Source organism: Anabrus simplex, chromosome 10 (genome assembly GCF_040414725.1).
Source record: "Anabrus simplex isolate iqAnaSimp1 chromosome 10, ASM4041472v1, whole genome shotgun sequence".
NCBI lineage: Eukaryota > Metazoa > Arthropoda > Insecta > Orthoptera > Tettigoniidae > Anabrus > Anabrus simplex.
The window spans coordinates 82,292,313-82,364,401 of NC_090274.1; the positions used below are offsets into that span (position 1 = coordinate 82,292,313).

The 72,089-nt window shown below is 40.5% G+C and overlaps 1 long non-coding RNA gene across 1 annotated transcript; it reads left to right on the forward strand.

Moving 5' to 3' along the window:
- The first annotated feature begins 7,934 nt into the window (after nt 1-7,934).
- LOC136882164 (uncharacterized) lies at nt 7,935-45,297 on the forward strand. The gene is made up of 3 exons (XR_011018773.1): nt 7,935-8,066; nt 16,515-16,610; nt 45,251-45,297. It is a non-coding gene; the product is annotated as an uncharacterized lncRNA (long non-coding RNA).
- The last annotated feature ends 26,792 nt before the right edge of the window (nt 45,298-72,089 follow it).

Consider the following 72,089-nt stretch of genomic DNA (forward strand, 5'->3'; position numbering starts at 1 on the left):
GTTTCGTAGGAAATTTCACTCAATACAGTCTGCAGCAAGCTGAATAAAGTAATCGCCGTACGGTTTGAACTAACTTCAAAAAACCAAGAAAGTGGATAATATACCGAAGTATCACCGAACACTGCGATTTCTTTGTGATATCAGTTGTATCGTCGACCTGAACTGTGAAACGAAAGAGGTTTCTAAAATTTCTTCTTTCACAGCATCCCTAATGAAGGTATAGATGCAGTCTATCAACTCACATTGTATAGTTTTCGATTCTGCGCTAAAAACTTTCTTTATAGAAGCATAATGCTCCTGCATTTCAAATGAGCTGTTGGAAACTAGAAGTTTCAACAGTTCTTTGAAATTCCCTCTATTTAAGGAGTCACCGCTCTCATCATGGCCTCTAAATGTCATTTCCTGCTTAGAAAGAAATAAAATTGCATCGATTTGCAATCGCATGAAAAGTCTGTTAAGCCTCACATTCTCATTAAATTTTGTGATGTATAGACGAGCATTTTTCTTAAAGCACCAGCAATTTGATTCTGATTCTTCTCAAGTTCTTTAAATCCCACGGCATTTTTATATGCTCCGGGGAACCTTCGTGCTTTTGGAAAGACCTTGTAGCACAGGACATATTTTCAAATCCTGTGTGATTCCAGACTCCCTGTTTCACTCCAACAATAAGACAAGGCCAACAAAAGTGTTTCTGCAAATAATGACTACCGCATAACCACGGATAACTACTATACCAAGGTACTTGGAAAGTTCGTGTGTGCATCTTTCCGGAGGCAGTACCCGTTATTTTCTGATATGTCAAATCTGGCTGGAGACGATTGACTGATAAAATTTCTCTGTTATCCTCCTCCTTCCATTTCGAAAACGGAGTTTCTCTTAAAATACAAACTAAATCCACAGAGGATTCCATGTTAAGCACGCTTTGGAGGGAACACTATTCTTTCACACTATAAGAAAAGATTTAAATACTATAATACTACATATTTATATCCTTAATGAATTTCAAATGCACTTCCTCTCCAAACATCCATACGACAATAATTATTCTACGCTTCACATAGTAACTATGAAAACGCCAAAAGATCAACGTGTGAGCTGTGCTACTAAATGCTCTTCAAATGCGCTTATGTTATTTACAGTTCACTCACAATTAATCCGCCACACGGCCACGATTCACATTATAACAACGGACATTTATTTTCACTATGAAAGAATACTCCGTGCACCACACGTTCAAATTTATAACAAGCTTTTTGTTACAGCTGGTGTAACAGTAGCCACAACTCTCGCGACAAAATATACTAGTAAATGTGTCTTTGTTTGATTGAGTTTTAGCGTGAGATTGAGGTAAAAATATTGGCAGCAATGCTGTAGGAGCCCGCATGTGTTCAACCTAAGCAGAGAGGGTGGGTTACACGTTCGGTTGGGTTCGGATAATATCGTCCCAGCTCGGGCCAAGCAGCCGAATATCCCAGAGATTCGCTGGGCTGCACCACGCAAAATACAACCGTATGCCTACTCATGACAGTCTTGAGCGTTGTCATGGCAACCGTTGTGTTACACGTCACAAGTCAGCCCGCACTGCTTTGAGCAATGAGAGGGATGCACTCGTAAGTGAAGCGAACAGCGGTGCTTGCTTAACTATGAGCGTAACGCATGTTGAGTAATCACAACATATAGAGCGCACTCTTCGGTTTTCTCAACGAATATGTTTTAAACAGAAAATGTAGGGATGCAGAAAATGATAGACAATTGTTTTGAGAAATGTTAGTGCAGCCGGGCTGTACCTGATGCACCTGAAAAGCCGCTACCGCCAGCATGTCTGTAGTGAGGTAAATACCAGCCTTAGCATCTACTACCAGAATGTCTGCAGTGAGGTAAATACCAGCCTTAGCATCTACTACCAGAATGTCTGTAGTGAGGTAAGTACCAGCCTTAGCATCTACTACCAGAATGTCTGTAGTGAGGTAAATACCAGCCTTAGCATCTACTACCAGAATGTCTGTAGTGAAGTAAGTACCAGCCTTAGCTTCTACTACCAGAATGTCTGTAGTGAGCTAAATACCAGCCTTAGCATCTACTACCAGAATGTCTGTAGTGAGGTAAGTACCAGCCTTAGCATCTACTACCAGAATGTCTGTCGTGAGGTAAATACCAGCCTTAGCATCTACGACCAGAATGTCTGTAGTGAGGTAAGTACCAGCCTTAGCATCTACTACCAGAATGTCTGCAGTGAGGTAAATACCAGCCTTAGCATCTACTACCAGAATGGCTGCAGTGAGGTATAGCATCTACTACCAGAATGTCTGTAGTGAGGTAAATACCAGCCTTAGCATCTACTACCAGAATGTCTGTAGTGAGGTAAATACCAGCCTTAGCATCTACAACCAGAATGTCTGTCGTGAGGTAAATACCAGCCTTAGCATCTACTACCAGAATGTCTGCAGTGAGGTAAATACCAGCCTTAGCATCTACTACCAGAATGTCTGTCGTGAGGTAAATACCAGCCTTATCATATACTACCAGAATGTCTGTCGTGAGGTAAATACCAGCCTTATCATATACTACCAGAATGTCTGTCGTGAGGTAAATACCAGCCTTATCATATACTACCAGAATGTCTGTCGTCTTAACAAATCACTCGTGGACTTTAACGTCGCTCTGAGTGACATGCATTACGACTGCTCGACTCTTCAATCGACAATAGTGAAATACTGCACCACAATTATGTTACTTTCCGCCAAGATAAGCAAAATATCATTACTAGTGGGAGCAAGAGAGGTTGGGTTTTAATAGAGGTGAACTGTGCTTATGGGCCAGTGCAACGATCCGACCTAGCGGGAAACTGGGAGTTTGTTGTTGTGAAAGCCAACCCCTTCCCCTGGGCGAGCGCTTTACATAGTCTGCTGTTACCTGCCCACGGACGAGGTTAAAGTACGGCTGACAGACTTCCGAGAAACTGTAGCTCGAATCAATCGCGTAGCAAAACAAAATGACAAGTTTGCAGTTTTTCAACACAAGTAAATAACTTATTGGACCTGGCTTTCGTGTCTGAAAAAGTTATTAATAATCCCCTGTGTGAAGCTACAAAACAATTAGTACAATCAGATCATTCCGCGCTTGAGCTCAGACTTCATATTTCCCGTCTTCCTCGTTTACCGCAGACTTCAAAAGCATTATTCGTATGGACAAAAGCAGACTTTTCTCATCTACGAAATATCTTATCCCGCTGTCCGTGGAACTTGCTCGAATCCTGTCCATCTCTTGATGCTGCAGTTGACTTGTTTTATAACATACTGCACAGCGCTCTTCAGGACGCCGTACATTCCCGCATAATGAAGACTAGGCATCTTCCCTCTTGGTATAATTCCGAACTTACAGACAAAATGCGGGCAAAGGAAAGAGCAAAGGAACAAGCTGCAAGGTCTTCACTTCTCCCAGATTACATCGAATTCGCGACGCTAAGAAGGGAATACAAAGAAACGCAGGGGAGAAAGTATAGGGATTATGTCGGGTCTGTTGAGGGGTGTATTATCAGACATCCTCAAAGATTTTGAAATTTATCAATTGCCAATCAAAATCGAGGCGGCTACTCTCTATGATGATTAATGGAGACAAGGAAATTAGCTCACTGAAATAAATTCTTCTACCTTCTTGTAGAAGATGCTAAGGCTGGTATTTACCTCACTACAGACATTCTGGTAGTAGATGCTAAGGCTGGTATTTACCTCACTACAGACATTCTGGTAGTAGATGTTAAGGCTGGTATTTACCTCACTACAGACATTCTGGTAGTATATGCTAAGGCTGGTATTTACCTCACTACAGACATTCTGGTAGTAGATGCTAAGACTGGTATATACCTCACTACAGACCTTCTGGTTGTAGATGCTAAGGCTGGTATTTACCTCACTACAGACATTCTGGTAGTAGATGCTAAGGCTGGTATTTACCTCACGACAGACATTCTGGTTGTAGATGCTAAGGCTGGTATTTACCTCACTACAGACATTCTGGTAGTAGATGCTAAGGCTGGTATTTACCTCACTACAGACATTCTGGTAGTAGATGCTAAAGCTGGTATTTACTTCACTACAGACATTCTGGTAGATCGAATCACGAATGAAGAGGTACTGAATCGAATTGGTGAGAGGAGATCGATTTGGCAAAATTTGACGAGAAGAAGAGATAGAATGATAGGACACATCTTAAGATACCAAAGACTTGTGCAGTTGGTTTTTGAAGGAAGTGTAGGTGGTAAGAACGATAGGGGTAGACCAAGGTATGAATATGACAAGCAGATTTGAGCAGATGTAGGATGCAGTACTTACGTAGAAATGAAAAGGTTAGCACAGGATAGGATGGCATGGAGCGCTGCATCAAACCAGTTTATGGACTGATGACTCAAATAAGATGAATACCAAGGAGGGTTCAGAAAAGGTCGCTCAACAGCTGAACAGATCCAAAATCTGAAAACGATCATCAGATATTGTACACTAAGATCCAAGCAGTATGTGTCTGTCTTTGTGGACTTTAAGAAAGCGTACGACTCCATTGACCGGGAAGTCCTGCTAAACATCTTAAATTAATTTGGAGTTGATTTGAAACTGCTGGCATTAATTAGAGCCACCCTGACCGATACAAAATCCAAGGTGAAGTTCCACGGTTGTCTCTCGCATTCCTTTGACATCAAAACAGGAGTCCGACAAGGTGATGGGCTATCCCCGATACTCTTCAACTGTGTTCTTGAAAAGATCATCAGAACCTGGCGGGTGAGATTACAGGAAACCAACTACAGTCCATTGAGTATAGGAACCAAATCCAAGGGGATCTCAACAGACTGCTTAGCATTTGCCGATGATATTGCTGTTCTCTCAACCGACATAGAAACCGCTAGAGCTCAAGTTGAAATTTTAAAGGAAATTGCCGAACAAACTGGTTTGCAGATATCGTTTGAGAAAACAGAAGTAATGACTAACATCTAAGAGGCTCCACCAAAACTCCATACTAAATACGGGGACATCACCCGAGTAGACAAATTCAAATACCTGGGTGAGATCATCATGAAAAATAGACTGGACAAAGAAGCACTTCAGGAGCGATTACGCAAACTGGAAATAGCCTACCAAACATTCCGCACAATCTACAACAAAAAATTCCTTTCCCAAAACACCAAGATACGTCACTATGAAACAGTTCTGAAGCCAGTAGTTCTATATGCAGCCGAAACCCTGTCTCTAAATGCCAACAAAGGACTACTTGAAGAACTGGAGAAAAGAGAACGCAAAATTGTGAGAGGAATCTTGGGATCAAAGTACAGAAATGGAATCAATCAAAAGAGATCCAACAAGGAAGTCTACAGCAAAATAGAGAAAATTACCGACACAATCAGGAAAAGACGGGCACGATTTTACGGTCATCTGAAAAGAATGACAGAAGAAAGTTAACTAAAAAATCTTTCACTTTTTTGATTCAAACCCCAAAACCACAATTCCCTGGTTTAGAAATACCAAAGATGACCTGAAAATGCTACATATCTCAGCTGAAGACGCCTTTAACAGAGAGCTCTTCCGCAAGAAAATATTGGCGAACGGGCTAAACCGAGACGAGCAACCGAAGAGAAGACACGGTGCCCCTTGGACAGAGGAGCGTAAGCAGGCCCACTCACAAAGAATGAGGGAAATTTGGGCTCTAAAGAAGGCCAAGTTCAGTGTCAAATGCAACAAGACTTAACGTGGTCCTTGATGGCCCCAGCGAATTATATATAGGCCTATATAAAATAATAATAATAATAATAATAATAATAATAATAATAATAATAATAATAATAATAATAATAATAATTGTACGGTTTAATTTCTATTATACGACGAATTGGATCTTTAAATTCAGCCAGTTGATCCCTCCTTCGATGGCTGTCCACATACGTTACGAGTTATGGACCGGCTGTCGTATTATTTTTCTCCCCTGCAGCAACTAATGACGAATTTGTGTATTGTGGTCTGTTTATACACGGAGAGGTTAATTATCTATTATAGATCCTCTGTGGGCTAAATATAGCCGGACATTATACCCAGTACTTGGAAGTTGTTAGCGGTAATACATCCTTTTGTAAATTCAGCCTATTGTCCTGAATGATAGAAATCAAATTTGTACTACATTAAAATTATCGGTTTTGTTTCGAAGTGTGAGGTAAGTTGTTATATGAGACGCGTATTGGTCAGTTGTACAGCATATTCCGTTCATTGTGTTATATTTTCTTTATTGAGGAATCGTAATTTCTATCATTTTACACTGTGTTCCCAACGTCTAACGTATTGTCGGTAATGTTGAAGTTTCAATAATTTACTTTTGCCGAACATACAGATCTCAGTTGAGAACCGTAATAAGTTAATACTAATCTTTCTGTTTCAGCATTCCAGCCTACATATTTTTATATTTAATACTTTTAATTTTTCTTAAATTTTACGCTTACTTAAGCATTAAAAGTGTATACTTCTGTAACTAGCTTTCTACTTGAAAACTCCTGGCCTTTGCCTTACAAGTGCCGGCAAGTCATGTGTTGTAACAATGTACCGTGCAATTAAATTTAGAGAAATGAGGAATTTTTCTGAAGAGCTACGCGGATGATAGTTTCAGAAAGAAATTACAAGATGTAGTGTATAATTTTAATTTTTGTGTTAATGTGTTATTTACCTCTGTGTGCGATTTGAGTTTTACTTTACACTGTCGGCTGCGAAAGATGGTAGTAGGGTTCGAAATCTTGAGATTTGTTCTGTTTAGGATATCTGGAATAGTATCTGAATATGTAGAATTCTTGGTATATACCGGTAAGTGTTGTTATGGAGATTCTTCTGTATCACATCATTACTCCACAACACAGCTGTATCCAGTAATTAGTCCTTATGTTTTATTTATCAGTAGAATGCCTCTCCTTCTAAACATATTTCCTGATAATTATTGGTGTGTAAAATATCTTCTTCAGGGGTGAGTGGCGGTGAGATTGCATGGGTTCGAATTCCATTTCATCTCCTCCCCATATTACAAAGTCATCTGTAAAGAGTGAGGCCTTTGCCTCATTGGTTCCCACTTGTGGATTTCATCCATGACTGTAATGAAGTGTAGAGGGGACAATACACATCCTTGTTGAAGTCGTGTTTCTACTTTCAACCATTTTGTTTGTCCTATAGTTGTCTTCATATTGATTTCTCATTTTTCATTTTTGGCTTTTATAATTAGTTCTCCTCTCCCTGCTTTCTTTTTTAATAGTGCATCGAAGACAACTTGTGGTACACAGCCATATGCCTCCTCAATATCTGTAAATGTCATCACTAAATCCTGCCTAAACTCGCATCTTTTCTACATCACGTTCTTTGGATTAAACGGAACGAAAACCTTAATAATTATGTTTGCACTGAGGTGAAGGTGAAACATGGAAAATAAATGGTGCCGAGAAAAACAGTGTGGAAGCCTATGAAATGCCGTGTTATCGCAAGTTGTTGAAGATCACATGAATAGAACACGTCTCAAATAAAGAGTTAGTGAATCAGCTTGATGAGAGGAGAATGGTTTGAGTGAAATTTGATCCTAAGAAAGAAAGGTTTGATAGAACAAATCTCAAGGCACTGGAGCACAGTTCAGAGGATAAAAATGGTAGGAAGTTTCCAAGATATGGACCAAGGAGATCAGAGTGATATGCAAACGAATTAGTCACTGAATTCTTCAAGATATTTTGTGAATTTCAATCACAATCATCGTATGTTGGATTTTTAGAAAGAAAAGTCAACATGCTGTGGTTTCAGTTCCATATGAAACTGTATATTATATAGCTATAAATAAGAAAAGTTTTAAAGTAAAACCAGGGTACTATGATCTCGATATCGACAGTAGCAATGACAGCAATTAGGAAATATATTTTTCTGGCCTGTGTTTCAGTGTAAGGTCATTGAAAGTAATCAACGATCCCCAGTACCTTCTAACTACTTCAGTGGCAGTGTAAAATGGAGCTGGAAGTAAACATCAAAGAGGAACCAGCCTGGCTTGAAGGAACAAGAAATGCATCACTTGTAAGTCCCATTCCAGATAAATTTATAGAGATCAGAATTTAACCCTTAGTAGCTGAATAAATTTGGTACCACATAACACTGTGTAGTAAAAGGGAAAAGAGCATAGTTGACTATAGCAAAGACTAAACTGCCTCAAGCATCTGTAAATCGCAGTATGTTTTGTGACAATGTTTCATGCTTACTTTGTAACCTTGAAACCTATTGTTGAATCCCATTATATGGCCATCTGGCTGCAATAAATTCTTATTAATAAATTTGGTCAACTCTTAGGAATTACAAACAACAGTAGTCGTGGCATAAGCCCCCAGATTAGAGCCGTTGGGTGGACATTTGGCCTCTAGCATTTACTAGTGGACGGCAGTGCATTCTTTGTTTGATAGTGGCAAAAAGCTGAATTATTGTTGTGGGCTTGATAGTGAAGGAGCCTAGGTTAGGTCCAGGTAGTGACAAATTTGTGATAGGCATTGTCTCAAGATCGAGTCTTCAGGGCATTTCATGTGTTAAGTACCCATTGACTGACTCTGTGTTGTTTAATTGTTTACCTCTGTTGGTTATTGAAATTGATTTCTGAGGTGTGTGTGGTTATGAATTTATTCTGCATGGTATCTTTATGAAATCTTTGTGGGATTGACATCATTTCCTGTCATATGTCAGCCAATTGCAGTGCTAGTAGTTGCTGAAGTGATGGAAAATGGTGAGTGCTAGATTGAATTAGGTTATGCACAGTAGGTCCCTGGCTCGCATGGTGAACATAATTTTCCTCCAAAAAAACTCCAGGTAAGATTTGCATCATTGAAACTTCTGTACAATGTCACTAATGTTGGGTGAGCATGTAGTAAATTCTGCCGTGGCAGTTTGCTGTGAGTATAGCTCGTCTAAAGGAAACACGCTGATAAAGGCGGAGATGCCGTCGAATTGTTTTGAGAAGAAGCAAGATATTTTCATCATCATTCCTTGCTTTGTCTGTTGCTACTCTAATCACAGTCCATTGCTATCCTCTGAGTGTGGATTTCAGTTCATTGGCTCTTCATCTGATAGCTCAGATGGTAAACTGATGACATGCTAATTTCGTGTTGGCGAGTGTGATTTGGGTTCTGTCTAGAGGTATGTGAAGAAGCTGTATTATCACAGCACATGCCTGTAGTTGTACTAGCATGAAAGTGAATTCCTGTGCATCATTCTGGCACCTCCGAGTCTTCGAAAACCTTGAAAGTTGGAAGAGAGATGTTCAGTAAATAACTGTGACTTGACGGTAATAATTAAAATTAAATTTCTGCAGTTAATGCACGCTATTCTCAGAATAAATGTGTGTTTGTTGAGTTTTAATTTACAGGCATTACAGAAGGTAAAGGTGTGAAAATATCAAGGATGTGAGCATTTTGCTTTGTTATGTTCTGTGTCAAACTTGAACCTGGCATATGAGCACACTCCTGATGAAGAACTCTAGGTTTGATATTTTTTTAAATGATACTGCTTCTAAGTTGTACAGATCTCAAAATGATGTTAAAGAAAATGTGTTATTATCGGAAACTCTTGGTGAGTGTGTTAATGTTTGGGTTGGATTAGTCTGTATTTTTTCTGTCTGTATCAAATGTACTTTGGTTTAGGGGTCACACCTCTACTATTTTTCCTCTCTGATTAAAATAGAGGATGGTTGGCCCAGTTTACTTTTTAAAAATAATATCCTGCAATACTACTGCTCCACCATTATCACCACATGGTAAAAATCATTACTCCTGTCTTAATTAGTGTAGAAGTTGAATCACATATCTTTCGTCAGTGTTTTTGAGACTGGATACATCAATCTGCTAAACAGAATGTCAACACAGGTATGATTACTCTGGGTTACCCTCACATCTACAAACTGCTGGAATATATTTGTGTTAAGGAAAAAGAAGATTTGCCTATGGCATATGAGAGTTAAAATCTGAATGTGATTTCTTTCAAAATAAGTATTTTTCTTAGACATTGAATTCATTTAGAAAGGCAGAATAGTAATTAGCTCATTTTATTTCTCAAATACATGTCTGTGTCTATGTTACATAGAGAACCATGTCGAAGGGATCTAGAATATATGATATCTGGGAAAATTCAATTTACTGTGACCCTTCATAGTGGGCTCCAACTCTTTGAGGATTTCTGGCACATTAAAATAACTTTTCTTTCCTCTTTGTAGTTATTTTCCTCCCTACTTTGTGCATGTTTTTCATCCTTTATTTACATCACCTACTGTTCTCTTTCTTCTATATTAAATAGGTTAAGTCAGTGTATTCTAGAATTTTATAGTTGAATACACTTTTATTAATAAATTAACTTATATTAGAATGTAAGCTTTTGATGACACTCCCTCCCCCACCTCCTTTCATACCGACGAGGTTTTATGAATCCATGTGAGATTAAAAGGTCTCGTGAGAGTTCATGGAAGATCTGAAATTGCAGATGTACACTACAACACTGCTGATGGTGTTCTCTTTCCCACAGTTCTTCACAGAACACTGCATACCATACTTGAAGTAGTAAAATGTTTCATTTGTAGTTGCTTTGAGTTTGGGCTATGTCACATCTTTCCCTGCTATATGACTGTGATGAACGTTCTTCTTGCATGTTCGTTTTTTATTTTCACACTTGCAAGCATTGAAATATGCTGTTTGAAACAGAATTGTATCAATGCAGCATGTAGCCCCTGTGATCTCAGGAAAACCACAATATTTAGAAAACACTGTAGGGAAAGTTTCCATATTGTCAAGTGAAGGGAACTTAATTTAAATTGAATAATTTTCTCTTTTCCCGTAATTCAAATGAGTTCAAAAAGAATTTTAAGAACTTTTGAAGGAAGGAAGAGATTGTACTTTCAAATGAAATTCATTTTGGAATCACAGACATTCGCCACAATTAATTTGATATTAAAACTTCAAAACGAAAGTGAGTCCATTTGTTAACATATTTTTCATCAAGCAATTAATAGGGAAAATGCAAGTCTTACTCAATGAAATGAATAAATTTTGTCTTAGAAATCAGCTATTATTTCGATCACCGTATACCTCTCTCTGTACCTGCTCCATACGGACCGTTTACCCATTGTGGAATCTCATGCCCTTCTTCCTTATTCCATATCTTTTCCTGGTACAGAGAGGGAAGGATATAGTCGGCTCCCAGTGAGTGGCCTCGATTTGTATTGATGTATAGATGGCGCACAAACTTGATTTGGAGCTGCGACATGCAAAGTAATGCAGGTATTAAGTGGAGTTACATGAATAACTATGAACACGAAGTAACATCAACATGGACAGATTTTGTTCCAACACTCGAGCACAAAATTGATTACACCTTTAGTACTTCGTGCTATTGGAGCTTCATCAAACTTTAAATATTTTAAAGTGGTTAATCACTTCGCTTTGTTTGCAGCCATTGGAGCACTTAGGCTGAGTATTATTGACCAAAATTCCAAGATAGAATTAACACTCAGATGGTGGTGTCCAGCACACAGTTAAATATTAAAATTGATCAATCCAATGCTGAGATGGAAGAATTAGCTATCCAAGAAATTAACACCAGTGAAAAGATGGAGCCTAGGTTTGTGGAAGGTCAATCCGCTCTAGAGAGGAGGTTTGCTGAAGCAGACAATACCATTAACAATATGCTCAATGAATCAAATACCAACTTAGAGCAAAGATTCAAGGAAGCAGGTACATGAATTGAGACGAGATATTCTGACTCCAGTGGTAAAGTAGAAGCCAAACTCAGTGAATTAAAACCCTATTTCTTCAGAATCTTGAAATTCTCAAGGAAGAAATTAGAGCACAGGATGTAGCGCATATAAGATGGTCTGGCATAACCGCAGGCTTCATAGCCTGAGCCACGCCATATAAAACCAGTCAATAAATCAATAGAGTCTGTAGATTGTGACATTAGAACAGTTCTTCTATCAGTTCAATCGTTCGCTTCCGAATGAAAGGAACTCATATCAGAATTTCAAGAATCACACAGCCACATATTGCAAGGTCAGATTAAAATGGCCCAAATTCAGGAAAAATTCAGTGAATCATTTAAGTATGATATTAGTAAAATCAATAACGAAATACGAGAAGGAGAATTTGATAAGCGTTTCACTGGACAGTTAGAAAACACAAATAACAGAAATGTTAATGATCTCTACAAGCTGAAATCAAAACCTGAGACACTGTATTTCAGTCTATCTGAAGAGATGACACAAATTAAGCAAAAGGAAAACCTATCATTTTCATCAAGCCGTGCTACTTAAAAGGATATGTCATATACAACAACTCTTATTAAGATCCAAGACGACAAACCAACTAAATTTTCCGGACGAGTTGAGTACACAGCCCATTAAATTTTACGAAACTTTGAAGATTATTTACAGTCTCTAAGTTACTGGAAGGCAGAGTTCTCTCGTGGTTCATCGCATTTAAGAGTAGTTTTGATACCTACGAGGATTTTAAGAAAGCTGTTCTAAACTGTTTTTTTGGATACGGGAACCCAACATCTTGTAAAAGTGCAATTATACCCCAGAAAGTATAATTCTTCAGTCAATACGTCCCGATACTGTGATTATCTTCTCATACAACTTAAGAAAATGCAATTTCTGGATGCTCCACTGCCGGATAAAGAGCTTATCCAGATCATGACTTTGCAATTCCCGTCCCATGTAGAGGAGATACTTGTAACTGCTAACATTCGGACCATAGAACACTTATATGCCACAAGAAGGAGACCTGATACTGCTAACAACCCGTTAACTCCTAAAGGGGGCAGGACTAAAGATATTTCTACCAATTCTGCCGAGATTAGGACGCCTGATTGAGAGAACGTAAAACCGAGAGAAGAGAGGCGGAATAACACAACCTCTCTCAGTAGGTATCGTGGATTTCCAAGACGCCAGAATCGTGGTGAAGTTCCCTATAGGAACAGACCTTCTTGGAGAAAACAGGAGGAAGCTCCAGAAGAAAAAAAGTATTATAGAAGAGAAGACCTAGAATGCAGGTGGAAAGAAACGAGAGAATACGCCAGAGAAAGAATCAAACCTAACGATGACCCTGGAGCAACTTCGTTGGAATACCAGCAGCATATCAGAGCACAAGAGAAGTCTAGTCATGATATTAAATGTAATCACTTTAATTGACTCTGGAGCGCAATCCTCACTTATATCTGACAAACTGATTGAATCTTTGAAGAATAATAACGACATTTTGCTAATGCCAGTTGCATAACTGAAGGTCCAAGGAATAATTCCAGATAAAATATCAAGTGTAGGATGCAAGCTTTCGTAGAATTTTACGTCAGTGGAAAGTCATTTGAGCATATTTTTCTTGTAATAGCACGTATCAACTATAATATTACTTTAGGGTCAGACTTTATGATAAAATATAGAGGAACCATAAATTACGACGCCAATCTTGTAAGTTTGAGCAATGCTGATTCTCTAGAGCTACAGCTGGTGGATCATGGGGACATAGAGACTGAAGAGATTGGAACCCCTGCCGGAGAGGTCAGTCGTGACTATGTATTACCCGCTGAATGCGAGGATACACTAGCCGAAGCAATGGTTGTTACGAAGGGTGAACCAGAATAGGACAAAGAAGAGTCCGTACTTGACGAAAACTCCATAGTCGGTCCCTAGAATTTTATATCCTTATCCAGTTTGGCTGAAGACCCAGAACTCGTAGCCGGATTAGGGAAAGCTGGACAAGAGGTATTCAGTATCTATCGAAGTGTATTTGATGACCAACTCGTTGAAATTAAGGGTTTCGTATATCACCTTATTGTAACTGATCGTTCCCCTTATAATAGAAAGCCGTATCCGATTCCGAACAAGTTTAGAGACGAAGCTAAAGTCCTTATCCAGCAAATGAAGGAAGATGACAACATTTCGCCTTGCGTTACGCCTTATATCAATCCACTGGCAATTGTTCGCAAGTCTAACGTTCGTATTAGGTTATATCTTGAGGCTCGCGTCTTCAACGAGATATGGGTTCTCGAATATGATCGTCCTCCTCTATTGAAAGACATCATCAGACGATAGCAAGGATGGATGTTACCCTAGGGGATATATACAAGGTCTCCAACCTCAAGATATATGTCCAGAAACAAAAACGAGCAAAAGGAAATCCTTCGAGTTTGCTTTAGCCACTGAGGGAGGAATATGTACTAGGAAGCATTAACGGCCTGGAACATTATTGTGTAATGTCAATTAACTGCAACGATACGGCCCGACGTGCGAAGAACTGCAACGGCACGGCTCAGGCAGGCAAACAGCGAGCTATTAACGTCAGAACTTCCACGTTGGAGATTGACGTCATGATCACGTGAGCAACGCATGATTGCTTTAGAACATACGAGAAGTACTTTCACTAACATTTTATCCCACGGAGATATCAAATAATGACATACACGATCTTGTAGTCCATGATTTAAACATCAACATGTGAAAATTTTATTAAAATTGGCCCACGGATTTAAAAGTTATTCCACAGTAAAAAATTGAATTTTATCAGAAGGGGAGGAAAGCTAACACAGCTGCACGATATAAAAGAACAGCAATCACGTACTCTGCTTCAATTATCTTCGGACTTGTAGTCCAGTGAACAGTGTCGGACTTAGAATTTTTTAAATTATTACTACAACTTGGTAATCTCATCATTTTTAAAGTGTTTAACAGTGCTGGTGATAGTAACTTACCTTACATTTTGGACTTTAACTCGAGTGAACTGGACTATGTAAAACTTATAATTTTCTTCTAGACAGAATAACTTAAAACATTTACATCTGATAAACGTGTGCAAGTTAAGGACATTTTCTTGTAAAATAATGTCTCGTTTACTAAAGCAGGCTATTTCATAATAGTGCTTTAATATACACGTCTAATGACAATTTTGAACTATCAACGTATTGAATCTTTCGTCGCGAGTGCGTGATGTAGTACCGCAATCAGGACTTGTAAACAATCGCGAGATACAACATTCCGTCATTTGAATAGACTGTGATCTCAGTGTGAAAACACTTGTACATATCCTCCCACTGCTATTTTAAACGACGATTTTCAGAACAATAATTTACTGCTGGTGTGCACTTAAGACGATACTGTGTTCGTAGTCTGAAGCAGGTCAGATAAGACGCTCGGTAATTTTTACTAGTCAGTTGAACTCTTTCGTGTTTTATATCCAGCCAAAAACGCGTTAAAACCTGAGTGTCAATTATATTCATGTCTACCTGTCAGTGTGGGATTGATGACATGGGACATGGGACGTGGTCTCAACTAGGGAGTTTAACGTGGTACCATGGGTGATGACATCACGACACCGGCTGTCAAACATGCTATTCGCTGAACCGCATATCTTCACAAACCATTCCTGAATTCCAGATTATTGTTGATATGAGTGTTTTTCGGACTCTTTTTGAATTCCACAAGACTATCTTTTCATTGGTGGAATATTAGAATCAGTGGTTTAGATAGCATTTCAACAAACAGTTTATTCACTCTTACTGGAAATCATAATATTCCAACAGTATTATCAGAATATTTATTAAACTTCTATTCGTAAAGAAATTATAAGATCGAACTTTGTAAGACGAATCTCTTTGCGATATCCTTTTAAGTGTTAAATGTTTAAAGAGAGTCTAGTGGAGACTTGCACAATTTTAAGTGTTAATCATTTAGAAAACACTGTAGGGAAATTTTCCATATTGTCAAGTGAAGGAAACTTAATTTAAATTCAATAATTTTCTCTTTTTCCATAATTCAAACGAGTTCAAGAAAGAATTTTAAGAACTTTTAAAGGAAGAGGTTGTACTTTGAAATGAAATTCATTTAGGAATGACAGACATTTGCCACAATTAATTTGATATTAAAACTTCAAGACGAAATTGAGTCCGTTTATTAAAGTATTTTTGATGAAGCAAATAACAGGGAAAATGCAAGTCCTACTCAATGAAATGAATAAATTTTATCTTCAAAATCAGCTATTATGTCGATCAGCGAATACATCTCTCTGTACCTGCTCCATAAGATCCGTTCACCCCTTTGTTGGATCTCAAGCCCTTATTCCTTATTCCGTATATTTTCCCGATACAGTACATACGATTTAGTGTTAATGACTATGGCAGCATCCTTCCAAATTCTGTGCGAGATGGCCCCAATTCCATCTCTTCTAGGATATCTTCTGATATGACTAGAAAATATATCTGATTTTATATTTGGTTTTCAGTCCCATTCTTTCTCTGACATAAGGAGCGAGGAAGGATAGTGAGCCCATTCTCAGTACAGACTTTGGTATTAACAATCTTCTGCCGCTAGAAATCTTTCCTAAACATTAGTGAAATTTTGAAAGTAACTGTAACACTGGCAGGTAATGAATTATCATGTTCATTTGTTGGTGACTGTATTTGTAGATACGTGTTATATGCATACCTAATATGCCTTATTTTCCACAGGAAAATATTGAACATGTATCAGATATGGTAGTTCTGAAAAATGAAGTTAAATCAGAGTTAACAGAGCCAGGGTCAACACAGGAAAATACTCTTGAGGTAATGTACATAATTTGATAATCCATCTACAGGTAATGAAAATAGTTTAAAAATGGCTCAACAGATATCAGTTGTTAACCCTTCATTTCAATGCATACGATTGATAGTCCTATGGAAAATATACTTTTTTATGAGATTGACTGTTTACTTTGCTAATTTTCACCTTTCCTTCAAGTTGTTCCACGATCTGGCATTATGAATTGTGTAGCAGTTAGGATTACCCGAAAGACCAGTACCGTGTTATCACTTGTGACCTGGTATCATTCTTACTAATACTTTTGACTTCGTAAATATTTTCGAACACAGAGTTGCTATAAGATACATTTTTTTTACTCTTACTGGATACTTTACTTGTTGCATCCAAATGAAACACCTTTGTAATCTTATTGATTATATTAATTATTGATTTCTAGATAATACAATTATTTGTAGGTATAAGTGGCATGGGATATGTTTGCTTACTATGAGCTATCACTTTTATACTACACATATTGTAGCCATCTCGTGGCAAGCAAAAAATATTCTTATTCTTCCTAATATGGTCTGTGGTGTTACTAGTGTATTGTGACTTATAGTATTACTTAAACTTGCAATGAATAAATAAACGATTTATGAATGAGAGCCTTTCTGTTTCATACTTCATAATGGATAGTGTTTGTGAATAGTCCTTGTATGTTGACCGTTACTCACGTGACCATTTGTTATATTAATGAATCCGTCACTACCATGATACCCATTTGATCACTGCAATCGTCCACTGCATAGCATTTGTGTCGTCTTCTTTCAGTATGACTATGTTGTTATGGGGTATTTCAATGTCCATTTTGCAATAGGCCAAGGACACAAATATGAATACAGTAAAACAACAAGAAACAACATCAAAGCACAAAATTACTTATTTGGAGCAGCAGCATATGAACATAAAGCATGGAAGGGGCCCAGGATAATAGACAGTTAAGAGGGCAAGATCTTAAATTACCACTTAACTAGTTGCCAAGTGGAAGTAGCCAGCACTAGCAAATGAAGAGACACAATTAGAATTGGAGTTAAATATTTACTTAATGAATAAAGATTTAAATTTCATGAATATCTACAATGAATTACCATTTTAAATGGATAAAATTACAAGAAATTTGATAACTAATAACTTTAAATAAGTTACTAAATAATATAAAAGTTAACCAATTCTATAAAACAATAAGGATACTGAAAGGTCGATTCCTTCCTAGATTATTACTATGAACCTGAGACCATTTAAAAAATTAATATTTAATTTTAAGATATACCTTTCTAAAAAAATAGAATACTGGCCAGTAACTAAGTATTAATCTGATTAAATTGAACTTTGTTTCAATTCATTCTTACATGAATGTTTAAGCAATTACGGAAACACAGACACAAGCAAACTCAAAATGTGACTCGAACAGCAAATAAAATCACATGTATAAATAAAGAAATTGAAATGACAATAATAAATGGTAGAAAAATTTCCCAAACCAATTACAATATTACAAAGGAAAAACATATTAATGGTCCACAATTAACAGAACAATGTAACACGAACTGAAGCATACAGCTACCCGAGCCAATCTATCATTAATCATTAACAGGCAAGGCCTGCCAAAATTAAAGCATCCACAAGATAAGGGATAAGAACTTAGTGACACAACAAATAAATAATGGAAGGTAAAAAAACAAAACACGGATGTGAATAAGACATGTGACCATGAACCAAAGGAGAATAAAGAACAGGAGAAACAAATTTCAGTTCCCTAGAATGGCCTAGTTACAGAAGATAAATAAAAATAATTATTAATACATTGAATGATAGTTGGATTAACAGAGTATTTAACAGGTGATCAAAATTGTTATAACATTTAAAGTGAGGGTCTTTGGAAACACCATGATGTGTATATGAGGGATAATCAAAATTAGACCCCAGAACAGCGAAAAGAATGATCCCATAATGATAAATAAACCAACACAGGGCAAAACACAAATTTACAGCACGATTAGAGATCACATAACAAAAACAAGGGAAAATAGAATGAAATACACCGGCCAAAATTTAATAAATATAATAATAGTAATAATAATAATAATAATAATAATAATAATAATAATAATAATAATCAAAACCAAGGAAAAATATGGAGGCGAAAATTTTACACAAACAATAATCTCAATGAAACAATTAGAATGACATTAACACTCATAGGCACAAATTACCTCTTGGCTTGGTTTTGATAAAAAATATAGACATGTTAATATGATATTTTTAACCTAATTACAATAGTTTGTTGAGAAGATTATTCATTAGGTGGACGTAAAAGTTGTTGCCGAAATTTCCTACGATCAGTAGGCCTAATATTAACGTCACATGATGATCGATGGCTTGTTACTTCAATTTATGGTAATAACTTCAACTAATCCATGGCAGCAGATATTCAGCATGAGTTTGGGAAGTCAAATTACTTACATTTTTACTGTAGACTGTCCAAAATAATGTTATCCAAAATTAACGTATTCTGGTCTCATTCAAAGGTACACACAGACAGCAATTTAGTGCTCACATGGCTTTAAATAAAATAAAAATTGAATGGTAATAACTGGAAATAAAAAAAAATTAAGGCGTAGCCTTAATCTTCAAGCACATTAACCTGGAGTATTTAAATCCATTCCCCAGATACTCCAATATGTCTTCCAGCAAACACGACATGGGCCGTCCATCATGGAGCTCGGCTGAAGCACAATTCAGTGGCTAGCCGGAAGCTCCGCGCGCCAGTATTGATTTTCTATGCAACTGGTTCTGATTATTAATAGTCAGCAATGAAGACAGGAACTGATATTGTTATTAAATAATGTAAATCATACGTACCTAAATATGCTTCAAGCTCTATCAAAGGAATGGGCCTATAGGTTTTCCTTTATCTACAAAAAACCTCTCCATTTGACAATATATTTCCACTCATGTATTTTCCAGCATTTTATGAAGGACGAGTAACTTCACTGCCAACATCTGGGAATCACCTGTCCTCTGAAGAGCATATCTCGTGGGTCCAGGGGCAGTTCTCATTATGTTACCCAATCTGGAATACACATAATTGAAATGTACGTTTCTCTGAAGTGTTATAAATATAACCTACTGAAATCTTGATGAGCTTATAGGCCTATAGATATAGGTTGTACATAATGTAAACGAAGCAATAACATAGTCCATATTACTGTCGAATGCCGATTTTGCGTGACCTAGATTTAGCATAAACCTGCATTTAACAGAAGAAATTTCCAGTACTGAAAATTATTCCTTAAGCGCAATATAATTTTATATTCGATTTCATGTCATTCAAAATGGGCAAAACTCGCTTTTAGCGTTCAGTAAATGCTAAAATTCTCAAATATTTATTTCTATTCATTTTAGTTATGGGAAATTAAGAACCTGTGCAAAAGACGCTATAAGCTTGCTAAGCATGGTTCAAGCAAGAAGAGGAATTTAGAGACGGGCACTTAGGGCTGAAGTGAGATGTTGGACTCCAATACCCATCAAACCGCGGCCGTTGTAAAAGAAGAGAACCCCCGTTTTAATAACAGTGTTATTATAACCTTCAAAAGTTCCTATATTATTCTATGCAATTTCTGCCGGTTACAATGAGGACCCTTTTACTCATTCATCCATTATTACGGGCAAATTCGGGCATGTTAGTTTTTATCCGTTATCAGTATTCGTACACTCTACTCCAGCGTTTATATTAAATGTGATCAATCATCTCCCGTATCGATTCCTCGCTACGTGCGAGCGAATCGATCTTCTCACAACTGCGACTGGTGTACTATACATCTCGGGATAACATGTTCTTGCAATAACTGCAATGACAGCAGTTGTTAACTCCTTAGAAATAAACGCGTAAGTAAATGATTTCTTAATTGTAATACCATGTACTGAAATAAAATAAGAATATGATACTTCTCCTTCTGAAGATACAGTGTTGTGTATAACTAATTTCATAGGTTAGGTTATGTTCTTATGCATCTTGTTAAATTTCAGAAAGGCTGTTTCCATGTAAATTAGTAGTAAAAATTGTATCATTATTCTACAGGGAGCTTGAAATATGTTTTCATAATATGTGTGCGGTAACCCTATGTTAGGTGACGCCGTTTGGAATAAGAGAATGGAAATATTTGCCACAATCCTCTGGATTGGTACTATTACAATTCTTAAGAATGTAATGGAATATGTGTGTTCAGACTATTTTAATTTGAAAATACGTGCCAATGAATAAGCTGCTACTAGAAAGACATCTGCGAATATGTCTAAACAAACCCATTGCTGTTTCATACCAATGTTAATGTGTTTTTTGCAAGTGTACCCTTAAAATGTGTTCATATCTTTAAGGCGCTTGATATTGGTTCTTAACCTAGGGAGTGACTTTATCATTGGAGTTGGTACAGAGAGGGGTATTGTTATCAATTTTAGAGATTCTTTTGATAAATTGAGTTTATTGATCATCAAAAGCAAGTTCATATCACCTTCGTACAGCAGCATGGAAGTGTCGTGGCTGCTTGGTACCTCCAAGTCCTGGCATGGCGTTGGACATCGCCTGGGCAGGGACCACGCCTGCTCGGATGAGGAGTTCGGGAATGTCTCGAGGTTCTGGAATGTCTCGAAGATTGGCACACGTTCCTGGGTTCGATTTGAGACGTAATTCACACTTGAGTTTTCTGCACGGCACTCCACACATTCATGGCACTGTCTGAACAGATATGACCTTTTAATTATGGTCACTGCACTCTAGATATTAAATCGAAACGTTCTGGAATAATCACTCGAAGGACAAGATGATTTCGACTTCGTACCGGTAGAAATGCAAGTTCATAATGCAAGCTTACTGTAAATTGGAATATTCTAGAGGATTATAGTCACCATAGTTCTTAATGCATAGTTTCTGAAGATTTAAAACACATTGGCAATGAACTGAATAAATAGCACTCGGAAACTGTCTTGTTCCGTCAATAGGCGAAGTGAATAGCCATTAAAGAAACTCTTATTTGAAAGAAAAAGTCTGATTTCATAAATTATGGATTCACTCAAAATACTGGAGAGTTCTAGGCTTTCTGGGAACGCGACATGCTTATTCTGAATTGTCACAGTCTTTAATGAGGATAAGAATCAAAACACAAGTCCCAGTGCAGCACTTGGAAAGTATTGCATATTTCACAATTAAACGTAATGTTGAACGTCCCCTAAGTTTCACAGTCTTTACAAGACGTAAATTCAATGAGGCACTTGGGAAAACAAGTCATATCGTTCACACGAAAGTTTATGTTGGTAGGGCACAAGTTCATCCTACACGCTCGGAAAATGTCAATGTTCCAGAAATTGATTCACAAAATACAAGTTCGAATAAGTTCGAAACGCAAGTTCAATGTGTTACACAACACTCGTGAAAATTCAAAGTCCTTTCAATCCTCGTCGAATACTAAGTCCCTATGTGGCACTTCAAAAAATAACAAAGTTCCAATGTGTAGAAATAACAAAGTTCCGATGTGTCAAAATATTAAAGTCCCAACACGACACTCGAAGAAAATAAAGTTCCGATGTGTCAAAATATTAAAGTCCCACCACGACACTCGAAGAAAATAAAGTTCCGACGACAATGTTCCAGTATGTCACCTTAAGAAAATCATAAAGTCTTACCGTGACACTTGGCGGAAATAACTAAGTTCCAATGAGACGCTTCAGAAAAATAACAAAGTTCCTATATGGCACTTTAAGAAAATATCAAAGTCCAATCACGACACACGAAAAATAACAAATTTCCAATGTGTCAATATGACAAAGTTCCAATACGATGCTCGCAGAAAATAACAAAGTCCCATTGAGGCCCTTCAAGAATATGATAAAGTCCCGATACAAACTTAGAGAAAATACCGAAGTTCCAATACTTGGATTTCGAAGACTGTCAACTAGAAGTTCGACACACACAATACTCCTCCTGTCAGCCGTGTCACAGAGACGGCGGAGTGACAGATACTGAATTCGTAGGTCGGGTGGTCCTCCTTTTACACACGTTCGCATGGAAGTGTCTAGAACCCGGGTATTATCTGCCCTTATAACTTCTATAATACTCGGTGGATTTTCTTGTAATCTTGACAGATGATGTCATTGTAATGGTTTTTAAGATGGCAGTGTCGAAATAGCGATAAAGTAGCGCAATATGTACTTTTGAGGGTAAGCTGGAACATTACCATATATGGTTGCGGATAGCTGGCCTACGACGGCCACGACACTCGCTGGGTACGTCGCTGCGTTCGGCGGGCTGCCTACCTTTCACCTCGCGCGAAGTTCAACAAACATACTTCGGACTTCTCTCGTAGCGGCGTTCCCGGTACAGTATATTTCCCTTCTTTTATGGAAAATCATGTATAACGCTATAAGGAAAACGTTAAACTGAACCGATTTGCATTTCCTGACAAAAATTTGTGAAATGAAGCACAGACTGTAACTACAACACAGTGTGTAGAATATATAATTATCTCCTCCTTTTATTGCTCTCATTGTGCAAGTAATGTATTGAACCCTTGAACGTACCATTCCATCGTTGGTCGGCCACAGCTGCTACAGTAGACCAATATATAACTCTTAAATCATGGGTCGTTGCGAGAAGAAATTCGGTCACGATCTTAACCAAACGATGGGATTCAGAAGAGAGCCTAACTACTTGAAATGAGGAGCAAATATGTGCTTACTGACTTTTATTAAATTCGAAATGGCACGACAACATTGTTATTTTAATATAAATCAATGAAATAAAAAATTATAAATCATTTATTATTGAAGTTTCAAACGCAGTCACATTGCATAGCGTTGATTTATTTCTCACAATTATCGATGAGTTGCTTCGGAGAAAGTAATAAATTAGTGGACAGCGAAACTGAAAAACTGAAAAAGGAAAGACCTGAAAACCGGGCACCTATTACTCCAAACGAGAACTGAGAATTAATCCACACGATCCGTGGAAAATCTGACTTTCAACAAGCAGAAGGCCTGATTTCCTCTCAATTAATGTTATCCACCAGTCGAATACCCTTGCGGATACGGAACACCCGCCGAATGGACCCTTAATCGAACCAAATTGACTATCAGTTGCTTTGGATAGGTTGCGAAATATTATGGGAAAGCATGGTGTTCACTACGAGTTAACAGCATCATTCACAATTGAAATAAAATTCCACCATGTATTTGTCATTCATGACACCCTTAAGTGATAAAATAATCCCGATGCTAAATGTGCATCACCCAAACAGCTGTTCGGAAGGAACCAACAACATGATCCGCGAGGATCTTACGTTACGTCATTCTGAAGGAACAAAACTGCGAAATGCAGGAAACACTTATTCATCACGCATTTGGAGGAAATGCCAAACACTGAAGTTAATTAAAAAGTGGTAAATCACTTGAAAAGTATTATTATTGAACCGATTTTCAGGTTAGAAATGATTATGTTACGCTTAATAAAATTACCAGTCCACATTGAAAAATACAACAAACTTAAGGAATTCTTTCCTTTTTAAACAATGACTATCATTACAGATCCATCTACTTATTGTTTGTCCCAACACACTACCTACAAAGTTACCACTTAATCGAACTCAACTACGTATAAAGATGAAAGAACGACAAAGATTGAAAATGAAATAATATTACTGGCAGACGAATCGAAACCACATTCGCAACTCAAGTCTCACACTAATACATTGAGTGTCAATATACACACTATCAAAACGAAACGGACGTCAGAACGACAAAAGAATTAAGTCCGTAAAATAAAATAAAATATCAAAGTTATTTTAACTCAACACGCACGGAGAATTACAGTAAAATATTTAATCACCATCAGGTCGATATCCAATGTTGGGCAACCCTCATTCGCCGATAACGGTCCCATATCTTAGGGAGCACCTTCCAGCTGTTGGAGCTGCGCACAAGTTGTCCTCATTATTACCGATCTAACCCTCTTCATATTTCGTATTTTACTGTAGATGCTACCTTCGCCCAGGTCACTTCGCTAAAACAAAAAAACATCTAATCTGAGACTTGAGTATGTACAGCTGACATCCCACACCTATCGTCGGGCTAACTTAAAATCTGTACATTCTAACACTAATCTCTATGTACACGATACCTTCCTAATTCTATCGTCGAGCGTGAACTAGGACGTCTCATCATCAGTATACTCCAAGGATAACATGTGACGTCCTAAATCTATTGTCGGGCGGAAAATGGGTCATATGCTTCCCCTGGCATATCAGGCGAACCAGCAATTTCAAACAAACTCTGACATTTCAGTAATAACCTGGTCAGACTAATAACACACAACGGAACAACGTCTCTTACTATTAAAGAAACGCAAGTCGGAAAATGCAGTAAGTCTCTATCCCGTTACAAAACGTGAACTCGAAAATTAATATACGTGACGAACAATCCCCCAAATCAAACACGATCTCAGCATGCGCAATGAATTTTTAGGGAAGAAAAAATATTATCCCAACACCCGTCTACCATTTAGTGGATGTTGTCCAAAAATAATAATCATCACTACCGCATTGGAAACCCTCAAATCGTCTACCGTCAATTTCAAATATTGATATCTATAACTATCCAGTGAAACGAAATTCAATAAATGTATACGGTCACACATCACCAACCGTGTATTCTAAATGCTCTTTTATCCTTGAGGTCACATTATCCTACTATTCATACTGACTTTACGTAACTAGTCAGTTGACTTTTACTACCAAGATTTTTAATCTTCACCAGAATCGTTTTTCACTTGGGATCTTACTAGAAATCTACGGTGCCTCACACAGTAGTCGTCTCAAATTTCGGATTGTTAGCGGAATACACTGCAGTCTGCCACAATACAGCCTGTCTCACAAATCCTTCCTCGGCAAACATAGCCTGTCTCAAAACTCATTCTCCTCGCCTTATCCCAGCGGTATTACTTAAAATCCAGGCTCCCTTTCACCTTCAGTATTCCTATCACTCTCATCCCCACATGTATAAATTCTTCACTCTCAATCCACTTTTCTTATATTTCCAAGAACCTTTTCACATTTCGATCCTCTTGTAAAAAGCAATAACCGTTATAAAATACACCTCTTTATTTTACTGTTACTACAACTTTCGGACCTCGAGAATACAAGAACACACCGCGATTTTCCGTATCATCGACATACACGATTCACAAAATTTTACTTCCCATGAATAAAACATAACTATCGAATTTCACTGGAATTTTCGAAATGCCTGCGATCCTTGTAAAACATACTTGTTAAATGCACTTTTAACATAGGAAAATTTTTATCCCGCGGTAGACATTATTAATATTATTATTATTATTATTAATATTATTATTATTATTATTATTAATATTGTACTGGGTTTTATACCCGGTAGCGCTTACCGAAAGAAGTGGTGGGCCGAGGGAATGGGACGTAAAGGCACGATAAGTTTGCCAGATAACAATTTATTATATAAATGGAAAGCTTTGCGTTACTTCGGTATACAATATTTAACAACACCAGGGACATGTCCCAATTTAAAGCACCATTCTAAAACAATATAAATACATGTGACCAGCACAATTTGCTAATTAGTATAATATTCGTTATAAACCGGGCCTAGCCCTGAAAACAGAATACATCGTTTACTTACAACTACCCAACTTAGGGTCTTCTGGTATCCCAGACATGCCAGCAGTACCAAAAGGTTCTGGGTCACGCTAGAAAAATCGTTAATTTAGAAAACTGCGCGAAAGCATATACCTCGAAGGTAAACACACATAACAGTAAGGAATTTAAACACCATAATACTTGCTCAATCTACCCCGACCTTCTGGTACCTTCTCGAACTCAGTGATTACACTCATTTACAGAAACTCTTTTAAACTTCTGAGACCGAAATGCTTTACGCAAATACAAATTTAAAGACAATGTTTAAAGGTGATCTGTCCCATACATAAGGACAACATGGCTAAAAGAAACACAGGTCGTAAGACCCTAAAGTACATCTGTCATACATACTATGTTTTTGATTGAAACATGCCCGGGGCGAGAAACGTATTAAAACCTTACATAAACTAGAGCTTTAACATGAAATTCTTTAAGATTGCGATCCGCTTCCTCAACTTTCATAACGCGCTACACAAGGGGGTAACTCTCTAAAGTCTCTCCACGTCAGGTGAGTCCTCGGTTCGAGGCCGCAGCGGGACCGGCTGCAAATGTGCAGCGAGCGAGTAAGTCAGTCAGAATCACGGCAAGGTCCAGCGAGCGCTCGCCTGCCCAGCAGGGAGAGGCGCGCGCACACCCAAAGGGGAGGGGAGTTTTCTCACCAGATCGTGAAGGCAAGAGGACGATAGCCAACATAAGATGGAAAATACCCCAGGACGGGAAGAAACTTCCCTTTATCCTGGGGCCATGAGGGAATGAGGACAACGTTTTATTTAAGGAAAAGGGCAATCCAAAGAAAACATAATACAATGTAACATGTACAAATAACACCTGAATTAAAACAGCTTGCAAGCACAATTACACACAAATGAAATAAGACGAGGAGTGGAAAGAAAACGTTCTCCACGGCACAGATCTCCCCCCTCAAAACTCCAAACAAGGTGTAAAGTTCCATAGAAAACCCTGGTTTAAGTAGAAGTGATTGTCGTTCAGGACTAAGTTCCAGACCCAAACAAGGTTGTCGTACATGAGACTCACACAACAATTCGGGCCGCGTCACACCTCCCAGGATAGCATTTCACTAGATGTTACGAAGAAGGTTACCAGCACTCTGGAGAGTAGAGTCCAATGCCCAGCAGCGCTGAGCGATGTAATTGTGCTTTATACCATAGCACAGTTGGAAATTTCATCAGGACGGAAGGAGCCTGAGAGGCAAGCAACCTCCATGTGAAGATCAATCCAGGGAGCATTGCAGCCCTGGGGCTCAATGCATACAGAAGTGTCCATACTAGCCGTAAGGAACGGCTGCCGGAGACGTGGAAGCCGACAAGAGGCTCAACTGAGGGGCCCTCTCAGAGGGCAAACGGCGAGGCAGAAACTCCGGGCAACTGGAAAATAAATGCAGAGCCAACAGTATGTTTCACCAACATCCCAATTCAAAGGGAGGGACGGGCATAGAGAGGGGAGAGCGACCGCACACGGAATAACCGAGCACAGACGCGGAGGTAAGGACCATACCCAAAACCCAATAGGGAGGGGGAGGGTGATATAGGAAAGGATGAGGAAGCGGAAGCATAACAAATTCAAACAATAATTTAATTTAACGCCCCATAAACGTAAACTCAGTTTACCCTAGGAATACCAAGAAACCCCACTGAATAATAAAGAAGCAAGGCAAATTCTTTCCACTTTAAACAGAAAGAAAACTTAGGCAGGCTTAACCTGCGAGAGGTGTACCCTAAAAATTATTCCGTCCTTGGGGTCCCTGAGAAGTAGAGTTACGGGGGTAAGAAAATCCACTACCGTACAGGGCCCCCGAAACCGAAGAGCTAATTTACCAGACGGGGTGAAATTCTTCACAAATACACTGTCGCCGACGGCGATGTTCGAGGGCCTACGCCCCTGATTATAACGCTCCTCTTTCTTCAAACGGTAGCTCTTAAGATTATTCAAGGCACGCTTCCAGGTGGCCCTAATGTTAGGAGGATCGATGTTCTCAGGCAATAGTTCACCAATGCTCCACAAGTTGCATAAGGGAGAATTAGGGACAAACGAAAACATTAAAGAGAAGGGGGTCGCCTTATGGGCCTCATGATTAGCCGTATTAAAGGCGTAAGCCAACCAGGGAATCGAGGTGTCCCACCTCAAAACATCTTCATGGCGGAAGGCAATGAGGGCAGAACGCAAATTACGGTTGACCCTTTCAGCGTACGAGGGTTGGGGATAGTACGCCGAGGTGGTAACATGAGATATGGAAAGACTAAAACAAAACTTCCTAAATAGGTTGGAAGTAAAAGCCTTAGCGTTATCTGAAACTAAAACCTGGCAGAGACCAAAGGCGGAAAAAATGGACTTCAAGCACCTTACGGTGGTTTCAGCGGTAGCGAGTTTAGTTGGGAACAGCCACGTAAAACGAGTAAACCCGTCAACACAAACTAAAACGAACCTGTTCCCATTTCCCTTAGATTTAGGTAAGGGTCCCACGAAATCGATGAAAAGACGCTGCATGGGGCGCGTAGCTTGAGTAGAGGAGAGAAATCCTACCTTTGTATTCAACGCTGGCTTACTAACTCTAAAGATCTTACAAGCCTTAACCAACTCCCGTACTTCACCATCTAGACCCTTCCAAATGAAATTTTCCCTGATTCTCTCCCTCGTTTTGAACACTCCCAGATGCCCCGCAAGAGGAGTCTCATGATACTATTTAAATATCATCGGTACTAATATAGCAGGTACCACCACTTTCATCTTTTGGTCGTGCCTAGCGGGACAACAGAGGACCCCATTTCTCAGAACATACGGAGGGAGGTGTTTCCCACTCTCCAAATCTCGCACAATAGGACCTAACACCGGATTTTCGCTTTGAAACTTGGCAACATCATGGTACAAAAGCGGGGTGTCAGACAAAATCGCGCCCGTAAGGGTCGGTGAACCATTAAGCAGCGGAAGGGACGAGTCGTCGTCTTGAACCTCGGGATGACCAAACATACGACTCAGGGAGTCAGCCAAGACATTATCGGTGCCCCGAATATGACGGACGTCAAATTGGAACGCCGAAATTCGAATCGCCCACCGAGCTAATCGACCAGTTTTCCTTGGCCTACCTAACACCCAGCTCAGTGCCTGGTTATCCGTCTCGAGCTCGAATTTTACATGCTCCAAGTACATACGGAATTTTTCCAGAGCGAATAATACAGCCAACCCTTCCAGCTCATAAATCGAGTACTTAGACTCAAGGGGCGAAAGCGTCCTAGACGCATAAGCAATCGGACGTCTCCCAAACTCTGACTCTTGCAATAATACAGCGGCTACCGCAGATGAAGAGGCATCAGTTTGCACGATAAAGGTTTTAGAAAAGTCTGGCATCGCCAAGACCGGGGCATTCGAAATGGCTAACTTGAGGTCGTCGAAAGCCGCTTGTTGGGACGGACCCCACTCAAAGTTTACCCCTTTACGACGCAACAAATTAAGCGGAGCCGCACGCTTAGCCAGATCCGGGATAAACTTCCGAAAGAAATTGATCATGCCCACAAAGCGAGCAACTCCTTTCACATCGTTCGGAGGACGGAACTCACGAATCGCCTGCGTACGAGACAGATCCACAGACACGCCCTCGGCCGTCACAATATGCCCAAGGAAGGACATCTGCGGTTTCGCGAAAGAAAACCTTAGACAGCTTGACGGTCAACCCGACGTGGCGAAGACGAGTCAAGACTTCACGTAGATGTAGGAGATGGTCTTCAAATGTCTCAGAGTACACAACTACATCATCCAAATAGTGATAAAGGTACTTGAACTTGATGTCCGAAAAGAGCTTATCCAGGAGCCTCGTGAGCACAGCGGCGCCAGTGGAAATTCCGAAAGGCAGGCTGAAAAATTCGTACAAATTCCAATCGGTGGCAAAGGCGGTCAAATGGCGCGATTCTTCCGCGAGAGGATTTTGTTAATAGGCTTGGTTTAAGTCTAACACAGTGAAATACTTGGCCTTCTTAAACCAGGAAAAGCACGAGTGTAAATCCGGGAGAGGAACCGACTGTAATACAATCTTCTTATTCAAGACCCTGTAATCCAAGACAGGCCTAAACCCACCTTGAGGTTTAGGGACGAGAAAAATAGGCGACGAATAGGCAGACGTAGAAGGCCGAATAATTCCCTCCTGAAGCATATTATCGACAATCTCCTTCAAAGCCTTCATCTTAGGAGGGGAGAGCCGATAAGGGGGAATCCTGACAGGGATCGAATCCGAGACCTCAATTTTATATTCTAAGATGTTAGTCATGCCTAATTTTTCCGTGAATACATCAGAAAAGGTATTACACATCTCCCTAATACTCTGCGCCTGTTCCTCAGTTAGATGGCTAAGATCACACACCATCTCGCACTGAGGGGGCGTGACAGAAAATACCGAAGCAGAATTAACGAAAGTTAACGGAATCTTCACCGTCTCACAAAACCTGAACCAGCGGGAACGGTCCTGGTGATCCAATACTAATCCAGAATAGGAAAAAAATTCGTCCCCAAAATAACAGGGCACGACAAATTTTTTGCAACATAAAAGGAAAACCTCCAAGTAAAATTGGAGACACGGACTTTACATTTAACCAAACCCATAATCTCAACTTTAGAGGAATTAGCAGAAACGCAAGTAATGGAAGTGGGTTCTAAATTGGAAAACTTACAAATAGTTTTATGAGCGACATACCACTGCTCACTAAGCAGAGAGACTACACTGCCAGAGTCCAAGAGCGCAGAAACAGGCTCGTTGCCAAGTTCGACCTTGATGAAAGGGACACATCCTGTAACATCAGCGGAAATGCGCGAACACTCCACCGGACACGTAATAGAGCACTGATTTACCGGCTCAACTTTACTGCGGTTATCCAATGGGGTGCCATCGGTGGACGAAACCACACTGGCCCCCTGTCCTAGTCAACTGGAACTCGGGTTTGCGGTACAACGTCTCGCCATATGTCCAGCGAGCCCACAGCGAAAACAAATAACATTGCCACTACTAGCGGAAATGTTCACATCAGTTGCCACATGAGGTGGCCGCGCGCCCGACGTACGAGAAGGACAGCGGGTTCGTAAATGATCAGCGGACCCACAGGCATAACATTTCCTAGAAGTAACCGGCTTTCGTAACATAGGGGTACTAGCAACATTAGCTGGCAAGGAGTCACTGCCCATACGTAAAGAGTCCGCATGGCGAACCCCTTCGGCCGAGACGACCATAGCCTCCAATTCAACGAAGGTGTGGGGGGTGAGCCACGAAACACAAGCAAGACCTATAGATGGGTGAAATCCCCTCCACAATCGTAGCAACCATCTGCTCTTCCGAATAATCCAGAGCAAATACCCTCGCATAAAATCTAATATCAGAGATAAAGGCAGATAATGATTCCTCCATACGTTGTACCCTGAAATAAAACTTCTGAATAAATGAATTGAGAGCCCTAGCTGGAATATAATGGGTCAATAGATACGCATGAAACTGCTGAAGGGACATTTGTTCGGCAATAGCACTGACGATTTTTTGAGAAAGAACTCCATCCGTATGCGGGTATATAATCTGTAAAACTTGATCATGCGATAACCCGAAAACTGAGGCATGATCTTGAAATTCAGCGAAAAATCGGAGAAAAACACCGCGTCACTAGCCGAATTGACAGAGTACCGGAGAGCCCCCTTTAACATTAATGTCAGCGGGTGGGGAATGCTAGAAAAGGCAGAGACATAAGACGGTAAAGTGGGCCGTACGGATTGCTGTTCAGTAAACGCACCATTCTCCGTAGGTTTACTTAGCTCCTCTCCAAGTAAAATAGAACCGGCAGGAACCCACTTAGGTTTAGTTACTAAATTAGAAAGCCATTGGTCAGTTTTCTCTAAGAGATTAAGCGCTTTAGTCTCCAATCCCTTAACCTGGCTTCTTATTTCCTCGCCTAAGTCCAAGGAGAGAAGGTCTCCGATACGATGGACATAGTGGGTCAAGCGACCTTGAACTCTTCGAAGCTGATGATGTGAAGCGACATAACTTTCTAGGAAATCGATTACTGAAAGAATATCAGAAAGATTCGCGTCAATCAGGGCCGCAGCAGTCCCGACCTCGTCGTCAGTACATTGAGGGACAGAAATAGCCCTATCTAAGCTTGACCTTAATAACGCTTCATCACCCTTCACTGTACCTCTGGATTCAACATTACGGATTTTTAGCTCATATAGTAGCTCCTCCTTTCGGAGCGCCCCCGGGTAGGGAACGTCCCGAGTAGACATTTTAAGAAAGGCCAAAACTCAAGAAATACTCTGACTTAAGAACTTCCAGACTCCACCCCTACACAAGGTTAACTGACAAGTATAAGTAAGATAAGCCCCATTCAACCCACACTCTGCTACCAGATTTTGTACTGGGTTTTATACCCGGTAGCGCTTACCGAAAGAAGTGGCGGGCCGAGGGAATGGGACGTAAAGGCACGATAAGTTTGCCAGATAACAATTTATTATATAAATGGAAAGCTTTGCGTTACTTCGGTATACAATATTTAACAACACCAGGGACATGTCCCAATTTAAAGCACCATTCTAAAACAATATAAATACATGTGACCAGCACAATTTGCTAATTAGTATAATATTCGTTATAAACCGGGCCTAGCCCTGAAAACAGAATACATCGTTTACTTACAACTACCCAACTTAGGGTCTTCTGGTATCCCAGACATGCCAACAGTACCAAAAGGTTCTGGGTCACGCTAGAAAAATCGTTAATTTAGAAAACTGCGCGAAAGCATATACCTCGAAGGTAAACACACATAACAGTAAGGAATTTAAACACCATAATACTTGCTCAATCTACCCCGACCTTCTGGTACCTTCTCGAACTCAGTGATTACACTCATTTACAGAAACTCTTTTAAACTTCTGAGACCGAAATGCTTTACGCAAATACAAATTTAAAGACAATGTTTAGAGGTGATCTGTCCCATACATAAGGACAACATGGCTAAAAGAAACACAGGTCGTAAGACCCTAAAGTACCTCTGTCATACATACTATGTTTTTGAGTGAAACTTGCCCGGGGCGAGAACCTATTAAAACCTTACATAAACTAGAGCTTTAACATGAAATTCTTTAAGATTGCGTTCCGCTTCCTCAACTTTCATAACGCGCTACACAAGGGGGTAACTCTCTAAAGTCTTACCTCCACGTCTGGTGAGTCCTCGGTTCGAGGCCGCAGCGGGACCGGCTGCAAATGTGCAGCGAGCGAGTAAGTCAGTCAGAATCACGGCAAGGTCCAGCGAGCGCTCGCCTGCCCAGCAGGGAGAGGCGCGCGCACAACCAAAGGGGAGGGGAGTTTTCTCACCAGATCGTGAAGCCAAGAGGACGATAGCCAACATAAGATGGAAAATACCCCAGGACGGGAGGAAACTTCCCTTTATCCTGGGGCCATGAGGGAATGAGGACAACGTTTTATTTAAGGAAAAGGGCAATCCAAAGAAAACATAATACAATGTAACATGTATAAATAACACCTGAATTAAAACAGCTTGCAAGCACAATTACACACAAATGAAATAAGACGAGGAGTGGAAAGAAAACGTTCTTCACGGCACAAATATTATTAATATTATTAATTTCGACAAAAATTTCTGAATTCAAATGATACTTGAAATTTAAGACATTCGCCACGACTACGTTACAATTATCGCTTTCCTAATTTTCCTCATTTGGACAATATCTCATAGAACATTTACACCAGATTTAAACGTCGCATTTTACAGTTTCTAGACCTGAAATTTTACAAAACTAAAGATTTTCACGCGATGACCAAAATTATAACACTTCTCGCCTGATAATTACAAATATCAACCCGATACACGTCTTAAAAAATTGGTTGGGACAAACAAAAAAGTTTAACCACATATAGACAGACCTGCATTGACGTCATCTGCAGTATTCTGGCTACATTTTCGCCAGCTGACCTCATGCTTAGCCGCACATTGGTACAAAGAACATCATCTTCTCAAACATATCAATCTTACAAAATACTGCCTTTTCACGCGTTATTAAATGACAACACAAATCACGCACTTTCTTCGTTATAATTTGTACAGCACACCTCCTTCGTTCTGCAGTCGACTGCGACTGTCTCCCTTCTCCCCAGAGTCGGCTTTCGGTCACCGTAATACAACAGGTGTTCAACAGATAACGAAATCAGAACTACTCTGACTAGCTTCCCAACTCCCTTAACACTTGCCAACACACACGAGGTGATACAATAAAATCTGCTATGTACTTTAACAGACGCCTATGCTTTCACAGTTTGTCGGCTAAAGTTCAGATAATTTCTATCACCTTCCCGTTTTAACAGAAGATGTGGACCACAGCCACGAACATGTACTAAGCTATTTGTAGATCAATCTTATGCAATTTTCTGCTGACGACGGGCGTAAGCTTCCACTGCTTCAGAAACCAGACCGACACTGAGAAAAATGCAGAGGGGGGTTTCTTTTATAGTCTTACAGTAGGAGTGACGCTACTCACACCACTACGCTTGATTACGTAATCTGCTAATATCGCGTCCAAGAGACCGATTTTCATGAAACTTGTTCCAGAATTCCGGACAGACTTGTGATTTATTTAGATGTTAATCTCATAATTTAACCACACTCGCAACAGGTGAAATAAATTATTTCTGCCCGGGCGTTTAGCGGGTTTTCTTCATCCATTGACCTTGGCACGTGGAGCTAGTCCACTGATCTGACGCTGATTTGTACTTAGGCTCAACTGCATTTATATTTAACCCTGGGGGTTCTGTCTCCAAGTATGTTTTAAGAATAATTTAGACTATTTATTGCTGTATTTACTGTGTTGCCAAAATCTGTCGTTACGCAGAATTCCGTGAATTAGAAGAATTGTTGGGTACTCGAAGTCCACCGAGGTTTCACGGTATATCACGAGCTTGCCGCGGGTGAGTTCGTTCCCACGCGACAGCAAGGCTCTGGAAGTGCAACATGGCTGCTCTCAAAAATAAAAGTAGCTCGTTATTTGAAATAAATATTGAGAAAAATAAAAATATATGGATGTTAATACACGCAAAGATCTCTGGAAACGGTATGCTTCCTACTGAAATCTCGATTTAAAGTATACCCCATTTAAGGTTAAAAGAATCAGGTACCTGTAGAAACATTACATAGGGGTTCTACTGTATATGTTGAATGTACCTTACACGTGATTGTCAATAGGGTTATTTTCTCCATTCTGTCCTATTTCGAGATATGTACCCATCTTGTTGTACAGTCAACCTCATCTTGTATTTCATTATCAGATACTTTGAGCTCATCATTTTCTTCTCCCTCGAGGGAAACATGATCTTCATCATGAGTTTTTTGGGAAACGAAATATCAGGATCAGCGAATGATCATCAGCTTCCTCTTCATATTCACTCTCACTAATTTCATACATAATTTCTCACATATCCGCTGCTGACCTGCCATATTTGAACATTGAAACAATGAACAGATTATTACTTTCCTTACTGAAGTACTCCATAGTCATGGAGGTAGTTTCCTTGGTGACCAGCATGCAGGGAAGCGTTGAAATGAATGGATGGGTCCATCAACCCATTCATCATATATTTAATTTATTGAACAAGTAGAGAAGTCATCAACTGAAAAATATTTTAAAGTCATGTCATAACTACTAACGAGATGAACAAATACACAAGGCTTTTTGCATATAGTGTCCACATTTTATCAGCTACACGCAATTGAATATTAAATCTTGTTCGATTCGATCCACTCAAAGTAGAAGGGTTAAACAGCGTAAAGACGAGCCTTACTGAACATGCCCAGATGATGATAATATTATCTAAGCACAGCTTATTCGTGGATTCAAGAATGTGCTTCACATACTCCGATGCAATCAACTTAAGTTGTACAGTATGGTGACCTTGGATTCGATCATGGCAATATGTTTTTATGGTTTTCTTTGTCTAAACTTTCAGGGATGAGGTGATATATTGAATTTTTTTGTATTCGAATGAGGCTTTAATTTATGGTGGTCATATTTTCGAAAATGCCCTCGAAATATAGTCTCGTCGAAACTTGGTAATTTTGTTTTTGGAAGCGAGACCTTTGCCATATTTACCAATTCTCTTGATTTGAACACAGTGAAACCTCGTTAAGACGTTTCTGCAGGGGACAAGGAAAATGAATGTGGTAAGCGAGAAAACGTACTACTGAATAAATGTATATAAATTATCCAACAGGGATATCGAAACAGTACATACGATTTTCCGACATATTCGGATTTCTCGTCGTATATCCACGGGTACAGCGAAACTCTGTAAGGAGAGACTATTGTGATGTGAAAAAACACGAGAGAACACATATGAGACCTTTTCTGCTGTGGCTTATAACATTAAAATTGTACACCGGAAAGTGTTAAGAACAATATGAAAATATTTGAATTTGGACCATAAAAACATCGAAGTATTATTGCATATCTCACTCCTTCTAAAACAAATGCTAGAGACAACATTTTATTTCGGACCAATGGGTGGTCAACTTCACACGATTATGTTGCGGATGTAGGCTACCGCGCGACAAATATTTGCTACCCGTCATTGTGCAACTAAACAGGAAATACATTTCTAACTTTTGAATCGAATCTGAAATACAAGCACAAACAGGCTGATAGTGTTATTCAGCAGTTTCATTGCCGACCGGCAAGCAAAACTGAGCGTTTCTGATGCTCCTTGAAGGTAAATTTATTCTGTGAACTTCAAGAATTCAAGACCTCGTCGAGTTATCACGCAACTGCGGGCAGGGCTCTTACCGGAATTCGAAATCACGTTCCTTCCACAAGGGATAACAAATAACATTTTCAGGGCTAGGAAAATATGATCGTACTAAGCAGTAATAGCAAAAATTAGTGACGTGCTAAGTGACGTATTTTATATGGATTTAATACGATGAGCATTGGGACTTCGAATTTACGTCGTGCTAAGTGAGAAAAGGTGTAAATGAGGAACGCTCTAACGAGGTTTCGCTGTAATACTTTGCTTCAGTTCCATTATTATTTGGTACTGGATTTATGGAGGTAATCATTTTTGCCTCCAGTAAGTCTTAAAGATCTTAGAAGCCTTTTATATCTGTCACGTCCATGTACGTGAGACAGCCACTCTTTGAAAGGATGGTTGTGTAGTTGTACTAACTCGTAAAAAATCATTCACCACTACTACCACATTCCTTATTTTAAACCATCAATTCTGAAGTTCCTTAGAAATGTTGTAGTTTTTATATGAATATTCTCATTTTCTTCAAGTAGTTCCTCTGTCTTCCACATAGTACTGTAATGCACTGCTAGGTATTGTGTGACATCTGGCTTTTTTTCCAAGGCCACGCAACAGCTGATAGTGTTCCAAGATTCTTTGCCATATACATAATGTGTGGACGTTGGTATATTGCAGGAATTGTCCATTTCAAACCGTGGCATGTTAGCTGCTTGTTAGGACAGTAGGGTGAATTTTGTGCAAGTTCTTTCAGGCTTTGCTGTTACGAATTGAGGGAGTTATCTTTACTATATGAAATTCCTGTACTAATGGGTAATACAAGGACATCCCCATCCATTTTGTCATCTGACAAGGAACAGCTTTGGTGGGACTAGACCGAATGCGATGGACACTGTTAGGATTATGACTGAAGAGAGTAATCCTGCAAGTACTTGAAAGTAATGTAACCTAGAGTATCAAAGATATCGATTGTATTGAAACTACTGGTCGAGTTGGCCGTCCAATTAGAGGTGCGCAGCTGTGAGCTTGCATCCGGGAGATAGTGGGTTGGAGCCCCAATGCCGGTAGCCCTGAAGATGGTTTTTCATGGTTTCCGAATTTAACGCCAGGAAAATGCTGGTTCTCTACCTTATTTAAGGCCACAGCCGCTTCTTTCCCACCCCGAGTCCTTTCCTAACCCATCGTCGCCATAAGATCTATCTGTGTCGGTGCGATGTAAAGCAAATTGTAAAGAAATATATTAAAACTCAGTAAGGTGCTCGGTGGAGACATCTAGACATCACCTAACTCCTGTAATTGTTACACATTAGTCTACAGCGTGACAAAATGAAAGATTTTGAACACTCTTTGTGTTGTTTGTACTAATAAAATGTTATCTTAATAGCTTGCATGTTTATATATTGCCCCCAAACTACTCTGCACCTAATTAGTGAAGACAATGAATCCAGAGGTGGACTGTTTGTGTTGGCAACACTTAAATGTTTGTGGCATATTTAGATGTGACGGGACTTGGAACACGTCTGGCAAATGACACAAAGTATAACAGGAGACTACATCACTGCTCAAAAATCACAAGAATTACAATAATTAGGTCTCTTGATGTTCAATAATAAAGTCTTTTTTGAGTTTTAAATCAACACTCACAAATGTCTACTGTATAAGTATATAATACTTTTGAGATATTATTCACTGTCCTTGGAATGTATGGAACGTGGTTTATATTAGTAGATACTATTCACAGGTTTGTCAGCCACCGCCACCACATGCTCCTCTGCCTCACGGAATATGCTCAGTAAGAGTGTATGCTTAACCTCACATGACCTTACTTGGCGGGGGATTTAAAAAATAGTTCTTGGCTAAGAGTGCAAGCTTAACCTAACAAACACAGATTCGACTCGACGCCTAACCTCACACGTCCTGGATTCAACCCTAGGCTTAACCTTGCAATGGCGTTAGCTTTACAGGCTCAAGTTTGACGCCCGGGAGTGCTAGCTGAACCCAACTGCCAATGTGATTAGGGACAAGCATGCATTTGATGCCCACCGTAACCTTACAAAGGCACTACCAACTACTGTTTGAGATTCGATCCCAGGCTTAACCTAACTAGACAATTGAGACATGGTCCAGGGGCTTTTGGATCTGATCTTGTAACAAGATAATGGCTATTCAAATTGTTTTAATATTACTGGGGAAATAGTGTAAGGCTAAATACATATGCTTTATTCATTTTGGTCAAAATGTTCGAAGGCGACATTAGTTCATGGAGCTGAGAAACTGCGAAAGGGTCGAAGGACTAAAGAGAAAATGTGTTAAATTACTAAAGGAATAATTGCCTGCTGTCAAGTTTACATCACTTGGCACCTAACAATAGAGCCATAAAATCCCCAGGCCGTATGGGAATCAAACTCGGCACACTTTCCCTTGAACAAATATAATAACTAAAGGAATGTGCGTTAAATTCGAAACATACAACATTCGAGCTAAAATAAATTAAAAATCACCGATGAGACAAGGAATCGAAACGGTGGCTCCTTTACTTGGGCAAGAAACAAGCATGCTAACTAAATGGGTTTACATTAAAAGCTTGTGTGTTTAACTGAAACACTTCAAGTTCGACTATCGTTTGAGTGGGAAAATTACAATAATCGCTTTACGTCTTATTAACTACACTCCAGTTTGCAAAAAATAATAAATACAATTTTTGAAGGTCCAAGCTGCTTTCATGCCGCATGCACACTGTAGCCGTCCAGGATTCTCCAGCCATGTTGATTGGAATTCTACAGTCCAATTACATCCGTCATCGGCAACTATTCGTTGAGAACTGTTAATTAAACTGCAGTCATTTGTAAAGTAGAATTATATTGGAATCACATTAGTTATATTAGAACATCATTTATTATTTTAGTTATCAGGATAGGAATGTATTATGTGTTGTTGCTATTTGCTTTACGTCGCACCGACACAGATATGTCTTATCATTACGATGGGATAGGAAATGCCTAGTAATGTGAAGGAATCGGCCGTGGCCATAATTAAGGTACAGTCCCAGCATTTGCCTGGTGTGAAAATGGGAAACCACGGAAACCCATCTTCAGGGCTGCCGATAGTGGGGTTCGAACCCACTATCTCCCGATTACTGGATACTGGCCGCACTTAGGCGACTGCAGCTATCGAGGTCGCTATATTATGTATTGTAATGTGGTCAATATGTTGAGACATGTGTTATTTCATGTCATGTTTGTGTAAACGGAAAAGTTATTCTTGAAGTTGGGAATTTGCGATGAGTCACCGGGTTTAACTCAGGAGTACTTGATTATACAGCGACCCGCGCAAGGCTAGAGCTGCGTGCCTACATCGTAGACACGCCCACTGGTTACCCGTGAAGAAGCAAGAAAGGGAAAGATCTGATATGAGTTCAAGGAATCCGGTGCTTCAATGGAAAAGAGAGCAGTTACCAACGGTGGGGATGTCTCGTGTATATTATTGTGAACGGAGCAGTCCTGACACACACAGTACAGTGAGTTACCATCGATATCGTGATGCTGTCGGAGTTGTACCCTGCGTGCGATTTATTATTTATTTATTTATTTATTTATTTATTTATTTATTTATTTAATGACTTTAGCAGTGGCGAAGTTAGGGCTCGTGGCCCTCTCTTACACTTAACCACATAATCAATTTACAGATAATATATATATATAGGAAATGTACTATTCTAGTATAAAATCAAAGATAAGCTAAAAATTACAGATATAATGAAGAAAGAAAGCAAAGTTCAACAAATAAAATAGAAAAAAATTCGGAGCGTAAAGACAATAAGAAAGAGACAATGTCTTAATGAAAAAGTAAGATACAAACTCAAAGAATAAGCATTGCATAAAGAGAAAACAATAAGTAATAAAGTAAATGGAAATATAAGTATGGCCATAAAAGTGATCTATGTACATGAGTTAGAAGCTAAATATTATTATTATTATTATTATATAATAATACGTATTTTTACACTATAATAATAATAATAACCACAATCACACAACGTCGTCATACACATGAAATAATCAGCGGTATTCAACAGGTAATCTCTACATGCAGTCCTAACTTTTGATATTGAGTTTGAGTACCTGACAGCAGCTGGGAGTGAATTCCAAAGTCGTGACCCAGCCACAACGAATGATCTGTTATATATTGAAGAGTGGTTGACGGAAATAGCGAGGGAAGTGCCAGATCTTGTGTTACAGTTATGGAATGAGGATATTAAATGGAATTTTGAAGAGATGTATTTGGGTACATTTTCCTTCTGAGTTCGATATATCAACGTGATTACGTGGATTTTCCGTCGCCTCTCGAGTTTCAGCCAGAAAATAAATGTGTAACTATGGGTTATGTGAGCATCGTAACTCAAGTTAAAAACAAATCGAAGACCAGAGTTCAATTCTCGTTGATGTTTCATAGTTTGTTCACGGGTCGCATCAACGAGGACAATGTCACAGTAGTCAAGTATTGGTAGTATCAAAGTATGGAGTAGTTTTATCTTAACGTCTTGTGGCAAAATGTCCTTATGTCGTTTCATAGGGTGCAACGTCGCGTGCATCTTTCTACACGTGTTTCTTGTGCGTGCAGGCAAATCAAGAGTTTCAGTCAGGGTCATACCTAGGTTCTTCACTTCCTTACTGAACGGGATTACTGTGGCATTTAATGTCACCGGAGGAAAAGCATAATTTTTATACATGATGTTTAATAATTTCTGAGAACAGATTATGATTGAGTTTTTTGGGGGGGTTGAGGAGGAGAGAGTTTTCACTGGCGTAAACACTGAGTTGTTGAAGGTCGGAGTTAATATCACTTATTGCATTCGATATATCATTTATATTAACGTGGCTGTAAATATGGAGGTCGTCGGCAGAGAGGTAATATCTATTATACTTAATTTTGGAGGAGATGTCATTAATATAGAGGACAAACAAAACGGGACCAAGAACAGAACCTCGGGGGTTCCTGCCTTCCAGAGTCGCCACTGAGCAGCGGTATCTTGTACTATAACACGTTGCATACGGTCTGTAAGATATGGGGCGAAAATGTTTAAAGCAACATTACCGAAAAACGATTTGAGCTTCATCAGCAATGTCTGGATGTTTGTCGTGTCAAAAGCACTGCTGAAGTCAAGGAGTGTGAGTGTTGTCACTTGTCTTTCGTCCATCGCTTGTCTGGTATCCTCAGTCACTTTGAGTAAGGCAGTTGCTGTGCTATGACCCTTCTTGGAGCCAGATTGAAGCGGGTCAAGAAGAGTTTGAGCCTGAAGGTATTCCAGTATTTGCGCATGTGCCAACCGTTCTAAAGCTTTGGAGAGAGCAGAAAGAATCGAAATGGGACGGTAATCGGATGGGAGTTTCGAATCTGGGTTTCTAGGAAGTGGAATTACATTGGCGTACTTCCAAATTTTCAGTAATGTGCCGTTCTTGAGCCAGTAATTAAAATATGGGTGAGAATGGGTAGAATAGCGCCAGTAATGTTATGTATGAGAGTAATAGGAGTTTCATCGACACCACTTGCTTTGGATATAATAGAATACAAGGCTTTCTTAACTTCATTAGTGCTGACGGTACGAAAGGCGAAGCAGGGGCGATTTTGTGGGACACGTGCTGAGACATTATTTACGTGTGGTCTGTTAAGTGGATTAGACTGAGCTCTCTCTTCCGTGAAATACTCATTTAAATCTTCGAGAGGAATGTCAGTTACCTGAAGCTGTTCATGTGTTTTTCCTATGCCCATGGCTTAGAGATGCCTCCAGATACTAGCCGTATTTAGGCTTTTTATTTACTGATTCGCGAACATATTTAAAATTAAGTTTACGGATGATTTATTTAGTTTTATTCCTAATTATTCTATAGTTTTCATAGTCATATGGGTCCGGAGTACCCTTGTAATGTCGGTAGAGAGCATCACGTTGAGACATCATATTTTTAAATGCATAGGTTAGCCATGGATTAGGTTTGCGGGATATTCTGAACTGTTTTTCGGTGCATGTTTGTTGTATAGATTGTGTATTAACGAATTATATGTATTTATTTTTTGCATCAATGTCTGTTAGTTTTAAAATGCTATTTCACGGAAGATTGTAGGCATCGTGTCTTAATTCATACATGTCAATATTTTTCATATTCCTGCACGTCATATACCTAGGTTTGTATTTTGGTACGCGGAGTAGGCGAGAAATATAAGATCGTGGGTGGACACGGCCGGTACTGAAATTTGTCTGTGGGTTACCACTTTGTGAGGGTTGTTAGTCACTTTGAGGTCTATTAAGGTGCGGAAAATGTTGTTGGCAGTATGTACATGTTTTGTAGGGTCAGAGGGAAGGATAGTCAATTCACACGAGGAAAACAAGTCTTCCAATTTCTTGGTATCGTATTTCTTCGTAAGTAGATTAGTATTGAAGTCCCCTGATATAATGGTATGTTGCTACGCTGGTAGCAAGTTAAGTAGGTGCGTTTCAAACTCGGTCAAATGAGATACTTTAGGTGGTCAGTAAACCACTACAGTAAGTATTTTCTGTCCACTAGCAACTACTTCGACGAACATAAACTCCGTCCTCGGCAGTTCACCGGTCGATGAGGTACAAATGATACGGTTCTTCACGTCATCTCTGCAGCAGAGAACATGTACGATCATGGCGGTAGAAGTTATATCCGTCAAGGCGAACCATATTGTTCGGAATGGATGGCGATAACCACCTTTCACTAATAGCTATCAAATGGACGCTATTTTTGTTAAATATAGCTGAATTTCGTCAGTGTATGCTGGCAAACTTAGGCTGTTCAAGTGACAACACTGGAGAGTATGAGGATATAGTGAAAGCTCTTGTTTCAAAAGGTTGCCGGCATCTATGTTCTGGGAAGGAGTGAGGGGTGTGCTATTCTTAGAGTGGTCGATGTCCTGAGGAAATGTCGTAGCTACCTGACTAAAGGGCATACTTTAACTGAGATCTAAAATTTCTTACCTGTATTTCCTGAAGAAATGGACTGCTGATTGCTTAAGGCACCACACACACACACACGTAAACCTAATGATAATAATAATATTTTGTATGCACATCACAATGGTCATATCACACTGATGATCTACCTAACCGCCTCATATGTAAGTTCATGAGGTCAGTTAATGTGGAGCTTTATTCCGTCTTCTAAATGAACGATAATTCGGCCGTCCTGCGTCGAAACCCGCCGCAAACCCCAGACGTCCCGAGCCTTACGCAATACTTCTTTCCTTGTGGAAGTCAGAGATTCGGTGATTAATAATTTAGTACCTTTAAGAGCTTGCTTGCCGCGCCAGATGCGGTCTCTTTCATGGTACCTGAGGAATTTAATGATGATCGGCCTATTTCCTGCGGACACCATCTCAGCTGCTGACCTCTTCATACGGCCGAGTCTATGACATCGATCTATGCTGTCTATAGACAAATCGATGTTCAGTCTGTTTTTTAACGTACCCAGCGCCACAGCGTATGTGTCCTCGTCGGCGGTCTCACCGACACCATGAAGGAGCAGGCAGTTCCTTCCGCTCTGCCTCGTCAATCAGGATGTCCTGCTTGTCGAGACGTTCCTGTAGATGGCTTACCTCCTTCTTCATTTCACTTAATTCCTCTGAAATTATTTCCGGAAACTCCTGCAACTCTGAAGCGAGGCCGGTTAGTGTTTCGCCTGGGTTGGCAGCACTGGTCGCACCAGCAGCCATGGCTTCCTCCAAGCGTGCTTGGAATTCTGCCATTCGCTTCTCGAACTTCGAAAGACGTTCATTTACTGTCTTCGGCGTCATAGTACTTCACGGCTTTTGAAGTTCACACTTAAATAAAGCACTAGCACACCCACGAATATTAAAATAATTATTATCTGGCTAATATGGCAGGTGAATTGCGAAGTACGTTTACTTGCGTTGTACAGCGTGCACCATTTTACTATGTTAGTTCAAGTCTACGGTACTTGGTACAAATCTATATTGTATCAGGATAAAGGCTTAGTTGGTTCGAGATTTCTGATAATATGGAAAAATTTATAACACTGCATTTTCTCCAGCTAAGATCAACTGTGATCAACTTTCCTAAGCATAGGGCCAATGTCTAATTTAGGGACGAGGCAATCAGAGAGTTTTAGGCCAGATAGCCCAAACGAAATCGCAGAAGGAAGGAAGGAAGGAAGGTTGTCCATGGAACCAGTCTACAATGAGAAAAGTGGAAGGAGTAACCACGGAGTACAGATGACCTCAACGTAAGCTGCAACTGGTGAGCCACAATTAGATAATGCAAGCAACAGTAAATTGCAGTAACGTTACATTCTTAATTCCCTCCAAGCTAAAAGGAACTTTTCCGACTCATCTCATTTTTTGTTTAATAAATTAATGTGACTAGATATTGCGTTTTTCTTTCCCAAAACGATACTTAATGGTTAATTATTCAAAATCCTACCCCTGTGATTTAAGTATAAGTCTCTATGCTATTCAATATAACATTTGCTGTGCGGTCTTTTTGTTAAGAACTGTAAAGCTGGCGCCCAATCAAAACATAGAGAAATGGGAAACCGTGGAATGAAAATTGATATCTTATTTGCGTAGCAATTTGCGGGCAAGCCACATATATACTGACTGACAGTGACAATGCAACACCAAGGAGGAGTGGTTCGAAAGGGATGAAAGTTGGGGAAAAAACAGAGACGACACGGACGAATAATTGATGTTTATTTCAAACCGATATGCAGGTTACACAATGCGCACGGCATCGACTCAGTAGGATGTAGGGCCACCGCGAGCGGCGATGCACGCAGGAACACGTCGAGGTACAGAGTCAATAAGAGTGCGGATGGTGTCCTGAGGGATGGTTCTCCATTCTCTGTCAACCATTTGCCACAGTTGGTCGTCCGTACGAGGCTGGGGCAGAGTTTGCAAACGGCGTCTAATGAGATCCCACACGTGTTCGATTGGTGAGAGATCCGGAGAGTACGCTGGCCACGGAAGCATCTGTACACCTCGTAGAGCCTGTTGGGAGATGCGAGCAGTGTGTGGGTGGGCATTATCCTGCTGAAACAGAGCATTGGGCAGCCCCTGAAGGTACGGGAGTGCCTTCGGCCACAGCACATGCTGCACGTAGCGGTGGGCATTTAACGTGCCTTGAATACGCACTACAGGTGACGTGGAATCATACGCAATAGCGCCCCAAACCATGATGCCGCGTTGTCTAGCGGTAGGGCGCTCCACAGTTACTGCCGGATTTGACCTTTCTCCACGCCGACGCCACACACGTCTGCGGTGACTATCACTGACAGAACTGAAGCGTGACTCATCGGAGAACACGACGTTCCGCCATTCCCTCATCCAAGTCGCTCTACCCCGGCATCATGCCAGGCGTGCACGTCTATGCTGTGGAGTCACTGGTGGTCTTCTGAGCGGACGCCGGGAGTGCAGGCCTCCTTCAACCAATCGACGAGAAATTGTTCTGGTCGATATTGGAACAGCCAGGTTGTCTTGCACATGCTGAAGAATGGCGGTTGACGTGGCGTGCGGGGCTGCCACCGCTTGGCGGCGGATGCGCCGATCCTCGCGTGCTGACGTCACTCGGGCTGCGCCTGGACCCCTCGCACGTGCCACATGTCCCTGCGCCAACCATCTTCGCCACAGGCGCTGCAACGTGGACACATCCCTATGGGTATCGGCTGCGATTTGACGAAGCGACCAACCTGCCCTTCTCAGCCCGATCACCATACCCCTCGTAAAGTCGTCTGTCTGCTGGAAATGCCTCCGTTGACGGCGGCCTGGCATTCTTAGCTATACACGTGTCCTGTGGCACACGACAACACGTTCTACAATGACTGTCGGCTGAGAAATCACGGTACGAAGTGGGCCATTTGCCAACGCCGTGTCCCATTTATCGTTCGCTACGTGCGCAGCACAGCGGCGCATTTCACATCATGAGCATACCTCAGTGATGTCAGTCTACCCTGCAATTGGCATAAAGTTCTGACCACTCCTTCTTGGTGTTGCATTTGCTCTGTCAGTCAGTGTAAATAAATGCAGTGTATATTTCAATCATATAGCAGTTTTATAGTATTATTTGAAGTAAGTCCACATAATATATATGAGTTGATTATGTTTGTAAGTACAGAAGATATTATGTGTAGAATCTTGTAAATAATATAAATTTATTAAGCATGAGCTGTGTGATTAATAGAAAAATTGTTCGTGTAAATTGTATAATACTGTGTTTTAGGAAAATGTCTTCTTTTCTTAATTTAAAGTTTAGTGCTTGTCAATAATGTATTCTTGTGTACCATTTGCCATCGCGGTAGATATCTCTTTTGAAAAATGAAGTGATTTTGATTTGATTCAATTTTATTTCACTGTTCCTTTCCATTCTTATATTTTTACATTGGAAGATAAATTAATTAGACTCTTATTGTGCGAATATGAAATGTATTTTCTCAGCTATTTAATGTTTAGTCTTATATATTTTTATTCCCTTTTAATTATAGTTTTCTTATTTTTTACTTATAGCCTTCCGAAGGTATTAAGGAGGAAATATTCACAGATCCGGGTTCAATTAACCAGCTGGTACCAAACATCAAAGAAGAAACAAAGTACGTACACCACATACCCTACACAGTATGGAATATGCAGTACCTAATCAGAGTTGTGTTCAGTAGTGGATGATTTATATCCGAAATCTGGCCGTTTTCATCAGTTTAATCCTTTCTTTAAATTGTTACATTTAAACACTAATATCTTAAAATTATATAGGCTAATTTTATCTAAAATATTCAGGAACTTTTAGATCATATTTAATGACCCTTCATGTAGTTTTTTCTAATCTATCTACAAAAAATCTCTGGTAGAGCTAGATATTTCTGAAGTGTATTTGTTTACAACAAATTTAAGCACATTTTACGAACATCACTGTGTAGATCTGTATTGACACAGTTAAAACTAAGAAACATTGCTAGGTTTTGTTCCACCCAATCAATACACTACACTTTACAAATGAACTGTTTATTTAGGAAGAAAAAATATATCATTTTAGTTTAACCTTTCGATTCAAAACAAGGTCAACCATTTATGGTTAAGAAAAGAGATTAAATTTCTTTACAGAATGAAATCCTTTTAAAATGAAAGTTGTATCTTGAGGTCTGTGTAATCTACCACATGATTTTATGGCTGATGAAGTCTTAAATAGAGACGAAACATGTCCCTAAATAAATAGTTCACTTGTAAAGTGATGTGTGTTGATTGGGTTGAACAGAACCTAGAATTGTTTCATACCTTTAAGCAAGGGTGAAAGCTGTATTCGTTCTTTCACTATCACCGAATAATTTGTTCACATTTTTATCATCTGAAATGCCATCTGCAACTATCACCTGCAGATATTCTCAGTAATTTTGTATGTTTGTATCAAGAGTGGTGCACAGAAAGAGGCATAATTGAAGATTATAAAATAAATATACAAATTCAAGATTGTTTTTTTTATGTACATTGCAAACAATATAATAATTCCAAACTAACATAGCTTCATTAATCAATATATTTATGGCTCAGTTCAATAGTGCAATAACACAAAGAATGTCATATTTTAAACTTTCCAGTTCTGTTGTGTTAAGTCAAATTCCTCCATTTGTGAACACCAAAGCAGATAATTTGCTGTAGAAATGAAACGTTCAGTTCAGTAGTCCAACATCTTTAATTCCATAGTTTTCAAATAAAACTTCCACATGGTTTTAAGCATAACAAGATATTGTGGTAGTGAATTATCTTTGTTCCAGTGTTGCAGTCACACTTGCTGAATGTCGCCATTTCCCCACTTTTCATTTTAGTGCTCATTGTCAGTGAAGTGCTTGTACTGTGTTGACTGGAAACACATTAACACAATTAATATAAACTAATAAAATGGATAGCTACAATAGAAGATTTATATTTTGTGCAGGTTGCCTAAGAAGTAGGTAAAAAATAATCTAATGATATAAATTTATTTCAAAATTATTTTTATCAGTGACATAACCTTTAATGCAGTAGTGTTTCTTGAACTGTAGGTGTGCCAATGGACTACTTGCTAATTCATTTATTGCTGTCACACCTTTTTTGGTTACTGTGTGAAACGATCTTTGATAATCCGTGGGAAATGATTGTTTAAGCTCGGGTTAGTGCTCTTAGCCGCGCCCTTGTATTGGCAGCCTGTGCAATGGCTAGTCATAGCTTAAGGGTTGACTTCAAACCAGATTATTGATGGAAACTATGAAGTCTGAAAGGCTTATGTGATTTTGTGGGTAGTGAGAGTCTCCTCGTCTGTTACGTGATGCGTTGACTGCTTCCCACTCATCTCCCATCTGGCGCTGTGTTATCCTGACATTCACAACCAGTGGCAAGAAATATTCATTTCATTCCTGAGAACTGCCCAGTGCACTCTCTCATTAGTCAGAATAGAACCATGCACACAACTGAGGAACGCCCAAATACGTCAACTCTTTGAGGTTGAATTTCTCCGGTTTCTGAGTAATTCTTGTGTAACAGGACACAGTAGGCTACATTAGAAAACAATCTTGTAATATGGCCACCAATAAGAATGTTGCTTATCAATACTTTTCACACAAAATAATTATTTCACAATGCATATTTCTATTTTTGGATGAAGATTAATTTAGCATTCTTCCTAAACATATATCATGCAGGGTCACTCTCCAACCAGCAAAGCAGCAAGCCTTTTGTGTGTATACTTTTTCCTTGGTATACAAGGCCGAGGATAATCCATTGTCCACGTAGTTTAGTCCGTTGTTTATCATATGTTTTAGATGCTTCTGAAGGATTCATTCGACCGGCCTTACTGTATCTACTGCTTCCCACTTTTTATATCTAACCTCTGGTGCTATCTTGTCCTGACTCTCATTTCTTTTTTTTTTTTTTTGCTAGTTGCTTTACGTCGCACCGACGCAGATAGGTCTTATGGCGACGATGGGACAGGGAGGGGCTAGGAGTGGGAAGGAAGCGGCCGTGGCCTTAATGAAGGTACAGCCCCAGCATTTGCCTGGTGTGAAAATGGGAAACCACGGAAAACCATTTTCAGGGCTGCCGACAGTGGGGTTCGAACCTACTATCTCCCGAATACTGGATACTGGCCGCACTTAAGCGACTGCAGCTATCGAGCTCGGTAGACTCTCATTTCAGCAGTCTACAAATATCATGCAGCAACTTAAATGTCTAAAAGGTTTGCCATGTTAATTTGGTACTGAATTACATAAGAAAAGGTTATGAAGATAATAAAATTTCCTAATTGCTGACTTGTGGAAAGACAAATATTTTTGAGCTTACCTCTTAGTGATGAGGTTACCTTCCTGTTGTGGAGAGAGCATAGCTCTGAGCTAAGCAGTTAGTGATGAGGTTAACTTTATTTTGTGTAGTGACACATGGCCGTGATCTCACCAGTTAGTGACAAGGTTACCTTCCGTTTGTGGAGAGACACATTGCCCTGTGCTAAATAATTAGTGAAGAGACTCATGTCTAGAGACACATGGTCCTGAACCAGCCATTTTTGCCACTCCTCCACGGTCTTCATAATTATAGACTTGACCGTATTAAAATACCAAATTGATGAATCTGATTGTCTGCTGTCTAAGACGAACTTCCGTTCAGTCCAGAATACACTGACTGACTCCTCCACGGCTATTCTGTCACGCCCGATTAACACACATCATTCTGAAATGTTTATTTTGTTCAGTTATTCATTTTTTTATAATGCATTTCATATAGTTGCTTAAACATCAAATCGAGAAGTACTCTGTCATTCAAACACTAAGTCATTTATAAATATTGGACGTAGGCTTTAGGAGAGAGAATTTGAACATATTACATTGAATGCTAGGATGTGGAAAATATCCATTATATCCCATTTTTCATAGTAGAATATTCATGTCTGCTTTTTGTTATTCTGCTTCTTTAGTGTTAGTTCTGCCTGGTGGATGATCCGCTGTCGTGATTCATTGTCTCCAGTTAGGTTTCAGGCCATGTCTGTATGTAGTCTCGGCTTTCGGGTAGTTGTGCACTGTATCTTTCCTTTGCTGTCTTGTTCGTGCCTTGCGCTTCTTTTCACAGACTTCCTGTGTATACGCTGACTTTAACTATATATCGTCCTCTGCACGCAACACATTCCCAAACCTGCGCACATGGCTTTCCTCAATTTTCTTCTGGATCGGTGCAACGCCAAAACATTTCATAATAACATCATTTGGAATGTGATGCAGTCTAGAAATGCCAGCATTCCTAATAAGCATCTTCGTATCCATGACGCTTAATTTGCGATCTACTTCTTTTGTAGCTGGCCTGCATTTATTGCCGTAGGAAACGACAAGGCAGATAACAGTTTTGTAGATCTTAGGTTTCAGATGGCCCTTCATCTGACGGTCGCAACGCGCCCGTTGTTATTCTGCATTTCAGCCTGGCTTTTTATATCCTTAAGGTGACTTCATCACTAAGTCGCCATCATCAGAGATTGTGGAGCCAAATTTCTCTACTTGTGCTGTATTTTCACCGGCAACACGCACGGTTTCATCTTCTCGACTATGTCTTCTTTTTGTTGAGGCGCGGGACATATTGCGCCAGTCGATTATTGCAATCTTCTGTTTGACGCGGATATCAAACTTATTCTCTGCAGACAAAATGGCGCCATTAACTTAGAGAAGTGTCCATGGTGTTGGCTTGTGCAGGTCTGATGTAACGGTGTCCATCACAAGAATGAACAGCAGTGATGATAAGGCACGGCCTTGGTGGACTCCTACCGTTCTATGGAAGTCATCAGACGCTCCTGCGGCAGCTTGAACGTAACTCCTTGGTTCTATATAGAGCAATTGTGCCCCCTTAATAATGTGCTCTGGAATGCCATATTCTTGTAGCGCTGACCAGGTAAGGTCATGAGGTACCTGATGAAGGACTTCTCAAGGTCCAGAAAGTCGAGATGATTGCTATTATTCTTTTCATTATGTCTAACAACTAAGAGCCTTGCAGCGTGGATTGCTCCTGCTGTGCCAAAATTTTACACCAATCTAGCTTGGCTCGTGTTGAGTTTGGCTAAATCGCCAATCCTTTTGTCGAGGATTTGTTCGAAAATTGTCATTGCGTGGCTCACAAGTCTGATCGGGTGGTTAGAAGAATAGGTAGGATTTCACTTATTTCTGAATCGATATTCCGTTACCCATTTGTTGGTTTTCGACCTTCCTTGATGATCAGGTTGAAAAGCTCAGTCTAGCCACACTCTGCATCCCGTAGTTGAGAGAAACGAAACTCTGCCGGAAGATCATTGGTGCCAGTGGCTTTACCTGATTTCTTTTTCTTCAGCATAGCCTGGACCTTAGTGATGACATTATCCTTCGTTGGACCTTCAACAGCAGAGGTGTATTGGATAGGTAGATACTGAAATTCCAAGATGGAAATTTTGTCAAAGTGGTTCCGCCAGCGTTCTCGCACTTCCTTCCAGTCGAGTGGCAAATCATCTGTTTCCTCTTTGAAGCTGTATAAACGTTGGCTTCCGTTTATCGTTGCCTTGATTTGACTAGCCTTTAAATATCCCGCTCGTCTTCTGGCGTACCAAATTTCACCTGCATACCGGTGTGCTCTTGCTATGGCAGTAACCTCCTTCACATTACTTTTGGCTGCTTTGTAGGCATTCCAATGAGTAAGAACCGCGTGGTACAGCTGTTTCTTCAACCGTACTGTATCGTTAACATCGTGATTCCGAAGCCACGTGTCATAGTTAAACCTTCGTCGTCGTCGCCCCGACTTAGTTGTTCCAAGAACAGAGCATGCGGTGTCTTTCAGTTTAGTCCGGCTCACTTCAACTATGGTCATTTGTGGCACTGTAACTTTCGCAACAACATCGACCTCCTCCTTCAGGCGCCACTATTTGATTGTTTGGTCCATTTCCTGCGAATTTTTGGGCTCATGGTGACTTTTCCCGCAGCTTACAGATGACTGGTCGATGTTGCATTATAACGGTTTCGTAAGGAACATCTAGAACATCTTTGAGATTCCTTCTGTCTAACAAGGATGTATCGTTTTTTTTGTACTATTTGTTCGCGATGATTAGTTTCTGCTTAATTGGGAATTTTTTGGCCGTCGTCGTTCTTCTGTCCATACCCAAGTATTCCATGGGCTGTGTGGTATTCCTTTATCCATCCGACGTGTCCATCAGGTTTCCGTGCTCAGCCCAGTCTATGCAGCGTTGCACTGAAAAATTGGAATTTCCTTCTGTCCCCAGCGTAGACGAGTTACATCAAGCGATTGTCACACTTCTTCGTGTTCTTTTGCACATAAGTTATAAACTTGTCCCCACTCCAACTTTTCTTCTGCACCTTACAGATGCCTACATGCCTTCTCTCAAGGGCTGTGGCTAATTCGCTACTTCGTCCAGACTTAGTAAAGTGATGCGATACAGGATGGGATAATTCGCTTGTTTAGCCGTCACAGCCCGTGCGATGGTAACCCTTGCATACCTTTCACGCTGACTGGGCCGTGCCAACGCGCGCCCCTTCCAGGGGACGCCCTAACCCTTGTTTCCGATTCCATGAGACTTTGCCATAATGATGTGATGGTGTTATTTTACGGGCAGCTTGTTAGGAAACATTTTAGAGCTAATGACAGCAGGTAGTTACGCCGCTCCGCAGATGGAGAACAGACGTCTTTTGCATCCGCTCCTCTGGAGGAGGAATGCTACGCTACTTTCTGCATCAACTTCCATAAAGGTAGAGTACCTCTTCTGCCAACTGTTCCGTATCGAAAGTGGTCCCTTTGATGTTAGTCAGACTTCTGGTCGGTGAAAAGGCTTCCGCAGCGCCAAATAGTTCCCTAGATTTGTTACTTGTTCCTGAAGTCAGGAGCTTTCTTCAGTTTGGTTAGATATTCTGGTGAACTGACTTGATGAATTAAAATTATTGCTCTGCATAAATATGGAAAATATATTACAGGTTGTATGTTATTCGGGTTCGTTACCAACTCTTGTGTTTCATACGTAGATGGCTATGAATAGTTATTGTTCTCAGTGGTGTATGTAGCAAAATAATAATTATTTAATATGATATTGATATCTTATTGCACTGTGTACTTAGTAACTTTGTTCGAGTTCATTCCACTGCTCATAAGTTTGCATAATATGTGTGATGTTGAAGATGGATCCAAGAAAACTGTTGGCAATACTGGCTGCAACAGCGTGTTCACTGTTCAGTATTCATAATGGCTGCCAGCTGTGAGCAAGGCGTGTGTGATGCTGTGACGCTTGAGTCCCCTGTGAAATACTTTAAAGCTAACAAAAGTGGAGAAAAATAAAGTAGAAAATCTAAACCATATTGTTTTACACGTTTACAGTAGCCTACGAGATTAGAATCCACTGTGGAATGTGGAAGACGTGAAGAAGACCGCGCAGCTGATCGGCGTTTTTGTGTACAGTGTTTACGCCGCTACTTGGAATTTAAACTGCACGGAAAATCCAAGTCTCCAGCGAAAGATCGATGTGTCAGCTCAGCACTCGCCGTAAATAAAACAGGAAGGGCCTTAACACGGTATGGGAATATGATCCTTGGCGTATTCGATGATAATAATAATAATAATAATGTGTACTTTATATTCGTAATCGCCCTCTACCTGCAGAAATGTTGTCATGAGAGGATCATGGGTTCCGAATGACGAGACTACAATATTTCAAACATTGTATTTTGCAATCCCACTCACTGTGAGAAACTGACACTGACAGTCTCCATTGCCTCACACAAATTGCATTATGAAATAAAAATAAACCTTGCTTCTCTTGCCTCGGTATTCGTCAGTAATCTGTAGATTTTACATGGTCAGTAAAGGAATAAATAGGTATGGGACGTAATCGAAGTACAGCTGTGTGAAAGGAAGTGATTTCGTTTGATGCTTCACTATTTCAGAATGAAGTACTGTACTTGTCAGATGGACGCACGGCGTTAATGATAACCTGGTTGTGGCGGAGATGCAGAACGGAGACGAGACGGGAAGGGGGAACAGGGGACGTGCTCACATGCGGAAGGATACTTTTCCTAAGCTCGTGACTTGAATTTCAGTATAGTTCTTGGAGTATATTCATCAATACAGAATGAAAAACTAATTGAGAACCTGATAATTCACTTGTCATAAAAATCACATAATCACGTAAAGAAGAATTGCCACAAAATATTGTACCTTTTGCTTGGTATGATATGCAACAATATGTATGACATTCAAACCACTGTCGTATTCTCTGCCCCCTGTTGCCTTGTGGTGGCAATATTAATATTTTGTGTGGTGTTCAAGTGGTCTAGTCTGTCGTATCTGGAATCAATGACCTCGTTTCATTTGTCCACGTGGTCGAGCCTCCTACTACTTTACTTGTGAGGAAGTCATGCTTTCCACCGGCCCATGTGAATTGGGAAATATCACTTCATCTTACGATGTATTTTGGCCTGCGTGATCGCCTTTTCCTACGTGCCTGCTTAAGGGAATCTCACCCTTAACCAAGAAATTTGTATTTCTGGCTCTTCTTTCCTAGAATATCTCGAACTACTCTGCGGTGGGGAGACATGCACAAACTAGGATGCTGCCCAACGATGTTATCATTCTTCTAAAAATAATCACTTTTTCCTTGAAGTTTTTGAAATAAAAGGAATCTCTTTCCTTCCTTTACAAAGTAGGAATATCCACTGCGGTGCAGTTCAGTGTCCTGTAATCTTTAATTTTAGCTCAAGCCTTGATTTTGTGCTACTTTTATCTGTAGTGTTAGAGGAACTATTGTCAAGGGCTTGACAGCCAGCATTTGGGTTCAAATATTTCATTATATCAGAAAATTGTTATAAAACGCTGCTACCAAAGCCATATTCCTTGTCGCCATCATAATATCTAACACAGCAGTATCTGGAGGTGAAACTGAAAGCTGTAATCTGCACGTTATCTTTCAGCTTTTCGAGGATTTTATCTGGATTAGTGGTTTCCATGCTGCTGTTAAAGACAGTAACTAAGACGTAGAATGATGTAGTACATGGTAGTAAGTATAAACTTCCTTGTTCTTACTACCGTCCGTCTATATGTATGTCGACTGTGTTTGGTTGCACATCCAAGCTATGTGTTTAGAGTTAACTGCACACTCTGACGTAGTAGAATGCGGCAATGATATGGTAACAATGTACAAATACAATGCGTATGTTTGTGCGACTGTAATTAATATTTATAAATGATATCCCATTGTTCAGTAGATCTTGCTGTCAGTCGGAAAACCATGTTCTCAACTTTATTAATATCTCCAACATTGAGATTCTCTCTCGAACAACCTCAAGGTCAAGGGCTCTTTTACAAAAATTATTACTCGCCTGCCACAAACCGCAGAGTACTTTTTGAACAAGATGAAATCCCCAAAGCATACTCTGTCCTTCGTGTTCGAGAACAGACATACGAATTTCAATAGGTAAATGTTTGGCGGATTACAGAGTTTGTGTTTCTCCTTTCAGGCTGTACCACTTATTCTCATGCATTCTGTCAATGGAATTGTCTATGAGATTACACGTTCCTAAATCGTCAGATGTTTCTTGCGCGTGATATCGTGATTCGAGACAAAAGACTCAACACATTCTCGTAAAAAGTGAGACCTTTTCGAATTTACGACTACACTCTGAATTTGACCTCAGATGACTTTTAACCCCAGGAAAGTGATATTCATGAGTAACAAGCTCTCTGTATGTGATATCTGTCAGTGGAATGTTCAGTAGGAGCATTTCGCCAGTGTAAGAGTTTTAGTGGAGTTGACTGTTGATCTGTTGGCAACATCGTTTTAATTTTTTCGCTGTAGATCCAGACCCGAGGTGAGCTACGCAGATCATCAACCTCCGGATGGTGGAGCACCTTGTTTCAGGAGCAGTCCTCGTGACATATCCTTCAGCCAGAAGCCACACAGTTACAATGTCTGTAGCAAGTCCTTCAGCCAGGAAGACATTCTAACAGCCCAGATGTGGACTCATACAGGCAAGAAGCCATACTGTTGCTATATCTGTAGCAAGACATTCCGCCAGAAAAGCAGTCTAACATCCCACATGCGGACTCACACAGGCGAGAAGCCAAACTGGTGTAATATCTGTAGCAAGTCCTTCAGCGAGAAAAGCAACCTGACAATACACATCCGCACTCACACAAGCGAGAAGCCATTCTCCTGCTATATCTGCAGCAAGTCCTTCAGCATGAAAAGCAGTCTAACATCCCACATGCGGACTCACACAGGCGAGAAGCCAAACTGTTGTAATATCTGTAGCAAGTCCTTCAGCGAGAAAAGCAACCTGACAATCCACATCCGCACTCACACAAGCGAGAAGCCATACTCCTGCTATATCTGCAGCAAGTCCTTCAGCAAGAAAAGCAAGCTAAGAGACCATATGTGTACTCACACAGGCGAGAAGCCATACTGCTGCAATGTATGTAGCAAGTCCATCAGCGAGAAAAGCAACCTGAAAGCCCACATGCGGACTCACACAGGCGAGAAGCCATACTGCTGCAATGTCTGTAGGAAGACCTTCAGTCAGAAGGGCAATCTAACAGCCCACATGCGGACTCACAAAGGAGAGAAGCCATACTGTTGCAATGTCTGTAGGAAGACCTTCTGTCGGAAGGGCAATGTAACAGCCCACATGCTGACTCACAAAGGAGAGAAGCCATACTGCTGCAATGTCTGTAGGAAGACCTACAGTCAGAAGGGCAAACTAACAGCCCACATGCGGACTCACAAAGGCGAAAAACCGTACTGATGAAATGTCTGTGGCCAGTTCTTCAGCCAGAAAGCCTGTCTAACAGATCACATGGGGATTCATAGTTGAGACCGTTGCAGTATCTGTAGTCAAGTCTTCATTGGTAGAAGTACACTCTGGACACACATGCAGACTCACACATACGAGAAACCAACCTGTTGTAATGGCTAGGGCAAATCCTTCAGCCAGAAAGTGAATATAACAGCCCACAGACGGACTCACGCAGGCGAGAAGCTACACTGCTGCAATGTCTGTGGAAAATCATTCAGCATGAAAGCGTACTTAGCAGCTCACGTGCGGATTCACACAGACGAGAAGCCAAACTTGTAGAGTGTCTGCGTCAAATCTTTCAGCATTAAAGCGTCCTAACAGTGCACGTGCGGACTCACACAGGCGAGAAGCCATACTAATGCAATTTTTATGGTAAATCCTTCAGCCAGAAAGGCAGTCGTACAGTTCACCAGTTCACACAGAAGAGGAAATACTTCAGCATTAAAGCGTATCTAGCAGCTCACGTGCGGAATCACGCAGACAGTTCCTAATGCTGCAATGCCTGTGGTAAATTCCTTAGACAGGAAGGCAGTCAAACAGATTACTTTAAGAATCTCACAGGTGAGAAGCGACACTGTTGCAGTTTCTGTATTCAAGTTTTCACCGATAGAAATGCACTCTCGAAACACATGCGAACTCACACTGACGAGAATCCTCACAGATGCAATGTCCTTGACAAATCCTTCAGCGTCAAACTCAATCTAATAGTACTCATGTGGTCTCAAACCGGCGAGAAGCCACTTTGCTGCAATATTTACGGCAAATCCTTCAGCAGAAAGGCGATCTAATATTTCATATTCGAACGCTTTGAGACGAGAAGCCATTCTGCTGCAATATCTGTGGCAAATCCTTCAGGCATAAAGGAGTTTAACAGACCTCATGCGAACTCTCACAGGCGAGAAACAGCACTGCTTCAATGTCTGTGGCAAATTCTGCATCATTAAAGCCAACCTAGCATATCTCTAGTGCACTTATACATGCAAGAAGCCATACTGCTGCAATGTTTCCGGCAAATCCTGCAGCCAGAAACACAGTCATACAGAGCAAATTTGGATTCACACAGGCGAAAAGCCACCCTGCTGCAATATCTGCGCAAATCCTTCAGGCAGAATGTCGATCTAACCATTCACATGCTAACTCATACAGGCAAGGGCCATACCTTCCTAATGTCTGTGACAAACCCTACAGGCAGAATGTCAGTGTAACAGCTCACATGCGAACGAATATGGGTTTGAAGGCAAACGCGTGCTCAGTAATGCTATAAATTGTTCAGAGTATCATGTAACTTAACCCGTTGATTTGGCGATGCGTCGAGATCCGTGGCTACAAGTCTCTTGCTCGGAGATTATAATTATCTTCAAAAATACCTGCCTACAGAGGTTTATTTCTTTTTTCAGCAGCGTATTCTGGATGAGTCTGCCCTGTGATGGGAATTTTTCAACCATGCTCTCACAATTCCAATGTGTGATCAACGATTTGCATCATAAAGAACGCCACATACGTCCGGGCAAGAACGACCTAAAGCCCAATAACCACGCGGTGAAGCTTGGATGAAATAATGTTGCTGTAGAAGGTATTTCTGTAGATCATGATACGCAATAGACCTCTCGCATCACACTTAAGAACTGTGACATTGAGTTCCTGGGTTCTTTCTTGACGACTGACGTGTATGTTTACTGCGAGTTACACAACATCTATTATCGCACGCATGTGTTCCATAATACAGACGTATTTGATGATGTTCTTCCAAACTACAGAGACTAGCGTTCTATTTAATTCTTTTCCGCTAAAATATTTTAAAGGAATCACCGGTTCCCACCTTCAGAGGAATGCCATTTACGGGTCAAGATAAACGAAATTGTTGAAATTTAGTGGGGAGGAGAGTGATCTTTATGAAGTAAGGTTTGCCGAAGTATAATTCCCAGGTGACAGGAATTTACCTGGAACAAGTACTGCAGGCTCGAATATACAGGGTTCGAGCCAAGCCGATGCGATTGTTTAGCAGTCGCGGAAGAGATAACACGTGTTCGGTCCATTTCAAGTAGGAACCATGACAGGGACAGCTGTGACGATAATACTGATAATAGTCCAACCAGTGTACATTCATCAACCTTGACCAAAAGTGGCCTAAAGAAAATCTTGCTTAGATCCAAAATTCCATCGTGATGCAGTGGGAGAGACATTAGGGAAAACAAAACCGACCGCAATATTTCAATTTTTTGATGAAGAGGAATGACAGAACATAACTGTACAGACAAAAGATGCCCAGCAGAAAATCACACATAAAACTCAGTTTAGTAAAAAAACGAAGGAGATATTAAGACCGGTTCCGGACAAATAACAACGAAATAAAGATTCTTATGGCCATACAGTTGTCACAGGGGATTGTACTGAAAACTAAATTAGGACATTATATTTCTCGCAAACGCTTATTGGCTACTCCTATTTTCTATGAGCTGATGACACAGAAGATATTTTTCCTCGCCAGGCTGAGTGGCTCAGACGGTTGAGACGCTGGCCACCCTTCTGGTCCGAACTTGTCAGGTTCGTTCCTTGCTCAGTCGGGTGGTATTTGACGGTGGTCTAATAAATCAGTCTCGTGTCGGTAGATTTACTGGCATGCAAAGGAACTCCTGCGGGACTAGATTCTGGCACCTCGGCGTGTCTGAAAACTTGTAGTGTAGCGCAATTAGTGACAATTATGAATTGCAGGTCTATAAACTGGCTGCCTCAGAAGCGCTAACGATCATAACAGAAACTTACCTGAGTATTATTTATTCCATTTTAAATCATTTAATTAATTGAAAACCTTGTTAGTCTAGAATTTACATACATATGAAAGTTTATTTCCAGGCAGAGATTGTTAGAAAACTACGTAAAATATTTAGGTATAAGTTACTGTATAACCGAATAATAACATAATACATAATCGAAAGTCAGAGCTTTGCTATTGGGAAGAAACGAACTTGGTATCACAGTGTGAAAGCACTTTGTACCTTCTTGCCCAGAGTATTGAAAAATAGAAGGATTATTCAAAAGCTAAATACACTGTATTCAATTAAATATTTCTCTTGTGGCCCGTATATTGTTCATTTTAGTCTAAGATTGTTTAAAAGCAAGTACTTAAATAATTTCTTCTATCAGGGAATTCATTCCCGACCTGGGAGTGAGCCGGTGTGTACCGAGGTCCCCACATAAGTGGTTACGTTACATGATACTCTGAACATGTTGTAGCATTACTGAGTACGCGTTTGCCTTCACGACCGTCTTCGGTCGCATGTTATATTGGTGCATTCGACCACCTTCAATGACCACCGGACTGAGCGAGGATAGATCCTGCCAAGATAGGATCAGAAGGGCGGCCAAAGCCTCAATTGTCTCAACCACTCAGCCTGGACAGGACAAAATCCCTTCTGTGTCATAAGCTGATAGGAAATAGCAGTTATCAACAAGCAACTGTGAGAAATATAATGCCATAATTCAGTTTTCTGTTCGATCTCTTGCGGCAACAGTATGCCGATAAGAATCTTTATTTCGTTTATATGTCCGGACCCGGTCTTGATTTTGTGACTGCTAAACATTCGCATCAGCTAGGCCCGAACCCTGTACATTCGAGCCTGCAGTACTTGTCACTTACGAACTCCACTTCACTATGATCACCATCCTCTCCACTAAATTTCAACAATTCGTTTACCATGACCCGCAAATCGTCTTCCTCCTACGGTGGGGACCGTTGATTCCATCTAGGCATTTTAGCGGAAAGACGTAAGAAGAGAAATTGAATAGAACCCGGGTCTCTGCAGTTTGGAAGAAAATTATGAATTGTGCCTCTATTACAGAACACATGCGTGCGATAATATATGTTGTGTAACTCGCAGCAAACACGCATTCAGGTCGTGAAGAAAGAACCCAAGAACTGAAAGTCACAGTTCCAAAGTGTCATCCGAGAGATCTGTTCAGTACCATGATCTCCAGAAATACCTTCTACAGCAATATTACTTCATCCAAAGGACGATTAGGTGATGAGCTAAAGCTTCAGCGCGTGGCTACTGGGCTCGAGGACGTTCTTGTGCGGACGTAAGTTGCGTTCTTTATGATACAACTCGTGGGTTACACGTTGCAATTTGAAGAACATAGTTTAAAAAATCCACATCATAGGACAGAATCATCCAGAATACGCTGCTGAAAAAAATATAAAACTCTGCAAGCGGGTAACTGAGAGAGGAATAATTTAATTCAGCGAGTTTATTCGCGTTCCCCACCGAGCAGGTGACTTGGAGCCGCGGATCACGACGCAACGCCAACCCGAAATGTGAACAACATATGACGTCATCGGTGCAGTTGTTTTTCCATCTCAAATTTTCCATACAAGAGACCATGCTTCAGGCTTGATCTTGTGCAGTCAAGTGAGCGAACTTTATCTTCCCGTTTTTCCCTCTTGCCTGCATCTAGACTGTGTACGAGTTGATCTGCAATTTCATCATTACTAACCTCAACAGGGATCAATACATCATCACAAATTAATATTACTAGCCGCACATCAAGGACTCACTAACATCAAAGTAGATTCATATTACTAGCCCCACATCAAGGACTCACTAACATCATCGCAGATTCATATTACTAGCCCCACATCAAGGACTCACTAACATCAAAGTATATTCATATTACTAGCCTCACATCAAGGACTCACTAACATCATCGCAGATTCATATTACTAGCCCCACATCAAGGACTCACTAACATCAAAGTAGATTCATATTACTAGCCTCACATGAAGGACTCACTAACATATGTATCCTACACAGTTACAGTTGGTGATGAGTAGACATCCTATTTGTATGCAAATGCCGATATGTAGAAATCCAAAACCGATAAGGAAGTGAGTTTGAAGGCGAAGTGCGACCAATTAATGAGATCAATAATGCATGTATATACATTTTGGAATATATTTGAGATCATGCGTACATTTCAAATTTCGTATTTATTGTGCATGTTTTCCTTTTCTGTTATGCATATTTTAATCTGTTTTAAAGCAATCTTAAAAAATATTGAATAGTTAATACCGTGAACACTTTCGTCAATGAAACCGTTGAAAGGGAACAGGCACCTATCAAGAAACACCTTCAAATCATACCAGAATCAGTGACGAAGCTAAAAGCAAGTGGATTGAGTCTTGGAGAACGTGAAGTGTGAAATGAAAGGTTTCCCAGTAAATCTCGGATAAACAGGATCTACCAGAATGTTTAACAACCTACATTCGCTTCTCCTGTCACATCAGTAGTATAAGTGGATGGTTCGGGCGCCACCGCAGGCCCTCCGCAGAGGCATCCTCCACCTCCACAGAGGCCTCCGCCACCTCCACCTCCACACTCTCTCGGGAGAGGCCTCCGCCGAATTGATTGTGCTGGCTAAGAGCGCGAGCCTAACCTCACATCCGCCATCTCGGAGGGGCTTAACCTAACTGTTTGCGCGTAACAGAGCTAGCCTAACCTCATGGAGGGGCCTAACCTTAGTTTGACGGTCGGATGCCCTTCCTGACGCTTAAGAGTGCGAGCTTAATCTTACATCCGCTATATTGGAGGGGCTTAACCTAACTTTTCACTCACAAGACTGCAAGCCTAACCTTAAGGAAGAGCCTAACCTCAGTTTTAGGCCGGATGTCCTTCCCGACGCCAATTGCATAAGATGGAGGCTATACATGTCTCCTTATGAGACGCCTTAAGGGTTCTTGCACAAGATGGTGCTTGCAGGATGGCTGCAATACACAGCTCCTTGAGACGCCCTAGGGACGCTTGCTCAAGACGGCGGCTATCTAATTCCACAAGATGGCGCTATAGATAGCTTCTTATGAGACGGCTTAAGGGGGCTTGCACAAGATAGCTGTTGCTCTTATGAGACTCGCTAGGCATGCATGCGCATGATGGTGGCCACAAGATGGCAGCTATGAGACGCCCTAGTGACCCTTGCGCAAGATGGCGACTATACATAGCTTCTTATGAGACGGCTTAAGGACGCTTGCACAAGATGGCTGCTGCTCTTATGAGACGCCCTAGAAATTATTGCGCAATATGGCGGCTATCTAATTATACAAGATGGCGACTATACACAGCTTCTTATGAGACGTCCTAAGGGTGCTTCCAAAATATGGATGATGCTCTTAAAAGACACCATAGGGATGAGTGCGCAAGATGGCGGCTATACACAGGCTCTTATGAAGAAAGCAAGCTTAGAGGATACTGCGCAGGATGGCGGCTTCTGTTATGCATGTGGTGGAGAGCAATTTGAAATTTCACGTGCTATTGTTTGCAAACAAAGCTACGGGCTTTTTGACAGCGGCCATCTTTCATCAACAAAGCATCGTGCTGCCATTTTTAGCTACTACCTTTGAAATGTGGTGGCGGGCAATTTAAAAATTCCACGTGTTATTTGACAGCTGCCATCTTTAGTCAACAGAGCACCGTGCTGCCATCCTTAGCTCCTACCTTAGATACGTGGTGGCGGGCAATTTGAAAAATTCCACGTGCTTTATTGATAGCGGCTATCTTCAATGAACAGAGCATCATGCTGCTATCATAATGCATGTTTAGACTTGCAGATCACAAAAGAAGTGATTGAACCACAACAAGACTAGAATCGAACACTGTACTCGATGTCGTTAACCTCAACATGCGTTCAGAACATTGTTTGACGTGTTCAGATTACTAAATAAGTTATTAAAACATAACAAGACTAGAAACGAACACTGTACTCGATGTCGGTACTTTCAACATGTGTTCAGAACATGTCAGGGGATACCTTTGTTCTAAGAAGATCAGATCAGAAAAGAAGTGATTGAAACATAACAAGACTAGAATCGAACACTGTACTCGATGTCGTTAACTTCAACATGTGATCACGATATACGATGACGTTACTTACAACATGTGTCCAGAACAAGTCAGGGATCCGAACACAGAAAAAATAATAAGACTACAATTCTGAAGAGCTTGTGCAAAATAGGGGCTGTTATAACGTCCTTCTCCTCTTCCGCTCGGTTAAGGCATATCTCTATCGAACATAAAACGCGATCTTATGAATAAGGCAGTGCACATACTGCGTAGCCGATTTGCTCGGTAAACGATAATATGAATACAACAAAAGTACAACTTCAAATGATTGCCTTCTATCATTTGTCTTGTGCAAAAATTAAAAAAACTATAGAAAAAACCATCCTGCGTAGCCAATTCTCTCGGTAAACGATAATATGAATATATCAAACGTATTACTTCAAATGGTTTGCTTTCTATCATTTGTCTTGTGCGAAAATCAAAAGGTACAGAACAAAAACCATACTGCGTAGTCAACTCGGTCGGTAAACGATAATATGAATATCTCAAACGTACAACTTCAAATGATTAGCCTTCTATCATTTGTCTTATGTGAAAATAAAAAAATAGAGAACAAAAACCATATTGCGTAGCCAACTCGCTCGGTAAATGATAATCTGAATTAGTTGCAATATAAAAACATAGATTCAAACCCTATTCTCTTATCGCAAACACGGAAAGTGAAATTAAGCAGAACGCCTAGTGCTATAAGAAATACATTGGTTACATTTAAGCCCCGCTAGCAGTCGAACAAGTCATCGCATAAACACGTAACATGAAATATCAGTTCGAAAACATATTGTTTCAATCTGTTGGCATGGGTTACAAGCATTTAGCTCATGCGGAAAATGAAATTGAGCGGAATGCTAGTGGTATAAGTAATACACTGCTCACATTTAAGTCCCTAGTAGTTGAACAAGTTATCGAATAAACATGTAACACGAAATATCAGTTCGGAAAGATCTTGTTTCAATCTGTTGGCATGGGTTACAAGCATGTAGCTTGTGCAGAAGAGGGCTACTATGCAAGATAATTGCAAAATGTTGAACCGAACAATAATTGTGCTACACAAATAATAGAGAATAGGACCTAAGTGTTCCATTTTATTAGAAGGGCAAAAGGATGAAAGGACTCTTCCTCCTCCTCCTCCTCCTCCTCTATCCGCGTCCGCCTCTTTCTCTTCCTGACCACGTCCACCTCCTTCCCCTCTACCACATCACTACGCCCTCCTCCTCCTAGAAGGAGTTAGCTGAAGTTGGTACATTTTTAACAGCAGCAACACCCTTATCGAATGTTATCAGAATAAACGCTCCTACTTTGTTAAGTGTAGCAAATTAATTTCTATTGGTCAATGGTTTTGTGTTCAGAACCGAAGAAATTCATGCCGCACATAACAGGGAATGGAACCCAAGGGTCACGTATTATCAGAATTACCTTATAAAGAACAAAATTCCCGACCTATTAGTGGAGCAATAAGTTGCGTTTTTTAACAGAAAGCAGTATCTGCTTGATAGTTTTAGTGTTTGGAACACTGAACTTTTCAAGATGGCAGCAGTGAGGTTAGCGATGTTGTGTTGTTGGATTTTAAATTCCGCGCTACAACATGCAAAAGGTGGCAGCCTTGATGTTTAGCGTTGTGAAGATGGCAGCAGTGAAGTTAGCGATCCTCTTTTGTCCTTAAAAGTGAGGTTTGGGTCCATCAACATGACAGCTGTCAAAAAAGCCCGTGGCTTTGTTTACAAACAAGAGCACGTGGTCGTGGCGTCACGGTCACGTGGTATGCTGCGTCAGCATGCGAAGTTCAAAATCCACAGCCACGTAGTTAGAACTCGTCAAAAGCACGAAGATTTTGAATTTCGTGTCTACGTCATACAAGGCAAATTATAGAAGGCTAATCATTTCAAGTTAGGGTAAGCCCCTCCAAAATGGCGGATGTGAGGTTAGGCTCGCACTCTTAGGCGTCAGGAAGGGCATCCAGCCGCAAAACTGAGGTTATGCTCCTCCATAAGGTTAGTCTAGCTCCCTTACGCATGAAAAGTTAGGTTAGCCCCTCCGAGATGGCTAATGTGGGGTTAGCTCGCGCTCTTAGCGAGCACAGTCAATTCGGCGGAGGCCTCTCTCGAGAGCGTGTGGAGGTGGAGGCGGCAGAGGACCCTGCGGAGACCCTGTGGATGTGGAGGATGCCTCTGCGGAGGGCCTGCGGTGGCGGTGGCGCCCGAACCATCCACTTATACTACTGATGTGACAGGAGAAGCGAATGTAGGTTGCTAAACATTCCGGTAGATCCTCTTTATTTACTGGGAAACCTTTCATTACTGAGCTCGATAGCTGCAGTCGCTGAAGTGCGGCCCGTATCCAGTATTCGGGAGATAGTAGGTTCGAATCCCACTGTCGTCAGCCCTGAAAATTGTTTTCCGTGGTTTCCCATTTTCACACCAGGCAAATGCTGGGGTTGTACTTTAATTAAGGCCACCGCCGCTTCCTTCCCACTCCTAGCCCTTTCCTGTCCCATTGTCGCCGTAAGACCTATCTGTGTCGGCGCGACGTAAAACAACTAGCAAAAAAAACCTTTCATTTCACACTTCACTTTCTCCAAGACTCAATCCACTTGCTTTTAGCTTCTTGACTGATTCTGGTATGATTTGAAAGTGTTTCTTGATAGGTGCCTGTTCCCTTTCAACTGTTCCATTGACGAAAGTGTTCACGGTATTAACTATTCAATCTTATTTTAAGATTGCTTTAAAACAGATTAAAATATGCATAATAGAAAAGCAAAACATGCACAATAAATACGAAATTTGAAATGTACGCATGATCTCGAATATATTCCAGTATGTATATACATGCATTATTGATCTCATTAATTGGTCGCACTTCGCCTTCAAGTGCACTTCCTGATCGGTTTTGGATTTCTACATATCGGCATTTGCATACAAATAGGATGTCTACTCATCATAAACTGTAACTTTGCAAATTACACACATTAGTGAGGCCTTGGTGTGAGGCTAGTAATATGAATCTACTTTGATGTTAGTGAGTCCTTGATGTGAGGCTAGTAATATAAATCTACTTTGATGTTTGCGAGTCCTTGATGTGAGGCTAGTACTATGAATCTACTTTGATGTTTGTGAGTCCTTGATGTGAGGCTAGTAATATGAATCTACTTTGATGTTTGTGAGTTCTTGATGTCAGGCTAGTAATATGTATCTGCGATGTTGTTAGTGAGTCCTTGATGTGCGGTTAGTAATATGAATCTGGGATGATGTTAGTGAGTCCTTGATGTGGGGCTAGTAGTACGAATCTGCGATGTTGTTAGTGAGTCCTTGATGTGCGGCTAGTAGTACGAATCTGCGATGATGTTAGTGAATCCTTGATGTGAGGCTAGTAGTATGAATATGCGATGATGTTAGTGAGTCCTTGATGTGCGGCTAGTAGTACGAATCTGCGATGATGTTAGTGAGTCCTTGATGTGAGGCTAGTAATATGAATCTGCGATGTTGTTAGTGAATCCTTGATGTGCGGCTAGTAGTATGAATCTGCGATGATGTTAGTGAGTCCTTGATGTGAGGCTAGTAATATGAATCTGCGATGATGGTAGTGAGTCCTTGATGTGAGGCTAGTAATATGAATCTGGGATGATGCTAGTGGGTCCTTGATGTGAGGCTAGTAATATGAATCTGGGATGATGTTAGTGAGTCTTTGATGTGAGGCTAGTAATATGAATCTGCGATGATGTTAGTGAGTCCTTGATGTGAGGCTAGTAATATGAATCTGGGATGATGTTAGTGAGTCTTTGATGTGAGGCTAGTAATATGAATCTACGATGATGTATTGAAGCCTGTTGAGGTTAGTAATGATGATAAATGAATAATTCACGATATGTAGCGCACTCTAACGAGGTTTATAGGATTGTTCACAGACACCAGTAATGATGACCAGTATGCCCTTGTTAGGTATAAGTCCAAGCACATCGTCCAGATGTTTATTGTTTTAACCCCAGGGCAGGTTTTTATGTGTTCTTGAGTAAGTATTATCATTTGTCATTACTGAGAGGTAGCGTGTGGCTAGTGCGGGACATGTCCCCAGACCACTTTCTACCAGGATTCAGTCTGGCTTGGATGTTTTAACAACATTCATGCAATGTTTTATCTGTTAATAAATGCAATATGTTACACATTTTTACCATTCCTGTGATATTGAATGGTGTTCATTAGGCCATTAGCCTCTGTGTAAGTAAGTTATCGTTCTTGTAATAATGGAATAAATTGATTAAAATTAAATAAATATTTTTGTATTTCCTATGAGGGTGTAGTACTTAAGCATGTCCCAGGCTTGACAAAGGAATCAGAGCTGGAAGTATGAAACATTCAGGTGTGTTCAATGATGAGAGTAATTGTTAACTAATATTAGATGACCATATCAGCAACAAAAATAACAATATTTTTATTGTGATTAACTTGGTGCCATTAAACCAATTTTAACTTTTATTCTCTTTTATTTTTAAATTTGAGTTTTTTACGCATTCCTTCGCCCTTATTAATCTTCATCATTTCGACATAGACGTATGCCATGCTACCCAGTAAGTATCGTAAAAAATGCGCAGTATATATCTGAATTAGATTACTCGGAAAAACTCCAACGTCGTGTTTTCTACGTCATTTTGCCTTAATTTCTACAACGCTGTATATTACTTTCACCAGTCCACTACTGGAAAATTGAAGTGTGAACACAAAAATGTACCGATGCGCTATTGCTGCAAAGAAAGTTACGTTCAAAATGCCGAGTCCAAATCTTGACACGGTATTCTCTATTTCATTGACAATAGGATCCGACTGTTCTTGTAAGAATATATACATTTTCAATTATTATTTTGCTACTATTATCATATCAATCTAACAATCACCACTGATCTGCAGTCGCCTATGTGGCAGATACCCTATCTGTCCTTTACGTAGTCCCTCCTTTAAGTTCTTACTACAACCCTCTAAATACCCTCATAAACATGTGCAGAGTTCTGTATCCTTTAATTAAAATCCCTACACATAGCATTCTATTATTTATCAGAATGTCTGTTATGCTTGGCATCATGTTGTCCTTAGCTGAGTTCTTCGCTAGATTCAACTTTCCAATAAATTCCCTCAATTTCTCCTTACTCCACAACCATGTCTAACTCCATTGCTTTCCAACCTGCACCTTCTTCTCAGTCTCTTTATGTCTCTGTTATATTATAGCGGGTCTTTACCATTCCTTGCCACATCTTAAAGTACAACCTGTGTCTGAAAAGTTCGGTGAATGGTCTCATGAAATAAAGACAACATACGTTACACACAAAACTCCTTTACTGGCTTTCAAAGTAATCTCCGTTAGCTACAACACACTTTTTACATCGAGTATAAAGCTGCTGGAAGCTGGCAGCATACTCTTCTTTTGGAATCTCCCGGAGAACCCTTGTTACGCGTTGTTGGATACTTGCTACATTGTCGAACCGGTGGCCTTTCAGGGCTAATTTAAGAGGGGAAACAAAAATCTGCCGACGCCAAAAGTGAAGAATACGGAGGGTGAGGAAGAAGTCACCTGGCGTTCAGCGAGAAACTGGGTCTCGCGGGGTGTGGACTGGCATTGTCGTGGAGGAGCTTCCACTGTCCACTCCGGTACAGTTCAGGCTGAACCCGTCTGATGCGTTTCAGTAGCCGTTTCAAAGCTCGCTGTGGAATTCCGCGTTGACAGGTGTACCCTGGGGTAAAAATTCATGAAGAATGCCACCATTGCTGTCGACAAAGGCGATTAGCATTGTCTTAATTTTGGACTTCGTGCGCCGACTTTTGTTGCGAGGCGGAGAAGACGCTGAACACCACGCCATTGACTGTCTCTTGGTGGCATCACAACCCGTCTCCTGTAATGATGGTTTTCAACACCTCCGGATTTTGGTTACAAAACGTCAAGGAAATCTCCCGACGTTTCCATCCGAGTTTGCTTCTGCTCGTCTGTCAGGTTGTGCGGTGAAAACCGGGCACAAATCTTCCGCGTTTTCAAATTGTTCGTGAGCACACAATTCATTTGCTATAAGTCGTAAGGACAGTCGCCGATCATTCGCAAGCATCTGTCGCCCTCGTTCGATGTTGTCTGGACGACTCGAAGGCGCCTCATCCTCAACACCTTTCTTTCCATCTCGAAAGCGTATAAATCAGTCAGAAACGCACTTTTTATTCACTGCTTGAGCGTGGTATACTTGTACTAACATTGCGTGTGTTTCCGTTGGGATTTTGCCTAGGTCGAAGAAAAAAATTCATGTTAACGCGTTGCTCCTTTTTGCACTCCATTGTGCAATGACACGAGTCCTCACACTGACTCCGTGCGATGTGTTGCAGCCTTCATCTCCTTTTAATTGTGTTGAGTGACCGATAGGGGGCACTTGGTGTCGTGTCTCGCAATGCGTATGCATGAGCGCATCGTCCGAACTAGCACGGTGTGCAAACTAGGCGACCATTCACCGAACGTTTAAGACAGGTTGTGTATAGCTGTTTTCAATTTCGTTGATAATTGCTTTGAACACTTCCCACAATCTGTTATATGTTTATTTACCGTTTTCCGCTGATCATACTTACTTTTTTTAAACTCCCTCATACCTGTCTTATCAACTATATGGTACTGCCTTTACGACTGTCCTTTCTATCACTTTTCGTTTTAACAACGAGAAGAATAACTTCGTGATTGCTGATTCCACCGTTCGACCCCATTTCTAAATGGCTAGCGTGCTGGCCTTTGGTCACAGTGGTGCCGGGTTCGATTCCCAGCAGGGTCAAGAATTTTAACCTTAATTGGTTAGTTGGCCTGGCACGGGGCTGGGTTGTTGTGCCGTCATCATCACCATTTCACTCTTATCACGACGCGCAGGTCGCCTAAGTGCGTCAAGTCCGAAGACCTGCACCAGGCCTCTCCGGAGGCCACACGGCATTTCATGCTAATACCATCTATTACTTCAGTTTCTCTATAGACCTCACCTGGTTTTCCAGCACCACATCCAGAATAGTCCTCCCTCTAGTTGGTTCCATCATTTTCTGAATCAGCTCTCCTTCCCATAGTTACCTATTTTCCATTTCTTGGTCATGCTTCCAGTCCTCCGCATCACCTTCCCAAGTGGCACCTGCTACAATCACGTTCCTTTCCATATCGTTTCCCACTTAGCTGATTATCTTATGAAATAGTTCCGAATCAGCGTCTACGCTACCATTTCTAGGTTTATACA